Source organism: Arvicanthis niloticus, chromosome 14 (assembly GCF_011762505.2).
Source record: "Arvicanthis niloticus isolate mArvNil1 chromosome 14, mArvNil1.pat.X, whole genome shotgun sequence".
In the NCBI taxonomy this organism is placed as follows: domain Eukaryota; kingdom Metazoa; phylum Chordata; class Mammalia; order Rodentia; family Muridae; genus Arvicanthis; species Arvicanthis niloticus.
The window spans coordinates 35,823,845-35,895,933 of NC_047671.1; the positions used below are offsets into that span (position 1 = coordinate 35,823,845).

At 40.4% G+C, this 72,089-nt stretch overlaps 2 protein-coding genes across 2 annotated transcripts; both read right to left on the minus strand.

Moving 5' to 3' along the window:
• Window positions 1-4,567: 4,567 nt before the first annotated feature.
• Znf475 (zinc finger protein 475) lies at window positions 4,568-25,468 on the minus strand. Its single transcript, XM_034518492.2, has 3 exons — window positions 25,329-25,468; window positions 10,574-10,754; window positions 4,568-7,152 (listed from the first exon to the last, which is right to left on the minus strand). Exons 1-3 carry the CDS (start codon window positions 25,359-25,361, stop codon window positions 7,001-7,003), a joined length of 366 nt encoding a protein of 121 aa, XP_034374383.1. The 5' UTR covers window positions 25,362-25,468; the 3' UTR covers window positions 4,568-7,000.
• Window positions 24,648-54,964, minus strand: Znf474 (zinc finger protein 474). Its single transcript, XM_076912656.1, has 2 exons — window positions 54,786-54,964; window positions 24,648-33,618 (listed from the first exon to the last, which is right to left on the minus strand). The coding sequence occupies exon 2, from the start codon at window positions 33,408-33,410 to the stop codon at window positions 32,367-32,369; it is 1,044 nt and encodes a 347-aa protein (XP_076768771.1). The 5' UTR covers window positions 33,411-33,618; window positions 54,786-54,964; the 3' UTR covers window positions 24,648-32,366.
• Window positions 54,965-72,089: the final 17,125 nt, after the last annotated feature.

A 72,089-nucleotide genomic window follows, 5' to 3' on the forward strand; every position in this document is an offset into this window, starting at 1 on the left:
CATGTTGCAGGGTCAGTCCTTGAGGGTACCTTATCCCTAGACTTCTTTTTGCCATTTTCTCTGCCTTCTGAATGCCACGTTGTGGACTGCTTTGCTTCACCATGATTCCTCCTTTACAATAGAGTGAAATCCCTGAAACTGTGAGCAGAAATCAATCTTTTCTCCTTTGTTCTCTTGGGGATATTTGTCACACCAATGAGAAATGTCATATATATGTGCTGTGATGACTTTGATCAGTTTCAGGGACTTCCTAAAACCATTGAGGTGTTTACTTCCTAAGGTTAACAGGTTTCCCTACAAGATGGAATGTTTTACTTCCCCTTAGAATATCCTGTTGTTTTACCTCCCTATAAACACCATAGCCTATGTCTTAAGGAGCTTCCCTCTAAGATGGATGAGTTTAATCTAGGAAGAGACTGTTATACAACCTCTCTCTCTCTCTCTCTCTCTCTCTCTCTCTCTCTCTCTCTCTCTTTCTCTCTCTCTCTCTCTCACACACACACAAACACACACACTGTAGGGGTGGGGTAAAGGATGTAATTTTAAAAGGCAAGCACTTTGTACTGGGACAATAGAAAAGATGCCTCGAAAACATCTCAGGAATTGGCTAGAAAGCACTCATCACAGGCTTCAGGAATAAAAGTGTAAACTCAGTTGAAAGATCTTCCCCTGAGAAGAAAGAGCTACTGTGTACCCTTTACACAGAGGCTATTGCAACTGTGTGTGTGTGTGTGTGTGTGTGTGTGTGTGTGTGTGTGTGTGAAGTAATAATGCATAAGCTGATGTCAGACTGTAAGATGCTGTAGATGCTGGGTTTTTTTTTCCCCACCTGTGCAGAATGCATGGACTATAGGGCCAGAGAAGTTTTGGCACACATTTCAAAGGAAGGAATAATAACTTCAGCACTATGCTAGGATGAGGATTCCTGTAGGTAGCCTCTGAGAAGACAATGTATGAAGCTGTGAGGTAGAAATGTAACTTGTAGTGGAGACCCCAGCTTGCTAGACATGCAAGCCATGTGGGTTATCCATTAAGGAAACAATGAGCAATGAGCGGAGTCAGCCGCATGGAGAGATTATGTGTGCTGAGCAAGTCAAGTCCATCAGAGACGAGGCTGTATAAGCTTTCTGGGGTCCACTCACAGTACTGCATGCCCCCAGTGCCACACACAGAGCTACAGGATCTGTTGTTTGCCGTGCTGGTTTTCAGCCCTGTTTTGGTCCCATCTTCTTTACCATGCTCTCACTTCTCCCATTTGAAATAGAAATGTTTTCTCTGCACCAAAGGTAATTTTATTTTTGGATTTGTTATAGGAGTTTACAGGTAATGGTTTGCCTTGAGACTCAGGAGTGACTTTGAATCTGGGATTTTGAATAACAGAGGAACCGTTAAAACTGTGCATTATGAGATCATCATGAGAGCCTTTGGAAATGAGGGGAAGATTGTTACAATTGGAATATGAAGTAGCCCCCCTTGTCTTACTTGTTAAAGTGTAGGTTCCCAACTACTGAGGCTATTTCGGGAAGCTTAGAAATCTCAGAACACCTGGATGTAGGTCAAGCTGGGGGAAGCTGATCACCAAGGGTGAGTGCCTGCTCCTGAACACTTCTTGTCACTCTCTCTGCTTCCTAGGTGTAAGGACACAAACTCTGCTCACTCTGAGTTCAGAACCCTGAAGGTCCCCTGAAATTATGAGCCCAGATAAACCCTTAAGTTGTTTTGCTAGATATTTAGCTTGCAGGTACATAAAAGTAACTCATAGAGAAGAAGCTTAAATATCTGTAAGCACAGAGTATTTACATTTTGGTCCAACAGAAAGCAAAGTCTGGGCAGTTGTGGGGTGTATGGTTAAAGTGGGGACACTAATGAGAACTATGAAGGGGTCACAGAGGGAAGACGTTTCAAAATAAGGAGATGAAGTGCTGAAGGTCAACTTACTACATGATAGTTTATCCACCAATGAATTCACCCCTTCTTTATACTTTAGATTGCTTTGATGGTTCACCCATTCAGTATTTACTGGGCTATCTGCTCCAGGAAGTGTTCTTTAGTTGTCTTTTAGTAGTTCCAGGAATGGAATGTCCATTCAGCTTTGTGGGCTTGAGACCTGTACCTCTCTGATTAACACGAGGTTCTTCCTTACGCCACATGGATGTTCTATGTTACTTTCGTTGCTGTGGCAAAACATCATGGCCAGGACAACTTAAGGGAGAGTTTTTTTATGCTTACAGTTCCAGAGGGGTGAGTGCCCATCATGGTGGAGAAGCATGGTGGCAAGAGGCAGGCACAGTGAGGAGAGGGAAGCTGAGAAGCTGAGGGGCTCAAATTTTTAAATGCGAGCAGGATGCAGAGAGAGAGCAAATTGAAGGCAGGGAGGCTTTTTATGCTCAATATCCAGTCCCAGTGTCATGCTTTTATCTGTAAGCATGCACCTAACCTAACGCTTTCCAATGAGAGTCATTAACTCGGGACAACAGTTGGTGACTCTCAACAGCCTATGAGGGAGGCCTTATGCAAACCACTGTAAATGTGCTGTTTTTTTTGTTTTTTTTTTTTTTTTTTTTACTGTGTTTTCACCATCACAAATTACTATAAACTTAGTGGCTTACACAACACAAATGTTCATACAGTTCAATAGAGTTAGAAATCCAAGCCTGACCTTTCTTGATTAAAAAAGATGTTGCAACATCGTATTCCTTCCTACAGGCTCTGGGAGAGAATCTGTTTTCTCTGTTATTTATAACTTTTCTGAATAATTTAACATAGATGTAGGACTTAAGTTCATTTCCTCACTAGTCCTTAGCTCCCATATGCCTTGGTTCTTATAGATGGCTCCTTATACCTAAGAGCCTGCAATGGGAGCTAAATCCTTATGCTTCTGTCTCTCTCACCCATCTCTTTGCCTTCTTGCTTTTTTTTTAAACTCTTAGTGATTCATGTAATTAGATGTAGTGTCTCCAGTAGAATCCAGGACACTCTTCCCATTCAAGGTCCATAATAGTTTTAATCACAACTCTAAAGTCCCTTTGCCATAGGCTGCAGCTTTACTGTAAAAAGTCCCCAGTAGGTTAATGAGTTTGAACACTTGGCCTCCAGTTGGTGATACTGTTTGGGTGGATTATGGAACCTGTAGGAGGTAGATCCTTGCTGCAAGAAGTATATATCTCATTGGGGTAGGATTTGGGGTTTTATAGCCTGGCTCCTACTTTTGATATTCTCTGTTTCCTACGTACAGACAAAATGCAACAGACTGGCTAGACAGGTTCCTGCTACCATGCCATCTTCAATATGATAGAACTGTAAGTCAAAATAAAACCTTTCACCCCTAAGTTGCATTCTGTCATGGTATTCTATCAAAGCAGGAGAAAAGTAGTTTTAGATACTATGGTATTGGCATCCTTGAGGTTTAGCATAATAGACACTCTGCTAACTAAAAGACATCTCAGTCACTACCTAGACCAATAGAGAAGTTCAGTGTGAATCAGCAATAGAACCTGGCTCTGTGACACCTGTGTCTGTTCTCATTTTATTTATAACTTTGCAGTTATCATCACCATTTTAATTCAATGTTGTGCTTTCCAGAGAGTCAGTGGAATCATGGGACAAAGCACCTGTCTCTGACATCTTCATCTTCCTTTGTGTCCCAGATGATAACAATTTGACTAAAACCATTCAAATGAAGCCTTAGTGTGATTGCAGAACCAATTCTCCTTGGATGTAAGAACAAGAGACTTCATTCCACTTTTGTCTTTGAGGGTATCTAGTTGAATATTTTTCTAACACAATTTTAAAGAATAACCCAGTACCATCCTGTATCAGTTTTTCCTAAATTCCAGCCAATTTGGCCTCTCCTGAAAGCCTGACTGCTTTTCATTTGTGATATTCCTTCCAAGTTCAGGGAAAACCTGACTTTTTATCTCTTGATAAGAAGAGAGGGTGGGGCCAACTGTTTGTACTGGCCAGATAGCGAATCTGTATGAAAGGCAAGTGATAAGGAAAGATGGCCTGATGCCAGACGAGGGGAAGGACCTCTAAGACTAGCGGAAGGAAAGGGCCAAGCTTCCTGCTTTGACACGATATGGAATTCAAGCCATTCTAATTGGTGTTAGATGCAAGTAAAAAAGAAGAAATTAATACCAGAAGGAGACAAGAACAGAAAGTCCAAGGCCTGCTTTTAGGAAGCAGAAGAGATTGGATTTCTGATCTCTCTTCCTTTCTCAATGCTCCAAAGAAACTCAAGCTTCTTTTTTTTTCTACATAGAAACCCATGTTCCTCAAACTAAAGTGATTCAACAGAGTCACTTTGAAACATCATCTGGAAATACTTGTTACAAAAATACTATGATGTAGCTGCCTGGAGAGCCCCCATAATGGATATAAAATATTTAAGTGCTTATACATAGTAGCAGTGCCCATTACAACACCCTTGCCATTCATTGTCTTTTGGGTATGACATAACTTGTTACTTTCATGTAGATTCAACATGTAAAGGAGCATCCCGTGACCTCCCAGAGAGGTAATTAAGATAAAGTGTGTACTGCAGCAGGTAACAGAGTGAAGACGGCATTTTATTAGGTGTTTTTAATGGCATTAGATTTCACACCAATAGTTACCTGGGTTAATGGGGAGTTCTGTGTAGCTTCATCTACATCTTCTTTATCATGTAGGGGATTTGTATGCAAGCTATAAGGTTCAAATTCATGAGTTGTGGAGGTGCCAACCATTGTTCAATGATTTTCTTTTGAGAACTGCATAGATCTTCAACAGATGTGAACTCTCAGAGGTGAAGGGGTAGCTGGCCAGGAGCTGGTGAGCTCATGCTTACACATGGCAAGGTTTTGATAACTTACCTTCATCACGGATCAGAACTTGAGGATGACGTCATTACAACTGAACTTTCTTTCTCCATGTTTAACTCTATGGAACATTTGAGGACCAGCTCAGCTGGAACCCCATGTGGATTCCCCGCAGTAAATTTCTTGATGGATTTTTCAAGCCAGTTCACAGTTCTCCTAGGACGTGATAATCTCTGGAAGAGCCCCTCATTTACAAACACTTCAGGAACTCAGAAGTGAAGCTGCTGTTATTTGGCTGTGCCTGTGAGTCTCCTTATGATGCTTAGTTGCAACTCTTTTCAAAGACAAGGCCAGAATGTTTGCTCTACCTCTCCCCTCCCCCTCCCCCACTTATTCCGGGAATATCAGCAAAATATTAAAGTAATTTTCAAAACCTGTATCATGGTCTACTTCTAAATTTTGTTTTCACCTCAGCCTAAGATAAACCTAGATGAGCAGGAGAATGCCAAGGGGGCCAGGATTCTTGTTTGCCTTAATGTCACCTTTGTTAGAGCATTCATGTCTGTGGGGATAATTGTATTGGTGGTGCTGATATCTGTCATAAACTGCAACAAATTATAGCTGGCCTGAAAGCTCAGCTAGTACTGTTTATTTCTTTATTTTGTTGCTTACCTCAATCTTTCGTGTGACCCCAAGTTAGCTGTTTAGTCGATGTATGGGTTTTCTTATTTGCAAAATAAACATAACTCCACCAATGTGTGGAGCTGATATGAGATGTACATGTGTTGCTGTATACAAAGCCCTTAGCACAATTCCTGGACCCCCACCCCTCACCCAGTACACTCAACTAACTATGCTACCTTCCATCATTTAGCTTAGTAAGATGAAAGGATAGAGCTATCATTAAATGGAGTCATTCATTGCCAACCCTTTCATAAGACTCTTGTCTCAGAGTATCTCTAGGCTTTAGGGAAAAACAAAACAAAACAAAAAAAACCCAAAACAAAACAAAAAACAAACAAACAAACAAAAAACCCCTCTTGTTCCTTTGGCAAACAGAAAAGAAAAGAGTGGTTGGCACAATTACCCTAACCCAACCCCAGATAATAAGTAGAATGTGAGACCGAAATAGAAGGTTGAATGAATTTGCCTGTGATTTCTAACTGGCTGCCCTTGGTGAGCTGGAGGAGGGAAGGACTGCAGGAACCCAGTGGATCTTCATGGTCTTGGAATTCAGCCTAATCAGGAACAAAGATCCCAAGTAGAATGCTGGGAGTCTAGGCAAAGCCAAGTCTGTCCAGGAGAGCAGAGTTTCCTGGGCAGAGCACCTCTCTGGCCCCAGGCCTCCTTCCAGGAGAGCCCTTCCTGGATTAAAACACATTCAAAGTCTCAAAAATACAAAGCTCTTTCACAGCCTACTTAGGGTGCCTGGGTCTGGGCAGGGAGGCAAAGAACTTCCTGCCAGGCTTTTATTAAAAAAAAAAAAAAAAAAAAAAAAAAACAATGAAGAATCTATAAAACCCAAAGAACCCTTGCTAGACCTCTACAGGAGGAAGGAGCTCACCTCCACCCATTTTGATGAATTGTGTTACAGAGGTCTCCTGACACGTGAGGCTGGTGCTATTGGTTAGGCGATATCTTGCTATTAGAAACAGCAATTCTTGCTCTTAGAAACAGCGCTAAATACAGTTTTTATATTACTAACATCTTCAGCCCTTTAAAGTTAATCTATCCTGTCAGATGATTCTACAAGAAAACGAAACTTCTCAGCCACTGTAAAAGCATCCATGGGTCAGAAAGCAAAGGATGAGGACGGAAGTCTGTACTGCCTACAACCTAGAATTGCCTCAAATTGCCTTTATAAGCCTCTGTTCACCAGACATAAGCCTCACTCGGAGGTACAAAACCTTGTTGAGAAAACCAGAATGAGAGAAATCTGGCAACAATTGCCTGAGAAATGTCCTTTGGACAAAACTTCCAGCTCTGATAAGAAGCAGCCTGCTAGTAATTCCTCCCGACACAAAGTGTGACACGGTCCCCTATTAGCTGGAAAGAACCTGGCCACTTCCATACAGAGCTGGTTCCTCTGGGCTGGGCCAGTGCTCCATCAACTCCAGTTCTCCTGGCTTCCTCTCCTTTCCATCTCGTCGCCCTCAGATTGGAAGGCATTTACTCCTATAACACTCAGTGCTGAGGAAAGGGCTTTACTTGGCGGCTTTGGGTTTACAAGATCGCTGGTGAACAATTAGTCTGTCTGGCAGGAAGGTCCGCCCGCAAACATTGCAGGGAACCAATTGGCTCTGGGCACTGGTCCAAGCAGCTTCGTTTAAGGCGTCAAGATCATAGAACCCTTTGGCTGCAAAGAGAAAGGGAAGAAGGAGGAAAAAAATTAAATGATATATAATATATATATATATATCCACATATATAAAAATGGTATATAAAATGGTATATATAATATATGTTATATATTATATATATAATTCTTATATTATATATATAATAAATATATATATTCATTAACCCATTTTACCATTTTACTGTCCTTATTTTACTTTCCCTTTTACATATGAAGGAAATGGGTTAGTTTACACTCTCAGAAACCATAATCTATTATTTATGGAAAACAGTCACAGGGAATACCTTTTGACTGGTGTTTTCAGGCAAATCATGTGACTTTGCCGGAACTTAATAAATAAATAATAGTGTTGAACCTTCTTTCAGCTGTGAACTGGAGGCTTTTTTTTTTTGCTTTGAATATTAAAAAGAGAAAGATATAGTTTCTTTTTATGATATGCATTCTTCGATAATTATTAACATCTTTGCTTACACATTGTTATCTTGCAAATAAAACTTTTGGCGTTCTTTCTGTTGGTTATAAATATAAAGCTTACAGTGGAAAAAGAACGCGTGTTTGTATTTTCCTTTTATGCGATACTTCCCTGGAATGTTTTCGGAGACCCAAACTGACAACTGAGAGTGAATGTAAGATGAATTATACTCTAAAAACACATCATCTTTTCGTGGCCATAACCACAGACGTTCTTTAACTAATTAAAGTAAAGAATGCAAACAAAATAAGCTGAGGGGAGGAAGTGCCCTTAATCAAACAAAAAGAGAGCTAAGAAATGTGTGATCTTCTTTGTTGGCACACGGTAGAGAAAAAGCATATGGCTTCATTTAGAGGAACAATGTGGGGCTTAACTTTAATAAGCCTTATTTAAATAGAATGACTTTAGTACATTAAGTTGACTATGCCCCAAGATCTCTGAAAATAGGTCCCTCAAATGTGGCCAAGCACTCAAGATGGATCTGTTTTTATCATTGGCCAGTGTATGTTACTCCATTAAACACTAAGCTACGTTCATGATTTCTGTCTTAATGGCTCACACAACCATAACAATCCTTTAGATTCTTGGCATGCCTGCTTTTAATAGAGATTTCAACCTTGTACAGCCTGATATTTCTCCTTTAGATAAAGCAAGTATTACTATTATACAGGTTATGAATGTGTGTTTAATGATTTGCTTTTATTTTTAATTGTGTGTGTGTGCGCGCGTGCGTGTGTGTGTGTACATTAATACATATGCCTATGGGGGCCAGAGATGTTGGATATGTTGGAGCTGGAGTTACTGGTAATTGTGAGCTGGCAGATATGGGTACAGGGAAATGAACTCAGGTCCCTCCCCTGCAGGAGCAGTCTGTGTACGTAATGACTGAACCATTTCTCCAGAACATGAATGTGCATTTTGCGTGCTTTGAAAACTGTAGAGTAAAGGGTAACATTGACTTTTGCATTGCAATGTTTCTGCATAGGCCTCTGACTGCTGATCCAGAAAAAGAAGTATTGCACTAAGTGTGTGAAGGGGGATGCCAATTTTATTTACATAAAGGAGAAAGGCACCTTCAGAGATAAAAGTAGCATGAAGCCGAGAGGAAAACTGCAGGCAAGTGAAACGGATCTACCCATTCATTCTGCCAACAGTGGCAAACAGTGAGCTCTCCACATGCCCCAGGGGTTGTCCCTCATCATTCCCACTTCTTCTAGCCAATGATAAAGATCAAGCAGAAAAAGTGATGCAGAGAATTAGGGAAGATTATTTTGTGTGCCAAGTCAGAAGTTCTAGGTAGTCTCTCTAGAGTCAAATGCTATGATTTCCATGGGTGGATAGTTCAGTTTTGTTTTTTATTTTATTTTATCTTATTTTATTTTATTTTATTTTATATGTGTATGGGTGTTTTGCCTGCATGTATGCATGTACACCACATGTGTGCCTTATGCTAGAGGAGATCAGAAGAGGGCGTTGGATCTGCTAGAACTGGAGCTATGGATGGTTGTGAGCTTCCATGTGTATGCTGAGAACAGAACTTTGGTCCTCTGCCAATAGCAGTTCAAGGCTCTTTGGCTCTGAGTCATCTCTCCAGCCCCAGTATATTTATTCCAAATTCCTTTCAACCTTTAAGTCCCTTCTTGCCATGAACTGTGAATAGCTGGATTTCAATAGTATCTCGAACTTATAGCAACCTTGATTTCACTCAATGCACTGTCATTTTCTCAGATCACACTGTCCAATGATAAACAGCCTGCATAGTAGCTATGACAGCACAGGAAAAGGACATTGAAATATGCTTCTCTTAAAATCAAATATCCCTTAAAGAATGAGGAAATCAAATGAAAAAAAATCAATGATAGAAATATGATAATTGAGACTGAATTTGCATGGCAATTATGTAAATTTATATCTACCTATACAATTTGACATGTATTTTTTTCTTCTCTTAACTCTGTTCATATTCTGAGGAAACATAGCACTCTGGGAACCCTCTCCTGCGAATGTACAGTTCTTCTTTCACTTGGGGTGAATAGCACCTTATAATACTGGTTGAAAAAATAAAAAAAATAAAAATCTGAACATTTCATCCAGATGTCTAGCTTTCTGGTTCTCTTTTCATTCATTCAAAATTATAACTCTCTTGGGCTGTTTCTTAATGACATCAGCAGCTGGATGGGGGCATCTCCCCTCTTTGTTCAGACAAGAAACACGTTTTGCAATTTTGTAACCTGACTATTTGACCTGGTGGGCATTTTGAGTTTGGTACTTAAGACACATTTATAAATGAAACAAGTCTGTCAATATCCTCAAAAGTCTTTAAGCTTTATGCTTTTAAAAATAACATGCATGATAGTATACAAAAATCATTTAGAAAAAAGGTAAATTTTAATGGGTCCCTCTCACTAGGTGTTGACAGGACAAAACATCTCTATGTCTCAGCATCTGAAGACACCACTGGACAGACATTCCAGAATGTGTTTTAAAAATCAAATTTGACTTTTTAAAAATTTTAATTTTTTTATTTTTATTGGATATTTTATTTATTTACATTTCAGATGTCATCTCCTTTCCCCATTTCCCTCCCTAGAACCCCCTATCCCATACCCCCTCCTCCTTTTTGGTTTCATATCATTTGAATTACATGCAAGTATTAACATCAGTTCTAGGTTGAGAAACTAGCAATACAATAGATGCAAATAGTCAAGGAACAAGCAAGACAATAAACACAAACAGTCAAAGAACAAGCAAGGCAATAAACAAAATTCGTGAACACTCCCATGATCCATCACTGTTTCTAAGGGCTTATCAGGATGTGTTTTAAAAATCAAATTTGACTTCTTTTAAGACAGTAAGTGATGTTCAAACTAGTAAAAAAAAAAAAAAAAAAAAAAAAAAAAATCTCTGAACTCACTCTCTCCCCCAACCTCTCTTGTTAGAACTTACCAGTAATGGTTCTGACTTCTGGTTTTTTTGGTTCTGGTCTCCTGAGTTCTTTAGGCAACAGATTGTTCTCATTGTGCCATTTTTTCAGACACTGTGGCTCATGGATGCTAATAGATTTGGTCCCATATTCACGGCCGCAGATGTAACAAATAACTGTTGGTGGACGCCTTATCATCGTTGGCTGAAAGTAATACAACTCATTAGATAAAGTCTAAGTCTGGAAATCTTATTTCAAAGTTACAGCAAGATCAAGTTATATGGAAATTAACATTGCTAATTTCAATTATCAGGACAAGAGAAATAGCATAGTGGTTAAGAGTACTGCTCTTTCTATTATAAATAAGGCTGCTATGAACACAGTGGAGCATGTGTCCTTGTTATAGAACATCTTCTAAGTATATGCCCAAGAATGGTATAGCTGGATCCTCAGGTAATGCCTCAGGTAATTTTCTGAGGAAACCACCAGACTGATTTCCAGAGTGGTTGTACCAGCTTACAATCCCACCAACAATGGAGGAGTGTTCCTTTTTCTCCACATCCTCTCCAGCATCTACTATCACTTGAGTTTTTGATCTTAGCCATTCTGACTGGTGCGAAGTGGTATCTCAGGGTTGTTTTGATTTGCATTTCCCTGATGATTGAGGATGTTGAGCATTTCTTAAGGTGCTTCTCAGCCATTCGAGTTACACAATGGAGTATTACTCAGCTATTAAAAATAATGAATTCGAGAAATTCTTAGGTAAATGGATGGAACTAGAAAATATCATCTTGAGTGAGGTAACCCAATCACAAAAGAACACACATGGTATTTACTCACTGATAAGTGGATATTAGCCCAAAAGCTTGAAATAGCCAAGATTCAACTCACAGACCACATGAAGTTCATGAAGAAGGAAGACCAAGTATGGATGCCTCCATCCTACTTAGAAGGAATAACAAAATACTCAAGGGAGCATATAGAGGCAAAGTGTGGGACAGAAACTGAAGGAAGGGCTGGCTGGAGACCATTCCACCTGGGTATCCATCCCATGTGCAGTCACCAAAGGTAGACACTGATGTGGATGTCAGGAAGTGCATGCTGACAAGAGCCTGATATAACTGTCTCCTTAGAGGTCTGCCAGAGTCTGACACATTCAGAGGCAGATGCTCACAGCTAACCACTGATCTGATCAAGGGTTTCCCAATGGAGAAGTTAGAGAGAAGACTGAAGGAGCTGAAAGGATTTGTGGCCCCATGAAGAGAGCAACAATACCAACCAACCAGAGCTCCACAGAATCTAAACCACTAGCCTGGGAGCACACAGGGAGGGACCCATGACTCCATCTGTACATGTAGGGGAGGATGGCCTTGTCAGGCATAGGTGGGAGAGAAGATCCTTGGTCCCATGAAAACTGAACACTGAGTGTGTAGGGGAATTCAAGGGTGGGGAGGGGGGAGTGGTGGGGTAGGCGGGGGGCACATTCTCATAGAAGCATGAAGAAGGGGGATGGGATAGGAGGTTCCTGGGTGGTGGTGGGGATTGGGTAAGGGGATAAAACCTGAAATGTAAATATAATATCAAAAAAGTACTGTTCTTACAGGGGACCTAAATTCAGTTCCCAGCAAGTCACAATTGCCTATAACTCCTAAGTTCGAAAGGAGAGAGAGAGAGAGAGAGAGAGAGAGAGAGAGAGAGAGAGAGAGAGAGAAAGGAAAGAAGAAAATTCCAACTAGTCTGGTGAATTTAACTTCTTTGGCAATTAAGAGATCAAACTATGCTGTTACATGAGTGGATATGACCTTGGAGGGGAATAAAGAAGTATTGTCTGACATGTATGCTCATTGTTTATAAGATTGATTGATCTTCTAATCCTTAAACCTGGGTGCAGTGCTGGGAAACCCAATAGGAAAGGAGGCTAGAATTCTCCTCTCAATAACATCAAGATCTAATGTGCCAATATGTCTGAAAATGAAGGTGCCACCAGAGAGCAGGAAAACAGGCCTGTCCACACTCTCTCCTTGGCTTCTTTTTACTGCAAGTACCTACACCTTCTTTCTGAGTTTGGAGTAAGATCCACCACAGGCGAGACCACCAATCAAGTTGGTAGATGAATACCTGGCATCTTGCCTTCAATCTTCATTGCCAATAGACTGGATTTAGAATCACCCGGGAGACACACCTCTTAGTTTGTCTTTGAGGGAATTTCCAAAGAGGAGTGACTGATGTGGGAAGACACCCTTTAGTGGGTGATATCTTGAATCCATATGACAGCATAATGAGCCTCCGAGTGGGAGATGAGAGGACTCGATGAGTACACTGGGCTTTCCGTCAAGCCTGGTGAAGCTGAGTTAGACCCCTGGAACCCATGCAAAGAGAGAATAAACTCCTGCTGGTTGTCCTCCAACCTTCACATGCACATTGTGGCATTCCATGAGCATGTAAACACACACATACACACACACACACACACACACACACACACACCCCACTCCGATAAACAAATAACTAAAACAAACAAACAAATGTCTAGATGATATAACAGAACCGCAGGGACTGGTGGTTCCCCTGCTTATTTTAATGTTACTTTGGCTTGATCTTTGCTTGCTATTTCAGTTTCTTCCTTTTGGATGGGAATGCATGTTCTGTGAGTGTACATTAGAAATCTGTGGCTATTTTATTTTATGAGGACTCATGGTTAAGGGATTGTCTTGAGTCCCTGATGGACTTTGACCTTGGCTTTTGGATGGCATTGAGACTGCTGTGTGAAAAGTAGGAGCCTTCTAGGCTGGGTGTGGAAGGATATAGCTTAAAAGTGACACTGTCAAGTCGGCAAAGGGAATGATGGTTGATTCTTCTTGTCAACTTGTTCTGATTAGGACTCACTTAGGAGATATACCCCTGAGTGTATCCTTGAAGAAGTTTCCAGTTGCTGTTGTGGTGAATGTACCCTCAAACCTTAGCCAAAATCAACTCTTCATTAAATTGCTTCTTGTAAGGTATTTGATCACAACAATAATAAGAGTAGCTAATATAGATTAGAGTTGGTGAATACATAAGTAACAAAGGCTAATATCATACAGTTTTCCAGAAGTCTCTAGTGAAATCATTCTATATCTGTTACATACTATAAAACTTTCTTCTTTTCCATATATCTCTTTCTATGGGATCTCTGCAGAAAAAAATGGAGGCCACAAAATAATGACCTCAGATTTTTTTTTTAAATAATAAGAGAAAACAAAACCTACTATAAAACAATGTCAATTCAGAATTTTAGTCCACTAAAAATAGTCTTCAAAACTTAAGATTAAATAAAGATATTTTTGGCCAGAAGAACAGTTAAAGGATCCACTACTGATAGACTTATTGAGCCAAAAATAATTAAGAGAAGTTTTAAATTACAAAAGGAAATATCAACAAATAGTCTTGTTCTGTAAGAAGCAATGGTAGAATAATACAAAACACAAATAGGTCAGTCAATAAAATAAGCTTTGACGTATCCATAGTTTTGCCATACAGAACACTAATTCTCTTAGATAATGGGCTTTTTAAGGCAAAAGTGTCCAAGACCGTTTATAGTGCACCTGTACAAACCCAGTTACAGTAATCAATAGCACAGTCAGGAGAACAAAAAACAAAATAAATAATTATTAATTTGTTTATATTTTCTTGAAATAGTTTTGAAATATGTATACTGAAAGTCAAAGGCATTTATTTTAACTTATATAGTAACCACTAGTGCATGCAGATATGCAAGAGGGGAAGCTAAAGTTGACAGGCGAGATGGGCAACCAAACATCAAATATGATAAATTAACTGATCCCCAAAGAAGGAAGGGTAATAAGAGAGAAAAGAAAACACCAACCCACCCATACATGGTCATTGAGAGGATTAATACAGGAAGACAACTCGAAACACAGCCAAATGTGTTGATAATTGGTGAGGGGCGGTACTCTTATCATTGCCTACCTTGCTGCCTCTTGCAGCATTCCTCTAACAACCCTGTTTTTTTTTTTAAATCAACAATTATAGTAAATACAAATAGTTTAAGCAACACAATTAGAAGACGTGTTGCTGGAAACAATGGCTCATACCCAATCTTAGTAAATGTAAGGCTGAAGTGGAAAGATTTGTCATGAGTTCAAGGCCAGCCCACGCTACATAATGTGTTCTAGTCAAGCCTGGGCTAAAGAGCTAGACTCTGTTTCAAAAAGCCAGGAGAATAAAAATTAAAAGTAACAAAAGTGAAAGAGAATGCATTTTCCACACTAGATTAAAAAGACAACATTCAACTTTGTGTTTTATTACAAGAAACACATTTTATGAACATAACTATGCAAATAGGCTTCAAGGAAAAGAATGGGGAAAATATTCCATGTGACCAGTTAGAGAAAAAACAAAGCTGGCATGTCTTATGTTCAGTGTAGGCAGCTTGAGTCCCATAGGTTAACAGGCTGCAGGGACATGGGTAGCCATGAGAGCAGAGCTGAGATGTGGATTTTACTGTGATAGGAGTCATTCAGCAAGAACGAAGCCATAACTGTGTCGAGCATGTTAACCTGGTGGTTTGTGACTAACAGGCCAACATGACCATGGCATCGATAAATGGCTGTTTTGCAGATAAGGGTATAATGGGACCACATATGGCAATACTTTATTCTGGAAGGTGGCAGCCCCGGCCAGGATGGAAGAAAGGAGCAAAAGCAAACTGGAGGAAGAGGAAAACAATGATTGTATTCTGAACTCGAGGAGACTGACATAGTCCTAGAATTGAGCCTCAGTAAACCCAGCCAAAACAGGAAACATAAGCCTGCAATTCTATGTCAATGGTTTTTTAGAACTATTCATGTAGAAAAGGATCCTTTAAAAAGGAAAATGTCAGACGAAGGGATTAGAATATGGAGAACAAATACAGGTAGAATGTCCATAATAAGAATATTAAAAATATAAAACTATAGGTAAAAAAATTTGGAAAAAGTTTCAAGTTTCCTGTTTAAGAACTGAGGCGTGGAGAGAAACGCTCCATCTAGAATTGTTGGAAACACTTTTTCCTGGCTTCCAGCAAGGTGGAGTCATCACTCTATAAAACGTTAAAAAAAAAAAAAAAAAAAAAAAAAAAAAAGAATTGGACAGGTGAGAAAAAGACATCAGATTTACGACTAGCTCACATGTCAGTGACTGATGAGCATTTAGCCCTGATGGAGCAGGAAACGTAAAGGAAAGTCTAAAGTGTGTTCATTCCTGATACCAGCAAACCACAGAAACTTCAACAGTTAGACATTCAAAATTAGAGCTAGGAGAAGGAAGTGCTTTCAAAAAAGACAGAAGGAAATGAAAGTTGAGTGGAGTCAAGAAAGGTTTCCATGGCAGGATTATAAAATGGGATCTTTCTCTACCATCAGTGAGAGATGGAATCGAGGGAAGATTGAAGCTGATGTTGAGTCCAGAAGGGAGAGGAAGAGGAGGAAGAGGCGGTAGGTGAGGTTAGAGGAAGGTGGTTGTTGGAAAGTCAGGGTTGGTAGAGCTCACAGAGGGGAACTTCGTGATCTTCAGGTGATGAAGAGATTCAGGTTTTTGAGATACCAAGTATTAAAATGATAGGATTGGGTTTTGTGGGATATGACAGCGAATCAATTAGGAAAACTAGTCAACAAATAAAGCAAAAAAGACCTAATTAAATAGAGTTGCAACAGATTCCAGTGGCATTAAAGGCCCCTTTCCCCATATGTTCTTTAGTAGGACTGGAAGGCTGAAGACAGAAACAAAGTGAGTGAATGGTATTTTGTCCTTTGGGGGAAATAAAACAGGAATATGTATGTTTTTAGAATCAGCCTGCCTTTAATCACAGCTTTCCGGCAGTCTCCTAAAATGGAGAAAACAGAAAACAAGATCACAATAAAACACAAAACAAAACAAAACAAAAAAAAAAGAAACCAGTATGAATTCTGGCTAGCAGGAGCAAAATAGATCCTAGAAGACTAAACATCAAATTAAGAGGACAATTAAAACAGCAATTGAAGTGAGTTCCTTAAATGTGGATGTTATCTGAGGTGTAATATTTTTATTGAGTACTAAACTACACCAATAGACTGTATTCACCAAAGTGAGCAAGCACTAGTTTCTTGTGTTTTCATGCCATGTAACATTGTAAACCCCATGCAGAGTGACTTGGGAAGCAGGGAAATCAAGACTTAAGAGGAAATATAAAGCATAAGCCATAAGTTCTGAGACACCTCGAGGTTTCCTACTCTGTCTTTTATCGTTTATTCACTTGGGAGTTTAATTCAATACGGGGCTTTCCACTGAAAAAGACATTCATTTTACTTTGAGAAGAATGTATTTACTAAGATTCCATATGGAATCTGGATCACAAGCCAAGCCCAGCACTGAACCAAGCATAACAAGCAAAACAAATGGCATGGTTCCTAAATGAAGACATTCCCATCAAACTGTCATAAAAAGTCTCCTTTGCATAGGAAACTTGTGAGCAAGCAGGCTGACCCAGAGGCCAGAAGACACTCTGAGAACTGCAAAGAATGTGAGAGAAAATGGCTACAGTTAAAGGGAATGGTGTTCTCTATAACTCTTTTGAGAGCTTCCCCTATGCCATATATTTGTGCTTGAACTTTAGTTGACCTGAAACATACTTCATTTTCGTAGGGTTGAGCATCTTCTTGCTACGGAATGCTACTGGGAGGTGTAGGCAACCCATCTGTTGCTGAGGAGAAAACGCTCCCTAGTGGGTCTGAAGAATGATAAGATAACTTGATTTATTTTTTTTTTTTCGTTAACTTCACTATTGTTAGTCTGAAATTTCACGGAGTAATCTGTGGCTTGCGGTCAAAGACATTACCCTGATAACTAAGGATTTACTAGTTGAGTTCTTTCTTCAGTGTTTGCAGGCAGAGATGGATTTGTGTGCTCGTGTTTGTATGTGTGGTGCGGTTTGGGTGGTGGAGAGCAAGAACAGGAAGAAAAGACCCAACCCAGACAAAGCCAGCACAGTGCCCTCTCTTGCCCAGTGTAAGGTAAGCACCATTGCATGGCAGAGCATAACAGAGCAAGACAGGGCAGTGAAGGTTGTCCCTCGAGGTCACAGGAGGATAGCAAGCCATGTTCATGTGGAGCTTGCCAGGGCCAGTCAACTGCTGAGCTGTGAAATCAAAGGAAGGCAAAGAAAAACCCACAAGTCTGAACTCTGTACAGAATAAAGCATTGGAGTTCGTTTTCTCATCAACATTTCAGATAGTACTTGTGCAACTGATGTTTTAAAAGTGAATCTCTAGTTGGACGTGAGCACTGTTCGGCTGTGAAGCACCTTTTGAAAGTAAGAAATACTCGCTACATAAGTATCTATCAGAGCTCACCTCTCCTCTGCTCTAGTCCTTTCTGGTTTGTGGGAAAACCAATTCAGACTGAATACAGACATAGATGCTTTAGGGAAAGGTGGTGTGTGTGTGTGTGTGTGTGTGTGTGTGTGTGTGTTTTCATATGCTTTTAATCATTTTACTGGCTATTGGCAGAATTCTAATATTATTTTCCATGCAGAATTTTTACTTTTTGTTCATGCTTTTTTCCCCTCCTCTCTGGAGAGCACCTGGCATCCAATGGTTTAGGTCAAATTTGGTTAACACAAAAGGTAAGTGAAGATTTAGAATTTTTTCTTCTTATCAGTGTAGCTATGACTTGCCACCCAACCACTGCCTTATTTTTTACAATGAAAATTAATAGTTCTATGAAGATAAGATAAATAGCACTATGAAGATAAGAGGGTAAAGATTAGGACCAAGGAGAGGGGGAACCTGGCTTGGTGGAAAAGCTTAAGAGAATTATTGACAGAAGGGGAGTAAATATGGTCATTTCAGAGAATTATAGAGCATTATTCAACCAGTCTTGATGACCTCAGCATGGTGCAGTGTAAAGGAAACCATGGTAAAATGTGTAGCTTAATGTTAGGTTATTGTGTGTGCAGGCATGGGTCCTATTGTGTTGAATTGTGGGTCCTATGTCTGCCACCCCTAAAAGGGCTAGGGCTGCAGCTCAGAGAGGTTTAGGAATTTGACTGTGTTCACTCCACGCTGGTGCCGGGCGGACGTTGAGCTGTGAGAAGCTGCAGGACTCTGCTCCAGGGGTGGAGGGACACAGTCTGAGGTCCTGCGGGGGTCGGAGCTTTTGGGTTGGGGGTCCCTAGGTTGAAAGGCAGCCCAAAACTGACTGATTCTCAGGCCCTTGGGCTCTCAGGCGCTACTGAGAGGCCACAGAAGGGCCAAGACGGGGCATACAGACTGGATCGACCCACAGCTGAAGAGGGGAGGAGAAGCAGCTCTGGCTGTGTTCCATGGGGATGAGACTCTTGGTCGTCTAGTCTTACTTGGCTGGGTATCTGTGGCTGGAACGTAGAGAAGTTGTCAGCGAAAAATTAGACTGTGGCTTTGTAGTTGAAAACCTTTTTCACAGTTCCCCATGGTCATAGGCTATGGTCTTAAGGTATTTATTTTCATGGCAGAAAAATAGATGAAGCTATTCCCCAGTATTCTCAGAGCGGGCCTGAGGTTAAATACCTCTTGCAAGGAGGAGTGTCTGGGAATGAAAGCTTAATTGGCTATACCCTCTGGCCTTTAGGTATATATCTATCTTGAGGCTCTGAGGCCTATAGTCATGCCCTCTACCTGTGGAGGGGCTAATAGGAGTGTTGTCCTATGTGACTGATGGCCACAGACTTCTCTGTGGGGGGCTGGACCTATGTGAAAGGACCCAGGGGCCCAGGAGCGAGGCCAAACTCCTACAGTCCCTGAGGGTCTCCGAGGTTCAAAGCCTGCTTGACCAGATACCCAGTTGCCTCTCACAGCCCACAGCCCCACAGCTTAATAGACAAGAGCTTCTGAAAGATGGTCTTGAAGGAAGCATTGGTCAGAAGGAAAAAATAAGAGCAATGTTACACGAGTCTCAATGGAAGAGACACTGAAAGTCAAGATGGAGGTAATTAGTAGTAATTTTAGTAGAGAATGAAGTTACGCCACCTGTTAAATTCTTACACCAGCTTTATAGCGAATAGTAAGTGAGCTTTTACAGTGTGAAAGGACGAGATACAGTATTACAGGATATTTAAGAGCACATGGCTCACATATATAGCTTTAAATTTTTTTGTTCGGGTGCGTGCGTGTGTGTGTGTGTGTGTGTGTGTGTGTGTGTGTGTGCATGTGTATGTGTTACTCCTGTGAGTTATGAGTCTGTGCTGCATGCATGGACCGTGCCAGTGCATATGAAGGTCATGCATGGACGGTGCCAGTGCATATGAAGGTCATGCATGGACCGTGCCAGTGCATATGAAGGTCATGCATGGACCGTGCCAGTGCATATGAAGGTCAAACAACAACTTATGGCAGTTGATTCTTTCCTTCCGTCGGTTCTCCCAGGGATTGAACTCAGGATTTCAGGCTTGGTGGCAAGCACCTTTTACCTGCTGAGCCCTGTCGCCAGCCTAGATTTATTTCTTGTCATTAAAGCATTTTGTCTGTTCTTCAGAAGGAGACCGTTTCGGTGAGGCTATGCCAAAGAAACCACATCACAGTGCAAATTACATTATTACTAAATCTCTATTCAAATGAAATGAAATGCCAGATTCCCCCCCTCCAAATAAACCATGATTTATATATTATTTGGAAGTAGTCTCAAAAATGGAACTTTTCCATCCCTGTCTGGGAGACTGTGTCATAACATCCCTGTATCAAAACAGCTCTATTCCTTGTGTTTACTTGAGGCCATTCATTGACCTAAAAGTAAAAATTCAACCAATAAAACCAACCAACCAACCAAACAAACAAACAAAAAAAACCAAAGGACAAAAAAAAAATCCACAAAATGAGGTATCCTAATAGGGAGGTAGAGCAATGATCTAAACCACAACTCCCAGCAATCTAACAGAAGACACGCCTGCTTTCAGATGTTGTCCAAGCATATGGCTGTAATCATTAATCTGCAATGATACAAGTCAAAACATCGAAATTCAAAACAGCGGTGACCACGAGAGAGGTAGACATGGCAGTCCTTACCCTGGCTCCAAACTGGGTTTTGAGCTGTCCTTTCTATCTGTGTGTATTTTGTCTCTCAGATGGAGCATGACTAGTCACAGGCCCAGCCAGTCTACGACTATCTGGATTTAATCAACTACTTCCCAACTCCACAAAAATCAGGAAGACAATGGTATTCGAAATAGTGATGGTGCCAATGTGATCCGAGCAGAAACAAAGCAGAGGTGCCTGCTGGAGGCGCAGCTGTGACTGATTCAGATGGTGCCTGCACCAAAGGCCATGCAAGAAGGAAAGGGTGGCCATCTCTTAGTGATTCAACTGCAGTGGAAATACCGTTGCTCTGGAAGTTGCCTTTGCCATGTGCCAGGCTCTGTGTAGAACCAAGAACTGGCCCTAAGCAGCAGGTATAACCACACTGAACCCACTTTTCTTGAGAATTATTCTTTATCTCTATGAGTGAATATTAGACTGATGGATCCCCATTTGCCTATGTGTAGCTCATGACACATGAAACGACTCAGGAAACAAAGGAAGGGAAGATAAGGAGGGCTCTGCTGAGTAGAGGTGGTGTTTCCTTGACTTCTATGCAGATTGGTGTATTTGAGCGTGGGCTGATTATTTTGAGAACTGGTTTTCAGGCAAGGAACCATTTTAGATGGTTAGACTTGTGTGACTTCTTAAACTTCATAAAGAGTTGATATTTGGCCCATGAGAACAGCCTCATGATCTAGAACAATGGTTTGTAGTAACTCCCAACCATTCACTTGTTTTCATTGCTACTTTACAACTGTAATTTTGCTACAGAGTGCTCAGTGTCTCAGTTCCTAAGTCCATGAGAAATATGCACTTTCCAATGATTGTGACCCACAGGCTGAGATTCACTGGCCTAGAAACTCTTATAGGTCATCCAAGTGGTGACTGAAAACACAGTGAGTGGCAAAATTTGTGAGACCTTCTTCACTGTGCATGGTCATGTGGGTCCCTTCAGCATGCTCATCTAGTCTATCGGGTCCCAGGCTGTCCTCTTTACAGGGACTCCACAGACTGGCCTCCATCAGTATCCTTTAGACCTCAGATTACAAGAAGATGGACCATAGTCCTTTCAGCTAGCAGCATGCTGTACTGCAGTGGTTCTCAACACGGGGCTCAAATGACCCTTTCACAGGAGCATAAGACCATTAGAAAACACAGATATTTACATATGATTCATAACACTAGCAAAATTACAGTTATGAAGTAGCAACAATTTTATGGTTGAAGGTCACCACAACACGGGGAACTGTATTAATGGGTCCCAGCATTAGGAAGGTCGAGAGCATTGCTTTAGTTGGTCAACCAGTTGTTCCCAAGGTTCACAAATTACTATCTTAAGGTCCTGCTCTCTAGGATACAACAGACATTTACTTTTAGTGTCCACTGGACAGCCTGGTCTATCCCTGAAAGCATTTGATGGGCAGCCTGATCTATCCCTGAAAGCATTTGATGGGCAGCCTGATCTATCCCTGAAAGCATCTGAAGTGTGACTTTAAGCAGCTTATCCTTCCAATCCTTTGGCCGTCATAGTAAAAAGAGCTTGCCTAATATTTAATTTCTACGACATGACTTATTGCATTAACACATCAGTAGCTAAGAAAGCTTTGTTATTTGTCCAGAGAATTGGCTTTTTACCTGTGATCTCCTAAAAGTAGCTATTCAAAAGGATGAATCTCTGGTGATGAAATTAGAAAATCAAAACAAAAGCAAAAATGAGTTCCCTAAAATTGTCTATATATACAATAGTGGTGTAGGTGTTATGGGGATGACCAAATACTTCCTTATTGAATTGAATGTCTGCTCCACAGAAGGAAACTTGTGCCTGGTTGTGTAAACATGCCAAGAATCCATGGCTGGGAAACTCACAGGTCCCAGAGGTAAATTATTATTATTTTGCTAAATAGATTTACTATCAAACTGCCCTCTAAATACATATCTCTTTACACATAAATTATATGTACGCTATAATCAGTAGGTTGCCTATAGTGAATGTAACATAAAACTTGATCTTAATTACAACAGAACGCCATTTGTTTGTTCACAGTATGATTCATAACAGTAGCAAAATTACAATGATGAAGTAGCAACAAAAATGATTTTATGGTTGGAGGTCACCACAACATGAGGAACTGTACTAAAGAGTACAGCATTCAAAGGGTGAGAACCAGTGCTTTAGTTTGAAACACAGAGAGGTTTGGAGCTATCCTCAGGAACAAGACGCTACTACATTAAGGGGTGAATTCAGTAACAAAAACCATAACTTTGGTGTGCATCTGAGACCCTAAACCAAATCCACCATCTGTAGTCAATGGAGTACCATGCTCTGCCTCTAAAATAGGCATTGGCTTTGAGAGAAACCAGCAGAGCTTTCAATTATGATTCTGTTCTGTTCTCACAACTACCTTGAAAAGTCACATGTGCATGTGCATGTGCGTGTGCGTGTGCGTGTGCGTGTGCGCGCGCATGTGCGTGTGCATACATGCACACCCCAAGGAAGCATTTTCCTAGGCTGTTGCTTTGTGAGAAGCAAGAGGCTGTCTATTGATCTTAGATTTTTCCTTTAAATGAGTTTACTTCTTTACAAAATGCAGCCTTGTCTGAGGCATAGGGTTTCATCCTCAAGATATTTTCTTCCTTCTCTTATTGTGGTGCAGGAAATCTTCACACACACACCCCCGCCTGCCCATGACTGTAAGCTGGCAGGCCAATGACTCTTCAGGGACTCAGCTGTTTGAATTTCACCAACATTGGGATTATAAACCTTCTCTGCCACATATGGTGTTTGTTTGTTTGTTTGTTTGTTTGTTTAAGTGTATTTTGGAGATTGAATTAGGTCCTCATGTTTGCAAGGCAAGCATTGTGCCACCTGAGCCATCTCCCAGCCAAGGAACAGTTTCTTGCTTAAACATTTTTTTTTTCCATTTTGCCATATTTGAGATTAAAAATCAAACTACGCTTACCATTGATACCTTAGAGGATATCAATTTTCTGGACAAATTCTTGCCCTAAAAATGACTTTCTTAGGATAATATTGATACAGGATGTCTTGGTGTTTTGTTTCTGAGCTCATCAGTTGGATGACAGGCCTAACACTCATGGCTAGGTGGCTTCTAGGTGACAGAGGAGGAAGCACAGAGGGGAACCCACAGGCAAGATGGTAACTAACCTATCCAATGACCATAGAGGGGGAAGAAAAAGGGATAGATAGTGGCACCTGGACTTAGGGCAAGAGGTTGTTGTTTTCCATGACTGATTTTTCTATGGTTTAGATGCAAAAGTTCTCAGCTCAGGGAGTGTGCTTAGAAGTAGATGTTCATGTAAACAAAACAAAGAAACAAACAAAGCCTACCATGTCAGATAGGTCAGAAATAATTCTAATTTTAAGAGGCAATATTCTTTCAAATTTTTCCATCATGGGGGTGACTTGCTCTTATTCCTCATAGTGTCCCTATTTTCCTTAATCTTGAAGTTGGGAGCAATGCCTTTATGCTTTGGTGTTCTGTGATTAAAGCTAGCCTGGAATGTGTATGTTCCTCGGAGACTTAAAGGATGGAATCATGGTATTAGAGGCAAGTACTGGACAAAAATATGAGAAACTTTTTGAATTCCTGTATTGGGGATTTGTTGAGTTATATTTTATATATAAGATAACACAATTCTGGGAAAGGCCATAAAAAGATGCAGTAACTGAGGAGAAGTGCTATATAGATGGCAATCTAGAGAAGACGACTCAAGTAAGTTTCTCTCCATGCTCTCTGCTCAATAATTATATGGCAGAATTTGTGCCCATGCTGATCAGTGACATGCCTGCTCATCAAAGACTCTGCCAGCATATGTTCAACTACATTCGGTGTGGTTCCAAATACTCATGGAGAAGGATTCAGTGCTGATGCTGGAAATCGGATTGGCAGTAATCGTGTTCCAAACCATAGTCATTAGTGTATATTATTAGGAAATACAGATGCATGAATTTGGGGTTGGAAGCAAGGAAATGGTGTCATGAAAAGAAATAGGCTCACGAATGCATGTAAGATAGGTTAACATTTTATCATATTTTATTTATTGGGTGTGCATGCATGTACAGAAGTCAAATTGCAGGAGTCGGTTCTCTCTTTTTACCTCGTGGGTCTCAGAGATAGGTCACATTGTCAGGCTTGGCAGCAAGCAACTTTACCCAGTGAGCCATTTCACCAGCCCAAGATAGAGAAACTTTTAAATAATGTAGCCGTAGTATAGTTTTGTTGTGTTTATGACTGAATAATATTTGGTGTATGAACATCTGGTCCTATCCTCTCACAGGAGTAACACATAATTAACATTTATCCTTCTAAAGAAGTGGCAAGCAAAATACAGGTATCCTGGTGCAAATCCTAGGAGTATCAGTGTCTATCAGAGTCTTGCTAACTTCTGATGCAATTGGAGGCAGATCTCATATGTTTTAAGTTATTTGTTATTAGCATTTGTGTAGGTGTCATCTTTCAAATTTTTATGAGAAATGTATATAGTAAATTTTTTGTTAAAAATTTAAAACTATTCTCAGCACACACATTTCACACATTCTATATCTGTCCACAGGTTCACCTGGCTTGGCTTTAAGAGCCAATAATGTGTGTGTGTGTGTGTGTGTGTGTGTGTGTGTGTGTGTGAGAGAGAGAGAGAGAGAGAGAGAGAGAGAGAGAGAGAGAGAGAGAGAGAGAGAGGCCAGGATTGTTACCTTATTGTTGCTCTTTGTAGACGTGAGAGCCATGGGATCCTAGAATGCTGCCCTGATATTCGGGCATGGTTGGCCCCAAGGAAAGATGATCAAGCGTCTTGTGGAGTTAATCATTAAGTAGCCCAGCCGGCAGCATCATCACAAGGCACTTTATGAGGTAAGGCTGGCTTTCATGACATCAGCACTGCTGAGCGGCTGAGCTAGGGCCACTGAAGATGACTAAGTGTGAGAACCATAGGCCACATAATGTATTATTTACAATTTCCAAAAGGAGTCCCATGTCACTCTTGGATTTAGGGATAACTGAGGCAAGCAGTTCTAAGAGCCTTAGTCTTGACTTCAGGAACTCAGTTTAACAGAGGCCACAAAGAGAACAAACACTAAGAATACCCTCAGAGTTACCCTTTCTCCTTATTGTCATGGGCTAAATAGCATGCTAGGATTGCCTGATATTTAATTTAGAAAACATAAACAGATTGCAGCCCCTCCATCTTCCCACTGCTAGTGGATGCACTTGTTTTGTTTTTGTCAGGGTTTTTTTTTTGCACTCGGCATCCTCCAGGAATAAAGAAGCACCCATCCTACAGATTGCTCTTTCCATACACTGGCAGTCCTAGGTCCTGGTGACTGCTTCTTCTGCGGGGTCTTACCTTTTCTGGTCACCTCAATTCACTCTTCCTCTCCACTGAATTAGTAGGTTAGTCATTCAGTGTAGTCTCAGCACTTCTATTGTTTAAAGAAACCCCTACTTCTAACTTTTCCACTGACTTTTTCCTTAGGCTAGAGAGCTAAATTTCTCAAAACATACCCACATGCTACAGCTGCAACCAAATGGGCGTGTTCCTTCCAACATTTATAGGTAAATCTACATGGCCAAACCAACAGTTATTTTCAGTTCTGATTCTACTTCCTCTCTGAGCATGCCTTCTGCTGTTCCTCCTCCACTAATAGTTTTGCAGCTACCACCTTCCTAAAGCAGTCTCTCTCTCCAGGCCATTCTAGTCAGTCATAATTTTGGATATTCATTCTCCAGCTCCTTCAAGAGTCAGCTTCAGTCTTTCTTCCTTTTTCGCTTTTAAGATTTATTTGTTTTTATTTTAGTTGCATTGGTGTTTTGCCTGCATAAATATCTGTGTGTACTTGTGCCCCAGAGGTCAACAGGAGGCATCAGATCCCCCGGAATTGGAATTATACATGGTTGTGAGCTACCATGTGAATATTAGACTCTGAACTCTGTTCTGCTCTAAATTGCTGAGGCAGTCCAGAACCTGAGTCTGGTTTTCTAATCCTACACTCATTCAGATTTTTGTAATTACTAATAACTAACAAATGAACATCCCAGCCATGTCCTCTCTTCTTAGTCTCAAACTCATACACCTCAGCTCAGATTACTTAAATACCTCAGTAACATTTTAATTTGTTATTTCTGGAATGAAACTACTCCTTATGGCCTTCCTTTCCTTCTTAGAAAGTGGCACAATTAAACCTGGTGTTTGCACTAAAATATGGGAGTCCTCCTTGCCCTCCTTCCTCACCCTTCCATATTTTAAGTTTCACAAAGTATGCCCATCCTACTTCATCTCCAAGTCTGCCACCAGTCATTGGATTCATGATACAGCTAAGCAACTGGTGTGTTTGAGGGATTATCACTGCCCAAGTGCCACCCTACAGCTGCTTCTTATGCAACATCATCCCCCATTAGGTGTCAGCCACATGTAGGCTCTTTAGTTCTACTGTAAGTTCCACAGTCTCCCCGCTACAGACACGCCTTCACACCAACTTGCTCCATTAATTCTGTCACTGGCCATGGGTCTCAGATAAAGAATCTCCCTTGAGGTTTTCTCTAGCCAAAGTTCTGAATGTTGCCTCCTATCCCAACACACTGTGCTATCAAAATTTGATACTACCTGATTATTTTTTTACTTTTCCCATCATTTCCTCCAAAGACTAAGAGCTACATCTATAGTTTTTTTGTTTTTCTGTTTTTTTATTAATGAGTGTATACTTAGTGTTTAGGCCAATGCCTAATGATGAATACTTGTAAGTCAGCTAACTTGTTTCCTCTTTTTATTACCTAGTGCTTAGACTTCCCAAGGTAACAATGATCCCACCTTTCCATGCTAAATTAAAAAATTAAAATTAAAGAATAAAAAAATGCTACCACTGAGTTCTACCATGCCTTGGACCCTTGATGCGCTCACTTCGATTTAGAACTGTCCCTAGCACCTACTTTAGAACCTGCTACCTAACTCTAGGTAACTCTTAACCTCAAACTTCCCACCAGAAAAATCAGAGAAAATTTAGATTGTGTGTACAAAGTGCTGATCAGGAAAAACAACACTGAGTGATGGTGTTCCTTCTAAAGGCATGTGGAACCTTAGTCCTCAGTGGAACACATGATGTGGGTGGTGACCTTTGTAAATAAAGTTAACACCTTCATCAAAGGGTTCAAGTTTGATGCTATCACCTCCTTGCCCTTCCACTTTTTCCCTGCTGTGAACTCTGAGCTTTACTCACTCCAGAACAGCAGACAGTCCCATCTTGCATGGAGAACATCTGTCCCAGACAGCAGGGCTGCCAGCCCTTTGATCTTGTACTGCCTTGTCTCCAGAATATGAGAATCAAACCTCTATTCTTCATAAATTACTCTATTTCAAGCATTTTCATAGGAGAATGGATGGATACATTAGATACTCAATAAAGAAGTTCATATTTTTACTTCCTGTCCCTAAACTTCATGGTTCTTTCTATTTAACAGAAATCCATGCACAAATGGATGAAAATGATAAAAAATGGGGTCATATCTGCTCCATCTTTCTTGTTGTGACAGTTCCACTAGATATTTTGCCTTCAAGGACTAAGATTCTCCCCACTCCCACCAGAAACTGCACATCTAACTTCAAATCTAATATAACCATTTGTAGTTCCAAATAACTGGAGTTCATAGTAGTATTATAAACGAACCTTCTTAGATTGTGGAAGTTAAAATGAAGGGTTCGGGCTGGAGGAGCTGGAGAGATGACTCAGTGGCTAAGAGCATTTGCTGTTCTTGCAGAGGACTGAAGTTCAATTTCTAGCATCTGCCTGGTGGCTCACAACCATCCATAACTCCAGATCCCAGGAATTTGATAATCTCTTTTGACACCTGAGGGCACCAGGCATGCATGTACTGCACACACATGCGTGAAAGAAAAATATTCACATACATAAAACTAAAAGAGGAGTCAGGACTGCATAGGTAACTCAGCAGCTAACATGACTCAAGGACCCAAATTCAGTTCTCTGCACCCATATCAGATAGTTTGCAACCACCTGCAACTTCAGCTACAGGGGGTTTGACTATTTTTGGTCTTCTGGCTCACCTTCAATCAGGTACATATACCTGCACATAGACACACACCCATCCACATACACATAATTAAAAAGAATAAAAATAAATTTTTTTTTGAGAAAGGCAGTCACACATTTGACAGTGTAGAAGGCATTAAAAGGAAACAGCAGATGGCAGCACCAGATGCTAGCGATGTGTTCAGCTGCAACCTGAGCCCTGGTACCAAAAGTACTCAGATTCAAGTTCAAAGAGTATCTTCTGTAGAAAAGATACTGTCCCTTAATAAAAAATAATTTTGGCTTTGCAACATAAGGCAGGATTTTTAGGAACATTTCATGTGTCACCAACAAAATCCTAAGACATAAATCCCTAGGCTTACTTAGAGAAGTTTATTGGGCAACGACTGTATTTGGGCTTATGTGTTTAACTATCATCTTGTGCGTCAAGTAACTGGAAGAGGTCTCAAGCTAAAGACTGTAACCATTTGTAGTCCCAAATAACTGGAGTTCATAGTAGTATTATAAACAAACCTTCTTAGATTGTGGAAGTTAAAATGAAGGGTTGGAGCTGGGGGGGCTGGAGAGATGGCTCAGTGGCTAAGAGCATTTGCTGTTCTTGCAGAGGACTTCCAAAAAAAAAAAAAAAAAAAGAGCCAACTTGTTAACATTTATTCCTTTTATTTTAAAATAAGGAATAATAATGGCCTCTATCATGTTCTTCAGCAGATACCATGAAAAATACTTACAAAATAAATATTTGATTAAGCAAAAACAGTAAGTAAAATTCAAAACAATAATCTGTATTTTTCCACACTGCACATAAAAACTTCATATGAAGTTTTTAACTAGGTGTAGCTCACCCGAGCTTTCTCTCTTTCAGAGGAAGGAAATGCCACAATGCTGGTCATTACGACATAGGGCCAGACAATGATCTCCCCAGAACAATAGACTTTTATGTAATTACACACTAAGGTTTCTATTCCCCTTAAACACTACTAGAGCACTTCACAACTTTTCTATGAGATCACGAAGAATAGATTTGGCTCTGTATTTCAGATTATACATGGCGGGAGAGTTTGAGTTCATATAAGGATAAAGAGAAGTGCCCACTTGGATCTCATGGGCCTTTGTTTTTGTTCTCTTTGACTGCATTGTAAGAGAACCTTCAACAGTAGAGGGACATCCTTAGCAGCACTGTACTTGGCTACCAAAGCTCACTGTCACCCAGCGAGAGCAAATTATTTTCCCCAATACTATGGCTGTTACTGTGAACATATTTTTTTCCCTCTCTGGAATTCAGGTTGAGCCCCTTGAGAATATCAGGCAAGACAGCTGACGCTAATCCAAGACCAGATGAAGAATTCCAAAGTAAAACTGCTCTAATTGACAAGAGAAAGAGATGAAGCAGGCATCCAAATTGTAAAAAAGCAATGCACTTCAGTCAGCCAAAAGTCAGCTGTCATAGGCAGAGTCAACTCCAGAATCTAATGATGTATAGGTCAGTGCTCTTTATGAAAAACAAATGACTCACTGCATGAAGTGGTAAGTGGTGTGAGGAAGCTAAAATTTCAACAGACGGGATCCAGAAAGCAAAGTAAACTTAGAAACTGGTGTTCTTCTGAATGCACCTTTAAAGCAATGTCTGAGGGTACGGATAACATCCATCACTAAAAGCACTGTCTGAGGGTATGAATAATGTCCATCACTTCCAAAATATCTTATGCTTTGGGGAAGTCTAAAACTTGCTCCATCTTAATTAAGCCAAGCTTGATTTAACTGTGGCTTTGACCTTTTGCTTAGATGACCTATCCATGTTTTTACTGGGACCTGTATGGTTCCCAATCTATCAGGAGACAGGTAACAATGGCGGGTGCCACTTTCCAACTGATACATAGCAGCGAACACCTTTTGAGGGTTTGGGTACACACTGGCAACATCCAGTCTTCCAGGGGCCTCCCTGAAGCCTCACAGACACTCAGGCATCATGGAGATACCACCACTGCTGACACCAACTCCTCCAAACAACTGGGTGGGTGAGGAAGTGACACCACAGGCCCAGTCAGTCAGTCTCTCTCAGCAATTGTGACTGAGAGACCATGCTGTGCTTAGCAGGTTGGCTCCAGTCTTGGAGCACAAAGTATGTGCTACAACGATAAGCACAAGAGTCCTGACCATACTCGCCGCTAGCTCTAGATCTGTAATGAGAAGGTTTAAAGTAAATGCATGCAACCAAGAAACCGGGCCGTGAGTTAGAATACTGGGACAGGTGCTGATTGGTGGCCCCAAGACACAGATCCTTTTGTTCTCTGTTTCCAGACCCCACACATCTTGGAAGTAAAACAACAGGCAGAAGATGGGGAAACCAGATCAGGTTTATGAGACCAGCTCAGAGCCCATGCCACACTTAAGCAGTGGTTTTCCATAGGGCAAAGAATCTAGCCATTTTGAAGTTTTTTTCTGTCTTCAATATTCACTGGAAAAATTGTTCAGCATGTTGGTCTGACTCCTCTGCTCTCGGATGACTGCCATGGGACCTTCAAAACTAGTAAGTCCATAATTTTTAGTCATGGAAATTAGGAACAAGGACTAGACAGTTCTTAGAGTAATAAAAAAAATAAAGGCAAGAGAAATTAGATCATAATAAAAGATGTGTCCTTATTGTTCCAGTTTAATAATGGTTCGAATTATGTGTGTTTTCTTAAACTACTCAAGTTATAAACAGTATCTGGATAAAGACTATTGTCAGGAGGCCGTGGTTAGGAGTTTTGAGCATGCTTGGAATCCAAACGGCCATGAGGAAAAATCACCTCCTGTTTCTTACAGTTGACACATAAGATGTGACAGGGCAGTGTCCTGATGTGACAGTACCATGTCCTGCTGTTCAACTGGCCACCTTCATAAGCATCCTCACCTTTTACTTGAGACCCCAAGTAAAAGGATAATAACTTTATAGTCTGACAATACCTGCATTCACTGTTTAGAATGACTGAGGTTTGGGGACAGCATCCTGTGAACAGTCTCCATAATGGGTACAGAACAACAATGGACTGAGATCTTCCCAGAATCATGCAGACATATCTAGTTGCTTCAGCATCCATGAAGGGGTTAACAGCACCCCCCCCACACACACACACTAATAACCATGTATGCCTTCAACAAAATCACACTGCTCTCTGTAGAGCACATAGACTCAGCAAGTGCTCCAGTGTATAATTATTGCTAAAGTCATTTGGGGTTTTTGACACAGATTCTATTTTAGTAAGATAAACTCAGCATAACCCAGCATTGCCAAAAACAAATTCCTAAGGTAGATGACTAAAATAAACCAGCAATAAACATTGGCCGTTGGAATGGGAATCATATCTCTGTAATGTAGACACAGCATTAATGACTCATTTTAAGTAACAGTCTCTCCCAGGGATTACTGGGATGAGGGATCAGAGAAAAAAAAAAAAGTCCATCTCTTTTAGGCTGTAGGACTGAAGAGGATTATGAACCAACCAGACAAGGATTCTGTTAGGTCTACTTTGCAAAAAGAGACACACACACAGCCCCTGGAGTCCAAAAGGAGATCCATTTGGACAGGCTGCTTTGAGACACAAGTAAGGCTTTGGGAGAAACCATCGTTGGGGCTGAGGTGGCTGGCTCTGGGAATAGTTTTCTCATCCTTTTGAAGATGCAGTGTGTCCCCAGTCCACCTACTTCATTTTATATGACAACAGTTACCTTGTCCCCATTGGGTGCTTCCATGTTCCTCTGTTGCTTAGAATTAGTGGGTGCATTTGGACCCCCTTTCCTTTCTAGGTTCGAATTTTGAGTTTTGGGTCCACTAGGTTGAGATTTACAGCTTCTCTGGTGTACAGGTAGGCGGTCTACAGCAAAGGTCCGGCCACAATTTGGGCAAGGCACAAGCGCGGCTTGACTGGCCCCCTCTTGGCTGGGCTGTCCAGTTGGAAGGGGTTGAGGCTTCTGGGGCAGTGGCCGACGCAGCTCTCTAGGAAGCCGGTCATTCTCAATTTTCCACTTTTCCAAGCATTTGGGCTCGTGGATAGGAAGGGACAGTGTGCCAAATTCCCTACCACAAATGTAACAGATGAGAGTCCTTGGTCGGGCTGGGATGCCGCTAGAAGCTTTCTTGAGACCAGTAGGAACATTAGGACTATCCATGTTTGGTGTTCCAGGATTCTCACCCTTTGGCTTGCAGCTTCTCTGGTGAACCAGGAGACGATCTGGCAAGAATGTGCGGCCGCAGTTTTCACAGGGTATCAGCTGAGCCTGCGCACTCTGAAATGCCTCCTCGTTGGCTGCCTGAAGGTTGTAGGAGTCGCTGCCACCGATGGGCTGTGGTTTGGAGGGTTCTGGCCTCCTCAGGTGCTTGGGTAGTTTGCTGTTCTCGATGCGCCATTTCTCCAAGCACTGGGGCTCATGAATGGCAAGTGACTGGGACCCAAATTCTCGGCCACAAATGTAGCATATCCGAAACCCTGGCCTCCGGGATGGGATCACAGGGGGTCTAGGCAGGCTTTCTGACATAATTCGACTGGAGTGTTTTGATAGAATCGCGGTTCCAGGTCTCCTTTTCTGAGTGTTGGCCTTTATGATTTTGGTTAGACTGCCACACGGTGTTTCCTGAAGAAGGGTTGAATGGGAATCACTCGGCAGGACAGCCTGCTGGATAAGGAAGGTGGGCTCTTTGGAGCGGTGGATAGTTCCTTGTGATTGGCTGGAAACCCTTTCATTTCCTCTTTCCATGAACAGAGGAGGCGGCTTTCTCTAGCGCTTGCTTGAGTTTCAGGCCACACTGGTTCTCGGCTGCTGCTTCGACTGAAGGCTAGTGACGCTGACCTGTCCTGGGTTTCCACATGTTGCCAGTACTTGAATCAGTGACTCAGAGCTTCGTTGGAGGGCAGCAGTCTGGAATGTGGGAAAGTCCCCATGAAGCCTTAGATATCTCCAAGATCTGTAAGGAGCAGGAGATATAAATCAAGAAGTTACTACACACAGAGACAGACAGACAGACAGACAGACAGACAGGTAGACAGATAGACCAAGAAGTCACTACACATAGAGACAGACAGACAGACAGACAGACACACACACACACACACGCACACGCACGCACACGCACACGCACACACAGGCACACACGCATGCGCATACACACCCCTTAGATCTTAAACTGATAAAAGACAGCATTTTTTAAATTGGCTATGTGGTCTGTTTGGCTAGCTTAGTAACCACCAGTATATTTGAGATATTCAAGAAACATCAACACAAATGTGAATGAATAGTTTGTTTACAAATTGTAGTGCACTGAAATTACTAGAGCAGAATTAGTCACAAAGAGGGCTGAGGATGGCATCACGTACTGACACAAAGTAACATTCTGACTCCAGGAAGAGCACTGTTCACCGAAGGGTGTGGGTGGGCGGGAAGAAGCTTCTATTCACAAAAGAGAAAATCCAAAAACTAAAAAAATAAAGGGATTAATAGACCCTGTAGAAAACCTTCATGATCCCACAAACCCCTCCTTCAGAGATTCTTAACCCTTCAGTGACATAGACTCCTTTGATAATTTTGAAAACATCAGGCTTCATGGGATAGCTTAAAAAATTTAACATTATTTAAAGGTGAAACAAATTTTGTTGAAATGTGTCAAGTATTTGAGGTGACACCATGTATTAGGAAATGCAATGTGATAGACTTCTTGAATATTCATGCACTGAAGAGCTGAGATGAGATACCTGTGCATCTTCCTTGGGACTGTGATGCTCAGGCGATGTTCTTTCATCATATTTATTTTGTTTTATACATGTATGTTTGCCAATCAATTTTGGTAAAGAAAGAAAAAAATAGGGTCGTTGGTTTTTTCAAACAAGAAGAAAGGGCTGATAGAACAATGAGATCTCATTATTGGCAGAAGCATAAGATGTTTTTATCTTAGGAGAAATCCTGAGTAAATTTGATTGTGCATTAACAAGCTAATTCTACCAGAAATCTTGGGTCCTTGTTAATTTTCTGGGTCACTGGGTCAGGGTTGGAGCCCGAAAGGATCCACTTAGGTTGCAGGGACTGCACCAGATCTGGGTTCAGCACACATCAGCAAACATATGAGCTTAGACTGGTAATATGAATACCTCAGGTATAAGGTTTATAAGGGACAAAAAGAACTGTGAGATCTGGGTCCAGTTCCTGCATTTTTGGTGCCAAGAAAAGCCTGAACCTTTGTAGTTTAGAGATCAACTCAGGTCTGGCACAGAAAAGGAAGTGATTCTTCATCCTGACAGCTCCTGAGGCAGTGGTGCTAACACGTGGCAACCAAAGAATGTGTTGGCACAAACAGAGTGGCCTGCACAGAAAATGAAACTCAGAGAAATGGATCACTTTCTCAGTCCCATTAGAAAAGACGGTGGACTTGGGAACACACAGAGCATAGGATAAGGGGGCTGGGAACACACACACAAAGCAAATTTGAGTAAATGATACTCAGAGCCAATACTATTCTGACCTAGTTATCCTTTTTCCCTGAAACCAGGAAGTTACAGATACTGAAAGTAATGAAAGAGATTAGAAAACTCAATATAATAAAATAGGATCCCATGCCTTAAACTGCTTCTCCATCTGTCTCTGGATCTCTGTCCTCCTCTCTCCCTACACAAATGCACACACACAGAGCCAGTCCTCAGTGTAATACTGAGAAACCCTGTGACCTTCACCAACAACTCCTCCACCCCCCCTTCTCATGAGGTAAGAGACTAATATTTAGTGAAGGGCGACTGTGGTCCCCCACCAGTGCTCTCGTTTTCATGTATATAATTCAGTTAACTTTGAGACAGTGATGAGGCACATGTTGTTACTCAATTTTATAAACAAACCGCAACTCAGAAAAGACAGTCAAGTTGCCCAAGACAATTTCTAAATGACAGAACAGGGGGTTCAATTCCTGTTCTCCTGGCTACAGGGTACAGCTCTTTCCATTATTCATCCAACCTGAATTCCACGGAGCTTCTCCCCTTTACTTTCCATCCCCGTTTTAATGCACTATTCATGTGCCTCCTGGGCAGGCGCCTAAGTTCTCTCCAGTCTCTATGCTCGCAAAGGGAGGTGGGAGGAGGATAAAGATGGAAAAAACAGAACAAGGAGAGAAGCGCTCCCAAAGACAAGGATGTTCTGTGTGAGACAGGGTCATTTCATTCTGCAGAAAATATGGTTTGCTAGAAGTTTTTTTCTGGGTGAAGTACGACATATCCTTTCTCTGAACCTATCAGCCTCTTCAGGGTCATCTATGCAACAGGCAAAAGAGGGACAGGGTGTGGGGGAGGGGCAGGGTGTGGGGGAGAGGTCAGAAGTGGGGGAGGGACAGGGTGTGGAGTAGAGGCATGTGAGAAAATGACCGATTTAGTTGTTTTTACAATTAGACACAAGATGATTGTGACACTATACAGTGAGGCCAAGTGATGTTCCACCTGCAGCTGTCCTCCACTGTCTTTACTGCACGAGAATGCATGTTCACTGTGAAGACCGTCTCTGCAGCAAGCACAGTGAAGACACTTAAGGTTCCCACTTTAAGCAGCAGCTTTGTCCCACTCATGCAGACATTTCTCATATCCCAAGTGAAGGTATGAAAGTGAAAATGAGGAGGTACCTGGAAGCCAGTGAACTTTGGGGACGACGAGGAGTGACATATAATGTCCCTGCTGCGGACTATGCCAAGGCAGTGTGCCAGGGTAAAGGTTGTTGGTTGTTTATACAGTAAGCTGGTTATAAATAAAGCAAAAATGCTAGAAACACTCAATACGTAGATTTAATTCATGCAAAGAAGCCAGCCTGTCATCGAGATACATCATAAAACAACACTAACACTGCTAGTACAGAAAGAGAAGCACTTTGAAAAAGCCAGCCAGCCAGCCTTACCCCAGGCATTTGTGGAGATGGGCCTGAACTAGGTATTTAACCATGTCTGCACACTGAACATTTCAGGAATGCTTAGAAGGGTTCATATTTTATCAGGATCATGCCCCTTTCCATTCCCTTTAGGGTTCATGAGAAGGGAGAAGCAAACACAAATTTGAACGCCATAGTTGTGAGACTCCAGAGCCCATTTTAGCTTTAGTTGGTGTTCTTTAAAAGAAAGACCATGGGATGCAAACAAAAGTGTGGCCAAGTCTTTTAAGACTACTTTAATTCTTTAAAATAAATACAATTAACACATGAGATGGCCCCTCCCTATACATATAGAACCAAAATTCTCCAAATGGGATAAAAGTATAAGAAAAAGTTGAAGGTCATCCTGAATGGGCACATTCAACGGCCTGGAAGGTTTGATTGTTCTCTCTTTTATGCTGCTTGGCAGCCTCCATTCTCATTATCATCTGGTGTGAGTACAGTTTCCTACTGTACTCTCTGGTCTTCCTTACCTATGGAATTTTGCCTTTTACAAGAAACAAATGTAGTCACTTATAGGGAGGCTATGGCAGGTAATATCCCTCCCAGAGTCTGGTGGAGGTAGTTCATTACTTACCAAAAGCCATAGTGCTCAACTCCCCTGGTTAATGTAGCCCTAATTTTTAGCTGGGCAGATTTTTCAGCTAAAAGTCTATGATTTTTTTTTTTATAGTTAGTGAACATATTGATGGGACTTGAGAAAGTTTTTTTTTCTTTTGAGACAAGGCCTTAGCATGTATCCCAGACCTTCCTCCATTTGCCAAGTACTAGGATTATAGACACTGATGCTTAGAACAGACATACAATGTCTGGAACCCCAGCAGCCATCTTGGAATAGTTTATATCCATGTAACACTTGATGTGACCCAGCGTAGGCTTGAATAAATTTGAGTTTGCGTTAAGTGTAAAACCCATTACATGAACCCAAGTACCTTTTTAAAACATGTCTTATTTACATGAGACAAATGTCTATTTGTATATTTTAGTGGTTGTTTACTCGTGAAAATCTAATAGCAGTTGAGGATTTTTTTATAATTTAATAATGATATTATTAGAGCACAAAATAAATTCTTACTGTATAAATGACTGTTTCATTGTATAAAACACTGGGGAAGACCTGCAGACCTCCCCGTGGACATCATCAGCCACTTCCTCCTGAAAGATCTGATTCTTAGCTCTTCAGGTCCTTCTTCTGGATGTCTAAGTTGTTGTAATTCAGGATGCTTCCTATCACCTTCCAGTCTTGGAGGTGGAGCTGTAACCTGTCTATGCTGTTTGTTTTTTACTACTAGTTATATAGGTAACGGCTTTGTTCCTAGTCAATAGTACTTCACATTCCTTTGGTCAAACAACATATATAGTTTATTTCCTGATGGTTGGAGACAGATTCGGAATAAGCAATTTTCAAAAATCTGTGCTATTTGAGTGACACTATGACACTGCTGCAATAAGTACAAATTCAAAGGAACACGATAGAAATTCAGGTGCTTGCCTCAACAATAAAACTTCCACTGAAAACACGGTTGTGTGGCTTTAACAAAATGGTATTATCAGCTACAAGATGCCACTTCTGTACTTGTTACTAATGAAGGGAAACTTGTCATTTTAAGCCAAGCTATAGTTTCTTGAATTTTTGTATGACTCTCTTTCTCTAATGATAATCCAATCTCTCTCTAATACTACGTAGAGAAATCACCCCATCCCACTCAGAGGCCAAGAATTACCAGAAGAGCTGATGGAATCTGGGTGGCTCATACTCTTCTAGAAAGAACTAGGAGAATGAATGTCTATGGTCCTCAGTAAATCTGAGGTAAACTGACAAAAGGTCCTATGAGAACAGCCGGGACCTGGAGGTTGTATGGCTTGAAAACTACAAGAATGATATTGGAGACATAAGGGATGCTTTAACAAAAGCCACGTAGTCAGAGGCGTGGCTTTGAGGGAATGTGAGCATTTTCAGTCTGGACCATAATTGCTAATTTGAAAAAAATCCCCGTCCTCATTTTTTCTTCACTATGAAAGATACTGAACCCAAAAGTTCTTTTACTTTCATTCTCTGTAATTGCCACGTGTGGACACAATAGCCTGTGGTATTAAAAAAGCAAAGGGAAAGGAGAGAAGTGGACATTTTATGTTTCTAAGTAGAGCCTTCTGCACGGGCATTTTATGTTGTTAAGACTCATAATATCACCCTATGTAAGCTAGTATTAGACCCAACCTGTACTTTTCACGCTATATTGAGTATCCAAATCACAGGGTGTAAAATCACAAGTGCTGCACAGGTATGGACACAGAACTGTAACACTGATACATGGTGAGGTAGAAAAGTAACTATGGAAACCACCAATATGATCATGCAAGATCCCTGTAATATGTAGAAGAAAGACAAAGCATGATGAAAGAGATAAAAGAGAAGAAAAGGGAGGGTTCAGGAGAATAAGGACTGTTCACAGGAGTATCACTGTCCTGGTTTGCTTTCTATTGTTGTGATATAACACTGACCCAAAGCCCTTTGGAGAGGGAAGACTTTACTTAGATTACAGGCTATCACCACCAAGGAAAATAAAGCAGGAACTCAAGGCAGGAAGCTGGGAGCAGGAAGGTGGAGGCAGGAACTGAAACAGACCCTCAGATAAAAAGCTGCTTTGGGCTTTCTCCCTTGTAGCTTGCTCAGCTTGTTTTCTTATACAACCCAAGACCACATGCCCAGGGGTGGCCCCTCCAACAGTAGGCTAGGCCAGTCCATGTCAATCATCCATCAAGAAAATGTTTCACAGGACAATCTGATAGAGGCCTTTTCTAAACTGAGGTTTCCTTTTCCAAGGTAACTACAGCTTGTGTCAAATCGACAATTTGACACAACAACAGCCACAAAACAGCAATTCACACACTGTGTTTTCTCACATTTCAGATAATTTCATCCCATGTATTGGCTCAGAGGCCAAATGTGCCCCACATGTATGCATTCTTTGCAGTAGTAAAAGTGCTAAAAATGAATTAATTGCCACTACACTAGAGATGTCACATGAATGGTTGTTTGCATTTACTTGACATGGATGATCTAGCCTAAGGAGCCTACATTTCCCATCCCACAACCAATATGAGTCAAAACACAGTGAAAGCCACAGGTCAGATTGGCAATCTAAACTCTTCCGAAGTTTCCCAACCAGTTCACATCACTAATTTATAGGTCATGCTTCTCCCTAGGGCTACTTTGAGTCTGTAAGATTGCTTATGAACCTCATTTGAAACTGAACCTTTCCCACAGTTTTCTTCTTAACTGAATATTTGAAAATCACTTCAAAGATTTGTAAACCCCAGCTCTTCAGAAACTGAGGATCCAGTTGAAGTTACATTATCTTTTCTGAAAGATATGACTGCTGAAGTCACAGCATACTCATTGGTAAAAATTTAGTAGAAAATCTTGCCAATGAAAGTGGACTGGAGAGGAAATGCATGGTTTGAGTAGTGAGGGAAGAAAGAAGAAGGAGTCAGTGATGTAAGGAGGAATAAGTTATTAGAGGGTCAATGGTGTCATATGTAGCTCCAATCAGAAAGGACAAAGGACTCTGTACTTAGAAAATCCTTAAGAAGGACAAGAGAAGGAGAAACAATAGCAGGAAAACAAAAGTGTTTTCTGGCATCATCTGAATATTTTGAAGCCAGTTGCATACATAATTTTCAATCTATGTTATTGGAGCTACTCTATATAAACCAATGGACCTTGCTTTACCACTCAATGTCTTTCTGTATATGGGATGTTAGATGCCTTTTTTCTAAAGAACTAAACAGTAAAAGACTCAAACAATCTACTAACAATAAAAGCAGCTGTTGAATTTTCAGGACTTGGTCTGGAAATCCCTCATTGGAGAGGACGGAAGAATTTGGTCTACTTCTTCCCCTGCCAAGTTGTTTTGTCAAGACGTGAGTATAGATTAGATTGAATTGAAAATGTGGGAGAACAGATTCTTTCTCAGCCTAGAGCGAGTTCTCTTTATCAAGAATCTAAAGCTGATTACCACCAAAACTGAGAGGGAAATAGATACTCAAATTTTAATATTCTAATTTTAAAACAATTTCAACTCAATACATGGTTTACTAGCCTCATCCTAGGAGATTCTCGACAGAGGTCCACTGTTGTAACTCTCCTGACTTATCAGTGCCATGACTCTGGCACAGTCTGCCAAGCCAAGGGTGACAGCATTTGAAGTAATGTCACTGCACTGATGTGTTCAGATGGAAACAAACACAATGCATAATATGGCTGCCCTTGGCTGGCATAGGTTGGCAAGAGACAGATGGCTGTCAGTGTGTCCTAGAAGGACCTTTCTAGTCATACCCTTCACTGACCTAATAACAGACCCAGCATTGTGCCTTAGCTCTATTCTACCCCCAGGAGGTCAGAGTCTCCCAGAGCCTGGCTAACTCTTAAACATATCATTAAGACCATTCATTTTAAACTTCAACACTGTTAATAATGCTCTCTTTACCCAAAGCTGTATCTGAAGAAAGTCCTTGGGCAGAGTGTCAAAAGCAGATCAGGACCCATGGACATGCTGGATTTCTACTGTCGGTCAGTGAATGAGGCTCTATTTTCTGATTTCCTCACTGACAGGCAGTGAATGAGTCTGGAGACTTAGTAGTTTATTTACACCCACAAGCTAAATACTGTTTCTCACTGTGAGCTTTCATTGTTGTGGACCTATGACCACCCTATGCAGATATGTCACCCAAAAGCTATTGTCATTCTGATTGATGTCACCAGCTGATATGAACTCTTTCACAACCCTTTTGGTTAAAACTCATTGATGATTCAGAATCCTCTGTAATACATCTGTTTCCTTCTCAGGAAAACGTACATAAGATATACTCTTTGCTGGTGAAAACCACTAGAATTCATCTGAATTCTGTGAGGAACTTGCTTCCTCTCTGTCCCAAGAGCCCAAGCAAAAAATGAAATGTGGTGAGAACTCTTTATTTTAAAACCCCATCGATTATGGTTTAGATATCTTGTGGTTTGCAACATACTGAAAGCTTCTTGCCATTTCATGTCAAATTACTGCTAAATGCCACAGATGTCATAGTATCTGCTCGTTTTCGTGCAGTGAAGGAAAGGAAGGTCTACGTGTATATTTCAGTTACACAGAAGATGGCAAAGGCCAGATATTTGCCCTATTTTATTTGTGTTTTCAACTGGCTTTTTCTATGACCTTTCGTGTCCTATGTCACCCACATCATTCTTAGTACCATCTCTCTTTACATGTAGGATATGCCAATGCAATAAATGTAGAATCAGGAAATGAATAAAGAATGAGGCATCCCATGGTCAACTCTAAAGACACCATAATTTGGCTGGAATGGCAGCAGTGTTAGCAAATTCTCACATAGAATATGTCACTTAAATATTAACTCTATTATAGTTTACGAAAAGCAGATCATTGTATATTACAATGTGATGGGCTCTTTCCAGTCACAAACATGAAGAGTCTTGCCTGTCCTCAAGAGGCAGAGAGAGAAAGAATCTGAAGCATGCAAAGAGTTAAACAAATACTTGCTAAATTTAAGCACAGGGGAAGAACCAAACAAACCAAGATATGTGGGTTGTCCTGGAATCTGGAGAGAGTAAGAAACAGACTCTCTCTAAGGGGCTTTGAAAAGAATGTTACCTTTTACCGTCTCAGCTTGTGCCCAGTGAGGACCCTGCTGGACCTCTGACATAGAACTCTCCCATAATGAAGGTGTGACTTTTTTTAAGCCATTGATTTTTAAGGCAACTTACAACATGTAATAAGAAATGAAATCATCTTGAAAAGATGAAATCAGTTTCGTGAATGTAGCAGCCTTCTGCAAAGGGTTCTTCTGACAGCCTTGTCCATGCTTTGCCCTCGAATTTTAAATCATGGCACAGTAAGAAAATGCATTTTCATAGGTAGCAACTCAGGGCCTTGATGAGATGCCCCAGTGTCTTGTGAGCTAAAATGAAATTCACTCTGTAATAACAGATGAACAAATATACAACAGTGTACAGTGAGTCCTAGTGTCACTCTCTAGGTGGGTAAGAATCCCCAATCATGGTGCCTGACAACTTTTGATTTATTTATTTATTTATTTATTTATTTTGCCAACTGTGGTCAGAATGTCTGTCCTGGCTCATCCACATTATCCTCTTTTATCTTTGGCTATGCTATTTGTTTTGCATTGCTTAATTTTCATCAGAGAGAATCATCATTAAGTATAATCTTCAGAAACTTGACTTAAACTCACATCACTTTTGCCCAGTTCCTGGCATTTCTTATTCATGCAGGTGTATCATGCTTAATGGAGTTCCTTTTCTTCCTGCAACCATGCTGTCAACACTGCAAGCAGCCTTCTCTGGCAACTGGAAGAAGGCGTGTGGACCTTGTAGAGAAGGAAGAGTCACTATCTGCTTTGATTCTGATAATGCATTTCTGTATTGTTGAGTCATTCATTCTCTGTGTGGAGTTCTGGCATAACGAAGATCTTTCAATTTGCTGTCCCCCCCCCCACGTAGCCTTCCTGTGTAACCCCTCTTACATGCCCCCATCCCCAGCATCAGCTGTTCAAGGGCATCACTATTTCTCAACTCACACTTGATGAGTGAACTGTGTAAACATGAACAAACCACAGCGAAAACTATAGTGTGCTGTGCCAAATGTATAGGAACACTGGAGATTGTTGCTTGTGATATTCAACAAAACAAAGTTTTCCATTTTAATACGTAAGAGATTATTTATTCTTAAGTCGATCCTATTTGAGGCTTCTCCCAAGCTAGAAAAGGCTCACACACAGGAAGATAATTGCTGTTAACATGATGTACCCACCCCCAAAGGAGAGAGTATCTTGCTGTTTTCCTGCTGTGTACCCCCTCAGGTACAATGCTACAGACCGTTGTTACTCAGTCGCAGAGCTTGGTGTTAAGCCTGGGTGAACCATCTGTCTCTGTTTCTCATCATGCCTGCAGATCCCAGTTGTGGCCATATGACTTGCTGTGTGCCAAGTTTCCCCTCTGTGTGGGACAGGATTGACTGTTCTCATATACTGAGGGAGTTTCCACTGGCCACAATTCATGTTACCCATTTCTCATAGCATAGTCCTTCAAAAACGTATCTTCTTGCCCAGATACTAAAACTTGCATAATTTTTAGGTATGAGGATGGCATTATAATTACATTTTAATTGTAATTTTTATTAAGGTGATTATAGATTCAATATTGTCAAAAGAAATAGTTGGGAGATCCCTTGTGCATTTGCTCACTTTTCTCCTGTTTATAAAACTAAAGTGTAATGTGTGACTAGAGAGACAGTTATGAATAAAATCCAGAATACTCATTTTAGTTGTTTGTCTCTGTGTGTCAATTTAGCTTTATATAACTTTACTGCACGTAAAGTATCCACAGATAATGTACCAAATGACTCCAATACTATAAAGATCCCGACTTGCTATTTTTAGCATTACCCAACTTTTTTCTGTTATTTCTCTCAAATCTCCATCCCTTAACCCAATAATCAGAAATGGGCCTTTTATTCTGAAAATGTTATCATTTCAAAATATTATTTAATGAACATAGATGGTATATAGACTTTTTCACTGAGCATAATTTCATGAAGATTTAACCGTGCTGTGTATTTCAACAATTTACTGCTTTTAATTGTTCCATAATGTAGGAGTTTGCATACATATCATACTTTGCTTCACTGCTGAAGTACAGTTTAGACAATTACAGTTTGGTTATGCTCATTCTTATTACAAAACACATTGAATTGGTTTTTGAAGGATGCAAAGAAGTCAAGTAGGGGTGGAAGGAAAGATAATTTTAGTCATTGGAACAGCAGCATGTGTAAAGATACAAGTACCCAAAGCATGACATTCTTACAAAATGGCAGGGACTGGCTTACAAGGAGGACCAGTTTTCAGTATAATATGTATAAGGTTTTGTCAGGGAGAAGCTTAAGTGTGTATATGCACATGGGAAGATAGGGTCATGAGTAAATGAGTGTTTGAGTATAGAATTAAGTATGAGTGTGTGAGTGTGTGGGTGGATATAACTTATGGGGATACAAACATGAAAGTATGACAGTGAGCATGTGTATGCACAGACAAGTGTGTGTGTGTGTGTGTGTGTGTCTGTGTCTGTGTCTGTGTCTGTGTAAGGTTGGTATGAATAAAGGAGCAACTTAAGGTATAAAAGTGTAGATAGATGTGAAGACTTAGTTGCTAGGAATTGTTTGATGGGATGTGTGCATGGATGTGAGTGGAAACACACATCTATATCCATAAATGAATGTGAGTGGGTATGTGCAGATGAGTTTCAGTGGGTGGCATGATGAGAGAGAGAGAGAGAGAGAGAGAGAGAGAGAGAGAGAGACAGAGACAGAGACAGAGACAGAGACAGAGAGACAGAGACAGAGACAGAGACAGAGAGAGACAGAGAAAGAGACAGATGTGGGGCTTGGGGAGGGGGAAGGCTGCTGGGAGATCAAGAACTATAGATGGATAGTTCTTGAATGAGAAGGAAAGTGATGAAAAATCGAACTAAGTAACTAGGATATAGTGAAACAAATGATGATCTGCCTTACAATTAGTATCAGGAATTTTGATTCTCCCATTGGGAATAGAAACATTACACAGATTCTGTCATAATATGTATCATATTTGATTGACATAATATGTGACATATTTGATTGACAAAAGAACATGAATTATGAAATCTAAAAAACTTTAGCTTCTAACTTTTAGGAATGAGGTAAGGCAAATTTTCACTTTCTTAAAATTATGTATTACGTATCACAGTTTCCTCTAAAAGAAAAGTTTTAGCAGGAAAAGAGATGGGCATAATTTACAAAACTACCCACCCAGTAAGACTTCTATGTTCCTTCCAACACGGAGACCACGTGATACCCATTTCAGTTGTTCAACCCATGTTTCATCTTATGTCACTAATAACTGACATATGCTTAAGTACCTTTGCTAAAACATGTTGACAAACACCTCTGAACTCTTCTGCTGTGTTGTTCTGACTTATTCGCACAGAGCTTAAACAACGAGAGAGTTCATCTTCAACAATATATTGTGTTAAGAAACCAAGATGGTTACCCATTTGCTTTTCTGTCGTGTATCTTTCTCCATCACTCTCTACCTTACTTTTTGAGTCAGGGCTCCTCATTGAACCTGGAGCTTTCTGTTTCTGATAAACTGACCTGTCAGCAAGCTCTGGAATCTGTCTGTCTCTCCTCCCACCCAAATGCTGGGATTATAGGCAAGAATCTCCACAGATTTTTATCTGGATCCTGGAGATTCCAGCCCTGGCCCTTATGCTTGCAAAACAAACACTTTGTCCATTGACTCCTCTCTCCAGGCCCTCAGTTCTTAAGTGTAATTGAACTGTTACCATTTGTAGAGGTGAAATACCGAGCCAAGCAAATTGCTTGAATATATTGGTACTGTCTAATTTTCTAAGGAAAGGCAGAAAACGTTGCTTGCCAACATATTGGAACTGCTTCTCTAGTGTCCTAAGTCTCTACTGTTGTTGTCTCTTTGTTTTGCTTGATTACCTCTGCATAAACTTGGACACAGGTTCATAGCGTAGTTCCCAAAGTCCTATCAGCTGGAATTTTGACAGAAGTTCTTAATATCTCTAGACCTGTTTCTTCCTGTTCTGTGGATGTAAAAGTCACCTGGCAGCGTTGTTATGGAGATTAAACATAAGATAAAATTGCTGGCAGATGGCAGGTATGATATATATCATGACTATTATTATAGTGCTTTCAAATGCCATCTTTATACATGATCATATCTTTGTATATAATGCAACAGACCAGAAAATGTAATTAGTAACATTTCTGAAATTATTCTTCTTTTTATTAAACTACTCCAACAAGTTCCCAAGTTTTCATTTCCTAGCTAACTCAAACCACATTTTATTTAGATTCAATTGAAAGACATTTCAGCCACAGTCCTGGAAATATTGAGAACTCTAGAGAAACCTAAGTGTGTTTTCCAACCTCATCCAAACTGTATGGAACATTGGAATCCTGCTTGACAACATTGCTCCATTTGCTAAGGATACTTGCTCCATCTCCCAGTTAGCTGCCCCTAGGTGACCATGTTCCCTGGCACTGAAGCAGACTGGCACACTGCTGGGCACTGGACACAGGCTGGTTCGCAGTACTTGGCTATGAACTGGCCTTTTCCAAACCCTTCTTCCAAGGTGGCTCAGGGTGGTCTCCAGAATTCTAAAGTAGTTCAAGCAAGTGACTTTAACAAATATGGAGTGGAAAACTCAGTGTGGGCAAAGTGTGATTAACAGTTTGCCCAGCAACAGTGAGGCTTGCATTTTAGCCTTTTGGACATGATGAGCAATGGCTAAGGAATTATTTTGGATTCTAGACCCAAGAACAGAGTCTCCTATACTCAAGCTAAGAATTCCCCTAGAACAGGTATTTTGTGTGCTTTGGAGCCAAGCATGGCAGTAGAGTCTCCTGGGGCTTCCTATGCATGTACCCTGATGATATGTGTCCCATTATCTAAGGACACTTGAGGCAGGTGAGAAGAGCTTGGAACTGATCTTAGAGACTAATTCATTTATCCAGTATCCTGCCTCAGATAGTGGAAACCAGAGCAAGTATTTGCTGCATAACTTCTGCATTCCTGTCACCATTATGCTGAATTCACTACAAGTATTTCATAACAACCTAATTCTTCCACTCTTATGTTCACAGCCTAATTGTTACAATATGGTTACTTTGATTCTATATCTGTGAGGATTTTTTTGTCACTGTAAGTAAAGAAAAGTTCTATGTCAGTCATTTAGGGAAAAAGAAAAGTATCTTTTGCATCAAACAGAAAATCTGGGGGCAATCAGAAGCTAAACAGGATCAAGGCCATGGAGTTTTTTCAGTGTTTCTGCTGTGTTACTTTGATTATTCCCTCTACTCTCTTTGCGCACAGAAAATGGACCAATCCCAGTAGCTGAAATTTCAGAAATCCCATCAGCCAAGGTTTACAAAACACAGACGCTAGCACCGAGAATGTCTGCATCTTCCATTACTGTCCACGCATGCTCAGAAGGCCATCAACAAGGCCACCCCCATTAAGTGACAAGCATGGAAAATCTATCCTCAGCTGCAATATACATGAATCTATCCTCAGCATACTCCATTGTACATATGTTCTTTGGACATATAGCATATAGCTTTATATATAGGACATACAGCAGAGGTGAAATATATATATGTCCTTTGGACATATAGAAAAGTGCTGGGTCATATGGCAGTTTTACTTTTATTTCCACAGAAATATCCATATGCTTTTCCATAATAGTGGGAAATGATTCCTTGATCACTCTTCATTTTATTTCCTGAGCCTAGAACTTGCTGATTCAGCTAGTCTAGACTAGCCAACTTATTGCAGGGTGCTGCATCATTACCTTCAGAGAGCTGAGATTGCCAGGGCTACCACAGCCTCCTACTGTTTTTGTTTTGTACATGGTTTCTGGGGATTTGAACTCTAGTCCTTGTGCTGGTGTGGCAAGTACTTTCTCCACGGAGGCATCTTTCCTGCCTCAAACCCCAGCAGTTTTAAATTCCATACCACATTGGGGGTTGGGGGGTGGGTGGGATGCAGAGTCTGGGAAAACATCTCAAGACATGGAGTCAGTATTTGAGAAGGGACTCAGATTTGGAAGTTTATCCTGTAAATACCCTGTGAAGGATGAAACAATTTTAGGCTGCAAATCTTGATTCATTTTAGTTAACTGTGAAGTTCTGGATACAAAATTAATAATACAATTAATTTGGTCACATTAGAGGTAATGAAATTATGAATGTATCACAACAACACCTATGTTATTTAGGCAAGGAACGGATAGTATCCACTTAAGTCGCTTTAATTTAAAACAGCACTTGCTATTTACCATAAGTTTCTCCCAGAAGACTCTGTAGAAAACTTTATTTGGGAATTTCTTATCACCCATTCATGCCCCAATAGTTAAGATAATTAAATTCCATTTGAGGTTGTATTTAAAATAGGAAAGACTGACTGATGAGGAGAATGTGGTTTTAATTTTGGTTTGTTCAATGCCATGTGTTTCATATATAAGATGGCTAGATTGGAAATAAACAGATGATGCAGTCCAAGATTTATCTGATTGTAACATTGCATAATCACCTAGTATTTCTGAGAGGGATAAACGCCATGAACCAAGTCAAATATTATATTAGCTTTTTTATTACATGTGTATGAATGTTCTTTGACTATATTTTATTTATATGCTTTAATGACTATAGATGAGTAGTAATGAGCGAGATAGAGGCTTATTATTCATATTTATTATCATTTCATTTTGTGCTCTGTTGTGAATTTCTCCTCTCTGAATATGGAACTCCTCCACTGCTAACACATCACACACACACACACACACACACACACACACACACACACACACACACCTCCCTCTCCATATGGTTTTGGGTAAGGCAATGTATTGATAATAGCCCTAATCTTTGCCTAGCAATTATTTAATCCAGGATGGCTTCTTATCAAACCTGGGTTGTAACTAGGTCACATGGCACTGACAAGGACAGCAATGGCTGAAACCTGAAGTATGTTTTTTTTTTTTTTTCCAAATTGTTTATCTTTTATCTCTAGACTGTTGCCTCTCTTATTTGTTTGCTTGCCTGCTTGTTTGTTTGGTTGGTTGTTGTTCATATCACAAGCTGCTCTTTTGACAAGTATTTAAACTTGGAATAAGATGTTCTCCATTACCCTAACTCTCCAGCTAGAGCCCCGACTGACCACAGTTTGCATGTGCTATTCAGGGCCAGTGCAACTAGCACAGGAAGAAGCACGAAAAGCAACAACACGTTAAAAACATTAGCAGCTTTTCTTCCCTGTGGACCCATCTGCTAAATTCATAGAAAAGAGAGTAACTCTTTTTGTGTGGTCCATTTTTTTTTCCTGCTTATGAATTTGGGTGTGTCTCCTTTCTCAGATGACTTCACTTCTGTGCTCCTTCAACCCACCTGATGTTGGACACTCTGTGATACTGAATTAACACACTCAGGCCGTGTCTCCATCTAACCCTCACACACCCAGCTAGTCCTTTTGCATGCTTGCCTGTACTCAGACTACCACCGTCAGGCAGGCTGCCTAACGATTCACACCCCGTGTCGGCCGTGGCATAGAAGGACCACATTCACCTTGACTCTCTAAGTCATTTATTGTCCTAGCAACTACATTTATCTCTGCAAATTGCTACCAGAACCCAGTTCCAGGACCCAGACTAGATGCTTACAGATGCCCCACTCTCTTCCTCACAGTAGAACTCAAAGTCTTGACATTGAGGTCCTCTGTGATCTAGGATTACTCTCTCCTCTCTCTTGCTCTGTACACTCATTTCACCTCAAGTTTCTCAAACAAGCCAGTCTTTTTTTTTTTTTTTTTTCACCTCAGTAGACAGGGTGGAGGCTTCTCATGTGACCTTCCTTCTGCCTAAAACTTTCTTCTAGTTCTTTGACTGGCTTTCTGATTTCTCTCCTCCTGTCTCTCTGTAAACGTTATCAACCCAGGGAGGCCTTTCCTGATTGCTTCTCTTCTAGCAACTGCTGTTGCTTTCTTTTACACACACAACCACACGTACACACACCCACACGCATGCACGGACATGTTCTGCAGCCACTGCCAACAGTCCTATTCAGTGACATCACAGCTGGTTTTCTGAACTGCATTTACAACATGTGGTTTTGTTTTGGTTTTTGGTTTGCACGTGTGGTATCCATTTCCTTCATATGGACATGAACTCCATGGCACTGAGGACTTAGTTGCTCTCCACAGTTGGACTGACAGCACATGGCCTTTTGCCAGACCCATGGTAGGTGCTAACAAAACACAGCTTATGTTGGATGAAATTAGCTTTGTTTTACATTACATTTTCAACAGATTATTATTTAAATAGAAAAAATGGAAACAGACTTTTAGTGAAGATTTGGGGGGGCTTTTTTTAGGTTTTAGGAATACTTCAACATATAAATCTTGTTAATTCCTCTTCATAAAGGGGTTACTATTCTATTTAGCCTGAGAGATGAAACCATAATTAGTCTAAGATAGATAAGGCTCCAGGCAAAGACTATGCATTGAACCAGTGTGCCTAGGGGGAAGAGTCCTTCAGAAAGTAATGACTAGAGGATGCCACAGCTCCCAGCCCCCAGAAATGGTTGCCAGGGGAAGACCAATGGTGGCCTTATAACAGTTATAACATGTACTGGGGGATTGCACATTTAAGTAGAATCTGAGCATGAATGTTTGGGTTTCTTGGCTAGGGATTATTTATCCATAATCCCTTTTATACACAAGCATTATGAGTACTTAGGAATTTCAAACTTAATTCTCCTCAAAAGTCACTTCTCTCCTGAAAAGATTGCAAAGGACTTGGTTCCACAGTGGAAGAACAGACTTTCTAAGTTAATGTATGACTTGGAGAAGATAATTCACCAGAACTGCTCAAACATTAGAATAAGGGTACACAAACTATAGACCAGATTTGACCAGCTGCCCACCTCGTTTGATAAATATTTATTGGAGAATAGTCATATTTATTCTTTTACATATTTGTCTTTGATTGTATTTGCCTTATAATGGCAGAGTATATGCCCTATGAAGCTAAGTTGTTTCCTACTTGTGCACACGTGAGGAAAATGTGTACTCCCTGCATGAGTATTTAAAAGTGAGACTTGATTTAAAAGTAAAGTGTCTGGGGTAGAGAGATGGCTCAGCAGTTAAACCTTGTTTTTCCACAGGACCTAGGTTCGGTTCCCAGTCCCCACCCACATGATGACAACAACCACCTGTAATTCTAGCTTCAGAGAACATATCGCCCTCTTCTGACCTCTGTGGGCACTGCATGCACGTAATGTATGAACCTGCATTCCTACAAAAGCACACATGCTTGAAAACAAAAAGAAATTAAAGTGAAGCATCCGATTATTAATCAGTGTGAATTTTAAAATAATACTCAAAATACAACTAGATCCCTATCAACTTTTGCTTATGCCTAAATGTATCCAGGATCCTCTTGGTCTTTTCTCAAATGTTTGGCTTCTTTGTGATCTGCACATAAAATCAACAGTTTAATTACTATGTTTAAGTCATTAGCAAATTACCTCTTTACATTCTCCCTCTCCCTGCTGCAGTATCATGGTACATTGCTATTGCCATCTGGAAAATACCTCTCCTTGTTTTTAATATGCCATAGGAATCATCACCGCTCCTTCAGGTGATGTGTTCCAGAACTGTGTGGGTTCTTCACTGTTTTCAAATTTCTATCAGAGACAACTGATTCACATATAGGATTCACATTCTGAAGTAAGCAGAAAAGGGCAACTAACAAAAATTACAGTTTTCATTTTCAGGCTCAAAGTGGATATGTACGAGGCTTCAAAGTTGGGAATGTGTAAATCATATTTTTGCTTTGAAAACATTTGTGTGTTGATAATTCTCTCTCAGTCACAGAAGATGTTAAACCTTTTAGTCTGATGCTACTGTAGTGGGTTTATTTTTCTCTGTCACTGTGATACACACACTGTTAAGTAGGCAAGATGGTGCTAGTATAAATAATGTCTCTCTGTGTAAATTTTGAACCAAGAAATATTCCCCCTTTTTCCTCTGTGTAAGAATAGATCATGTAATGCAGTAGAAAATAAGCTAGTGAAAATTAAGTAACTAAAATTAGATTTATTTATTTATTTATTTATTTATTTATTTATTTATTTAGGTTTTTCGAGACAGGGTTTCTCTGTGTAGCCCTGGCTGTCCTGGAACTCAACTCTGTAGACCAGGCTGGCCTCGAACCCAGAAATCCGCCTGTCTCTGCCTCCCAAGTGCTGGGATTAAAGGCGTGCGCCACCACCACCTGGCTGATAATTTTAAATTAAAATTTTCTGGTATTAAGTTTTGTGAATAAGTGTGTCACGTATATTTGGCTCCTGCCTGAGAAATATGTAGATGACACTCAAGGAAGAGAGAAGAGAACCCAGCTTCATTCAAGTCTTATGAATGACCACTGGCAAGTGGTCCCAATACATGCTTCAATTCAAACCTATAAGCCGATAAATGTTGGCATATTAAAATTAACAGTACTAATAAGGATAGACCATAGATGCATATAATAGAGTTGAGAGATATATAGTCAACTGTTGGGTTCATTTGTTGACAAAACTGCCAAGATGATGCAATGGAAGAAAAGAAACTTCACTCCTAAGTGTGAACCACAGATAAATAAAAACAACCACCAAAAGGCTTGTGCACATTTTGAGAGTCCACATGAGAGGGAGTCAGGCAGCATTTGTCTTCCTGTACCTGGCTTATTCCTCTTAGCTCAGTGACCTCCATGTTTACCCAGAGGCCACACACAAGGATTTCTTTTAAAAAAAAAAAAAACAAAACTGAACAATGCTCTATTATATATTCTCTATGCAACACCCTACATACATCCTGTGACTTCTTTGTCCATTCATCTGTTGATGGTCCTATCTTGGTGCTCGAATGATGCTGCGATACACATGGGGAGTAGAGCACACTGATTTCATTTCCTTTGGACATACATATAGCAGAAATGAGATTTCTGTCTCCTATGTTGGTTTTATTTTTATTCCCACAGGAATATCCATATGCTTTTCCACAATAGTGTTATGAATTTACATTCTCACTAGCAGTATGACCCTAAGAGTCCACCTTTCACCCCATCTTTCCCAGTTCCTCATTTAAAAAAAATAATTTTTGGTAAATGCCATTCTAATTCATCTGAGGTGGCTTTGATTTGCATTTCCTTGATGAATAGTGATATGTAATATTTTTATTTTCTTATACTTAATAGCCATTTGAGTAGAATGGTGGTTGCCAACAGCTGGAACCTGGGTTTAAAGGGAAAATAATGGTTAAAGGGTCCAAGTGGTTGAGTTTAATTATTGTGGACCAAACACAAACCCTAGTGGTGGAAGACATGAGGATGCAGTATATTTATTTCTGCAATTTACCAGGCTAGAGAGTCACAAGCATTCATTCCACTAAAAAAGAGCAAAAGCAAATAAGGCCACCGTGTGAAGTGATGGGACACTTCAATTCAGCTAACTCTGACAATCAGTTCCTGCCACATACTTCATGAGAACCCCTCAGGATAGTCCCTAAATGCATGGATATTTTGTCAGATGAATCTCAATACAGCTGGAAGACTTAAAGAATGAAATTGGTGGAAAGAAGAGACTTGTGTAGGAGTGTTTACAGCTGCTTGGTTACAGCAGGTCCAAACTGGAAAGAAACCAAATACCAACAACTGGATTAGCTAAACAAATGTGGAACAATCATAGTTATGCTCACCCATCAAAGATGAGCAGCGGCATACAGAAGAGCACAGAACAGCCTTGAAACAGACTCCACAACCATGGGAGGCAGAAACAGGAGCACACTTTGCATGACTAGAGTCAGGCTGAGTTCATGGGGTGGGGAGCATATCAGTCTCTGGTGACCCGAAGCCAGCACAGTGGAGAGAAGGCAGACCGGAAGTCAGAAGAACAGTTTCCGGGTGACACAAAATGCCCCTGCCTTGGTTGAGAGGATTTCTATGTAGCTATCGTCTGTGAAATTACTTGATTTTAGGAATTTGAAACTTAGAACTCAAGTTTGGTTGTATTTCATTCACTTGATTTTTTTTTTAAACCTTTCATTCTTCTGAGTAACTTGAGCCTTTACCATCGCTTCTTTTGTGGATAAACTGGGCAATAAATTTAATGCAGTAGTAGGGTTAAAACATACTTCACTTGGAAGGAAATTCTTTAGGTTGTGTCTTTCAGTGAAATTCGATTCTCATTTTAGCCATTACAGCAATTAAGTAACAGTTGTCGACATTATCCAAGGAAGTAAAATATTATTTTGGAAAATATCATTGCAATCATTAGACTAAATTCTAATTGAATTTCTTTTCTCTCATAGAGACATAATTACCACCCACAGGTAAGGAGGAAGTGGAGGAAATCAGGGTAGTAAGTGATGGCCGACCGACAGTAAAGCTTCAGAGTGAGGAGCTATGAGACGAGAGAGAGAGAGAGAGAGAGAGAGAGAGAGAGAGAGAGAGAGAGAGAGAGAGAGAGAGAGAACACACTCTCACAGATGTACCTTGGATTTGTCCTTTCTCGTTGCTCGGCCTTTACTGTGGCGTTTCAGCCCCCTGTGAGGATCCACAGAGTTTGGCACAGGAGCTGGGAACTCTAAGATTCACATTTCTCCTGTGGGACTTGGAGTTAGTAGGTATGGCTGCCAGGTAAAAGGAACCCCAGCTTCTGTTGCCTGGATATATCCTGGCAACCTGTCAACAGAAGGGACAGGACAGGCTCTCTAGCAACTGCTCAGTAACCTTCAAAACAAGAAGCAAAGGAAGCAGTAGACTGGAGGGTGGATGGGACCTGAGCTTTCTCTGGGAACTAGACTAAAGTTCTGAACACCCAGGAAGCAGAGGCAGATGAGCTTGCCACAGTTCTTCAAGTGGAAACACAACTTACTCCTTCTGGAAGAAAAGGCCCCCAGCATTTACTTGTTAAAATACTTAACATTTTATCTAGAGACAGCAGGAAGGGTTTTCTGTATAAAACAGCTCCCACCCCCAAACAGAATATTCTTCCTGTCTCTCTGCTTTAATCTCAAGTGCAAGGAACTTCCAGGTGTAGAAGTGATGTCTAATTTATTTTTCTAGCATTCCCTAAAGCACACTTTAAAACACTTTAAAAACTAAGGTATATATATATATATATATATATATATATATATATATATATATATATATATATGTGTGTGTGTGTGTGTGTGTGTGTGTGTGTGTGTGTGTGTGTGTATACATACATATATATTCTGTAGTGGAATGCTCTGCCTACATTGAAGCATGAGAGTCAAAACAGCTTATAATTGTGAGGAATGTGCACCTCTGCTGCTAAGGACAATCCACTAACATTATAGCAGGAGTTCAATAAACTGGACACATGCATGCTGTATGTGTGCACAAGCAGGTGCATGCATGTGTATGTTTAAGACATACCAAGGTGATAATTCCTGTTGCCCTTTACGGCAAGATTAAGGAATATATTATAAGTGTTTCTTGGGGTTAAGGTTGAGAAAATACACATTATATTATACTGTTTACTGCTGCCTAGATAACTGGGGTATATATGTGCTTTATTTATATTTAGTTACTAGAATAAAATCCTGACCAAAACTAATTTCGGAAGAAAGTGGTTGGGGTTCACCATGAAGTGAAGCCTGGGCATAAACTTGAGGCAGGAACCTGGAGGCAGCAACTGAAGCAGAGACATTGGAGGGATGCTGCTTACTGACTTGAACAGCCTCTTCTATAACCCAGGCCTATGGGCCTAAGAATGGGACCACTCACAAGGGTCTGGGCCCTCCCCACCAGTCAGCAATTAGGAAAATGCCTCACAGACAGGGCCACAGGCCAGTCTGCTCGAGGTACTTCTTCAACTGAGGATTCTTCTTCCTAGGTGAGTGGAGTTAACATAAACTAACTTCGCAGTGGATGAAGTGATCCACAGGACTGTTAAATCCTTGGGGGTCATGGCAAACTTCACACGTAAAGATCATTTTGGAGCATGATTTCCTTCACATGAATGTGTGATGATGCTGTGAAAATGAGCGACAATATCCTCCACAGATATTTAAAGATTATACAATCACTATAGCGTTTCTAGTTTGGATACTTTTCTTCTAATCTCTAAGTGTTCACTTAGGCCTAAAGTGACATAAGGGCAGCTAAGCTGTCAGTGACTCCATGTTGAAGCAAGAAATCAATGCCTTTACATTTGGATCTTGGCTGAGTTACAGGTCTCTAGCTAACATATTCCTCATATTACATGTGGTATGTTTGTTGGCCCTATTGTGAGCTAAAAGCTTTCTCTAAAGAAATTGCATGGTACATAAGCATACGTGTTTCCAAATACACACAGATACTCAGTTCAATAGCTGGCTGTTTGGCCCAGATGACAGAATGACAGGAAATGTGAAGTTAAGGCACCAGAACACACCACCAGAGCGTGCATTTCCAAGCTAAAATAGGGCTAATTCTGTATCTGGATTGGATTGGACAGACTACTCTCCAGGAAGCAATAATGACAATCTGCAGCAACTGTTAGCTGGGTGCTAAGGTTGTAGTCCTATGATTTTCCTCTCTTCAGAGTATAGTTATCAAGTTGCCATCGGGGTGTGTGTGTGTGTGTGTGTGTGTGTGTGTGTGTGTGTGTGTTCTTGAAGCTGCTTTTAACATGGTTGGAGAGGCGCCTTTGTTTACACCCATATTCTGGACTCATTAGAAATTCTTGGCCTTGCCATTTCTGCCTAAACTGAACTCTGTGGTACCGAAGATTATTTCATCTTGGCAAAGCAGGGCTCCCTAGGTTATTCCCTCTGCCCCACCCCCTTCTTTCTTTCTCTCTGTTTCTCTTCGGCTTTTTTTTTTTAAAGGGACCAAACTGCCTGTGTTTCTGGGAGTGGGGGAGGGTTAGGGATCTCTGACACAGCTTGGACAGCAAACAGCTCTTACAACACAGGGCCTTTTGATTATTTAAGTGTAAATGAAACAGAAACATATGGATTCTATTTCACATAAATCACAGACAGTTCTGAAAAAGAAAAAGGAGGGAGAATGTGCCCGCACGATGTGTTCTGTTTGGGTGAACCCAAGACATCTGAAGAATACTTGGAGGCTGATAAATCCAAAATATTTACGTCTCCCTATTTATAACACTGGGGGGGGGGGGGAGTGGTGGCTGTGATTTGCAGCAATGGATAAACTACTCACATGTGTTGATTGGGCAACCAGCTAGAGCTTCAACATAAACCTGCTACTTCTGCCCCAGCCCCAAATATTTGACCCGAGTGCTGCTCAGTGCCAACGGAGAAAGTTGAGCTGCCTTGCTGTTGCCTGACAATATCACCAAAAGCCTAGCTAGTCACCACAGATTATGTGATGCCTGACCATGCTTATGTCAGTGTGAGGTGATGCCAGCCTCCGCCCATAATCCATATCTGACTTCTTGTGGCAATGACCCTGCCTGCCCGCAAGGAATTCTGGCTCATTTCCCCCTCGTAAACCACAGCTGGTGTGCCTTCCCAAGCCCTTTTTCATTAAAAGAATAAATCATGATGATTTTTATAGAGCAGGAGAGATGCTTTCTTCTCCTTGCTGGTATTTTTGACAATCTTCATGTCTCCTCACTGATGAAAGCCTAGATTGTACCCTCAAAACTACTGATAATTCTTTTACATGTATTTAAATTTGGTAGGAGCTTTAGTCTGTGTGCAAGGATCCTTCCCTCCCAGTGGATACAGCAAGATGTCAATAGGGTGTTTCTGAGGCCTATTGAAATAAGTTCTGCTGAGTGTCTTGCTCTAGGCTACCCAGTTATGTTCTTCCTATCCCCCATCTTCTTCCTTCTTCCCCTCCTTCTCTTCCTCTGCTTCCTCTCTCCCTTGTCTTCCCTCTCTTCTTTCTCCTTTTCTTCCCCTTCCTCTTCCTTCTCTCCCACTCCCCCCCTCTCCACTCTCTTTCCCCCCCCCTCCTCTTCCTTTTCCTCCTCTCCCTTCTTTCTCTTCTTCTGAGCTACAGTCTTGCTATGCAGCCCAGGCTGGCCTTGAATTCAGTTTGTAGCTTAGGCTGGCCTTCAACTCAATGGCAATCCTCCAGTTTTAACATAACACTTGCTTCATTTTTATTATCTAACTCATAAATAGTGAGTGCCAGTCACCCTACATCAATCATTTCAAATTCTATAACAACTCACCCAGCCTGGCTGTAGTATACTTCTTTGATAGATAAAGACACTGGGACTCCAGGGTATTAAGGGACTTGCCACTGAATGCAAGGTTAATTAAAGGAAATCCTGTGATATGTTTTACTCTTACCTAATGATTTGATTTCCACTCTGCCTTTGAGAAGATCTTGTTGTCAAGCTGCCATTTGAAAAGTCTGACCTAAAAGGAGAAAAAATTGTTTCAAAAAAAAGTTTACAAGCCATATTGAATTTGAAATATCTAAATTTAAAGCATTGCAAATAAATGTCCTATGATAGATTTGAAAGGAGAAGAGGTCATCTTTAAATATAAGCCTCTAGAAGAAGGAGGAGGAGGAGGAAGAGGAGGATGGGGAGAAGGAAGAAGAGGGGGAAGAAGAAGGAGGAAGGGGAAGAAGATAGGAGGCAGAGGGGTAAGAGGAGGAGGGGAAGGGAGAGGGGGAGGGGAAGGGAAGAGAGGGAAGGAGATGCGACCGGGAGGAAGGGTAAGGGAGGAGGAGGAGGGGAAAGGGAGGGGGAGGAGGAGAAAAACACTTATCCAGTCTTATCCAGCAGCTCTGGCCTGGAGCAGTCAGGCCTTGCCCTGCAGCAGAGCCTTGCCATTGTGCTTTCCACAGCACCCCACCCTTGTCAAGAATTCTCCTAATCATATTTCAGCATCACAGATAAATCTCAAGCCTGCTTACGGACTGTGGCCCTTTCATGGACCACAAGCCAATGAAGTAGCCTCTTCCCACCCCAAGACAGTATTTGCTGCTCCCATAGAGCATTCATGCCAGATGACCTACAGGCAATGCACAGATCGATGACCTCGATCTCAGGAGCAAGATGATGTATTGAAGAGTGATCAAGAGACAGCAGCAACCAAGACAGTATACAATGTTTTTCTTTCTTTATGTTCAAGAGAAAGAGTAGACTTTTTTGAAAAGGAGAAACGAGTGTACAATGTTTTCTCTACTTTTGTGCAGTTTTACAGAGAGATAGAACTCAAGCTAAAAAGACCACCTGAGTATTACCAAGTGTGTACACCATGCTGTCTTTGGGCAAAAAGAAATTATTGGTTTGGCTTTTTTAAATCAATGAGACATATAAACAGGGGACTGTAAGTTACTTGTTTAAGTAACTGAGACCTAAGTTCAGATGCTAACAACAATGGAAAAAGCTATCAGAGGATTCTCTTGCTTTATGTTTGGCACAATGAAAACATTGCTAAGGCAGAGAGGAAGATTTTGTTTACATTTTTCTTTCTTTTAAAGATCCAGCACTTAAAAAAAGAGTATATGATTTTTCTATGTCTTGTAACAAAAGTGGGTGGTGTCTTCAGCAACAGGGTCTGATCTAGTTCTAGTGGATAATTGAGAGTAATGACAATAGCCTGTATTGTTTTAGAAACTTCTGGGGTTCCCTGAGCAATGACTCAAAAGGAGGTAACCCATACTAGACTTTTATATTGGATATTTTATTTATTTACATTTCAAATGTTATCCCCTTTCCTGGTTTCCCCTCAGCAAAATCCCCTTCCTATTCCCCTCCCACTGCTTCTATGAGGGTGCTCCCCAACACATCCACCCACTCCTGCCTCCCAACCCTGGTATTCCCCAACACTTGGTCCCAGGACCAAGGGCCTCTCCTCCCATTGATGTCTGACAAGGCCATCTTCTGCTACATATGCAGCTAAAGCTATGGGTCCCTCTATGCATATTCTTTGGTTGGTGATTTAGTCTCTGGGAGCTCTGGGGGAGGTCTGGTTGGTTGATATTGTTGTTCTTCCTATGGGTTGCAAACCCCTTATGTTTACCCATGCAGGATACTTCACTTCAAAATGCAGTTTCCCCGATTTTTTAAAAAAAATTATAGATCTTTATCAATCCCTTGAGAATTTCATACACTTTATCTGATTATATTAACCCCCTCCCCCAACTTCTCCAAACTGCCCCTGTTCCATACCTAGCCAACTTTGTATTTCATTATTTTTAATATATTTTTAAACTCACTTACACAAAGTAGATTTATATGTGGCATTTTTATATATCCTTAGTTTGGGTTGAACTCCTTAGCCTGTCTTCCCTCCCTCAACCAACACATTCCAGTGCCCACTTAAGCTTTTCTCTCTCCTTATAGAGAAGGATTGGTTCTTTCTTTCTATTGGCAAGGGGATATTTCTTCAGAATTATACTTAGTATCTGGCAATAATGATGTGCTTTGTATATACCATGCTATAAAACATATTGTTTCAAGGAACAAACATTCTAGTTTTTCAATGTTTGCTTTAAGTCTGAGCAGTTCTGGCTTGCCTGCTATCCTAGCAATTATCTGCTTAGCGCTGCCCCCTCCCCCCACAATACACACACTGCTCTATTCCAACACTCTTAAATCACACTTGTATCAAATGGATACTTACATTTGTCCCTCAATCAAATGCACACTTTCTAGGACTATATTTTAAAGGTAATAACGACCAGTTGAAGATGACAGAAGGTATAAAATGTTAAGGCTGGGTCAGTACTTAAAGTTTCCTGTTGATATAATGTAGACTTTTTAAAATAATTTGCCTCTTGTTAGACACTTGGCATGTCTGGAACATTATGGCATATGAACAATGAAGGTTCAGTACACACTTATTCATAAGTTTACTGCCCAAAGGTTTCAAAGCTGGTTTAAATTGGTGTTCATGGCTGATGACGATATAATATCTTGACTTGCCAGTGGTATGGACATTTCAGCTTTTTCCTTGTTTCTTTTCTAGCTAAGTGCAGTAGTGAGAAGGGAGAAAGTGTAGACTTGGCTTCAATCTGTAACTAACTGTGGACAATCAATCGAGATAACTCATTACCTGCAGACCAGCCCAACATCTTCAGTGTCTTAATTGAAGAACATGAGTAATTAGAAAATTCCATCTCCTGTTCACTTTTGTCATTCTCAGAAAACGGGAGGTTTCATCTCTCTCATAGTTTTTCCACATTTATCCCCTCCTCTGAAGCACTTTTCATCTCTCTCATTCTGCAGCTGCCTCCTATTTTACTGGATTCTGGTATCTTCTCTTAAAAAACAAAAGTCACACTGAGGATGCATCTCTATTTTCAGTGAACTGCAGGTGTTTTTAAGCATTGCCTTTTAAATGATTCTGTTCCTTCATTGTCTATCATTCAACACATGAATGACCTTAGGCAGTTTCTAGGATTATGGCTTTTTAATGCTTACACAATATTATACTTTATTTGGAATTTCAGAGATATTTGCTTTGGTGTATTTCTGATTAAACTTTTCATTATTAAACAATAATATATATTATTGTTCTGCAATGTGTATTCATTCTACAGTGAATACTCATTCGGATTGTCTTCTGAAGAAAGATTGGTGTAAGCTACGGTGTTCTACTCCACTTATATTTCCCCCCATTCTCTCTCTCTCCCCCTCCCCCCCTCATTGTATATTTTTATTCCTTTCTCACATTGAAATATTCTCTTATAACCTCATCAATGATCCCATGAATCAATCAGTTCACTCCGGAGTTTTCTCTATTCCTGCCCCACTGCAAGTTTAAGACTTCATTTTGTTGCCCCTTTGCCTACTAAGAAACGTTCTCTTTCATTCCAGTGTACAGGGCTGGGATGAGTCAAAATTCCTCACATTCAAGTCAATACTTGATAAATGTGATCCATCTGAAAAGTAAGATGTATGAATCTTAATTTGCAGTCATAGATTCTGGTGTCATTATTTAAGAGAGTAGAAGGAAAAGTGGCAGTGGGTTAATAGGCCCTGCAGCAGGCAGTATGTGACTAGGATCTTTGTTTGCCAGTGGTTTTCTGTCTCTCTCCACTTCCTGATTTCCCAAATGTCTTTGATAAAATGCCATGTCAGTTTCAGTAATCACATAGGAAAGTTTTAGGGACGAGAAAGTCTGTATTAGCAAGAACGAGCTTGGTTGTCATATAGATGCCACATTGGACTCTGGCACTTTAAATTAACTCACGTGGAGACTTTTAGTGTATTCTCCTGACTCTAGCCAACTGCCTAATGCAGCCAGATGGGGCATCATGTGGCTTAAAGGGATGAGGACACCAGAAAAAGCCAATGTTATCCAAACTCCCACCATAGTTCTATGTAGGCAAAATGAAATTTTGTAGGAAAATCATCCTCCATCAGTTATGTTCAAGTGCTGGTGATTCCTCTACCTCTGGGTACATTTGGCAACATTTAGATCTACAGATATTTTATATTGTTACATATCACACAGGGAGTGTTGCTCATGGCTAGATACCAGAGATGCTGCAAAACCTCTTAAAAAGTACACTTCAGTCCAGGACAAAAAGATTTATCTAATCTAAAATGGCAATAGCGCCAATGTTGAGCTTTGTGCTCTGAATAGTCTGTGGAATAGACTGTAATCAAATGATTTGTTTCTAAAATATGGTGAGCCAACAGGCTCTTTCCAAACACAGAGCACATAAGTAAGGGCTTCTATTATATATGAGGCAGCAGGCGCAGAGAGTCTGCACTACACAGCTCACTCTTATTCTGTCTCCTTCTCGAGGACAGTTCAACCTAGGAATGGTGGTCCTGGCATCATTTTCTGGCCCATATTCTTTTTAACATCATCTGCCTCAAGCATATGAGCTAAAGACATAGAACTAACTGTAGGTGACTGAGAGTGCAACTGACAGTAAAACCACCTTTGCAGCACACAGGCCTATTGGAGAAAGTATAGGGCAGATAACAGAAGCCTCTTGTTCCCACTGCAGCTGTAATGGAATTATATGAATAGGCAACTGTGAAGGTGGGGGTTGTCTGATGTGGAAGCAACTTAGACTCTGAGAAGTGAGACCAGGGCCAAATTTTAGAGAAGAGGGTTGATAAGGTCAGCTGGGTCCATTAGGGCCACCACACCCAAGTCAGTCATCATCCAGTTAAAGCAAAACATGGCACAAACTCTTACATGGTACTGATCCCAGCCAGGTGAGCCCAGTCTCCACTAGATTTTGTCCTAGCATCTGCCCTATTTATTGTATTTTTCTGGGCCATGAACTACCCATCTCTCCTGTCTTCTACAGCTTCTACCTCACCAGACATCTCTCCCTCTGCTCTTTCTCTTTTCTGTCTATGTGGGATTTTTAACTTTTTGACCAGAGAGGTACAGCTGATGTCTGACATTGTTATCATTGATATATTATCTCTTTCCAACATCAGACCTCAATAAGAAGATGTATTTCCATAGCTACAGAGTTACTGTTTTAAGAAATATTAGCTGTTTTGCATTTTTTGCCTTATTTTAGAAAAAAATGGGGCTCTAAAATTGAAAAATTGAAGGATAAAAAAATTACCTATCCAGTTGAAAACAGAACCAGCAAAAAAAAAATGTGGGTTGTTGTTATTTATTCTGGAATGGATTATCTATCTGTATCTGTGTACTCAATCACCCAGCCAGACATAGACACATTCACATGACAAACTTTAAAATGAAAACTAAAAGTTCCCTTTCACTTTTATTCATTAGCTCCTGCCCCAATTCCAATGGCAATTCCTATTACCACATCTTATATAGCATTCCAGAAAAATTTCTGAAGTTATGGGTGAATATCCATGTGTAGTTATTGTCCCATATCCTGCAAGCCAGGACCCTGCCCATCCCCCCACTTGTGGATACCACACGCAACCTCTATTGCTCAAGACCAGACACGACAAAACACATGACACATTTGTACTGTTGAAGGAACATTCAGTGACTCAGATAGACACAAATTGTTCCGTGTACCTTTCATCCTCATTACCAGGTACCTGTGCCAGGATGAAGTGGTGACATTCTGATTTAGCACTAGACTGAAGGGACACAATGAGAGTTTTAAATACAACTCTCTCTCTCTCTCTCTCTCTCTCTCTCTCTCTCTCTCTCTCTCTCAAATGTGCCTCCTGCTTTTCTGTAAATATTATTTTTCTTTAGTCCAATGAACACTATCTAAAATACACAAATGGTACTCCTTCCAAATCACCAATTAATGACTACATCTTGATATTCAAGGTCAAACTTCCCAAATCTGTGAAATCTCCAGGTAGTATCAAGGGTTCTTGAAAGTGCCAAGGGTTCTCATTGTTTCCACTGGCCAGATTAGACTGAGCTTAATCAAGGTGTAGGTATGAAACACAAATTGGCTCATTGTGGCTTTGCCATTTACAAGAACCAGTATTCAAATAAACCAGGCATCCATTTCTCTTGGCTTTTAAAAGGGCCTTTAAATAGTGACTAGCCCTCCTAAGGTTTTGTCCGGGTTGCCTGAAAGTGGGCAATTTTCACAAGTTTGCTTTGGCACGAAGGGCATGAGCTTTTATTGAAGGTCACAGTTGTTTTAGTGGGTACCACAGTCTGCCAGCAGATCTCAGCAGGGGCCTCCCAACCAATCCCATGAGAACTGTGTGCACCCAAAACATGACTAGCAGTGTAAAGAGTCTCTTGTCCCCTGGTGTGTGGCTCTCCTGCAAACACTCACGCTATCTATGTGTTCAGCCTAGGAGAACATACTGTGTGTGGAAGCAGCATTTTTGAAGCCAAACACGGTGTGATATTTAAGACTTCTGACTTCCCCCTGTAGATATGACACTGTCTCCTGGCCTCTCATATAGTCAGTAAAGTAACAATTGCTTTCCTGTCACATAGGTAAGGCTACAATGACATAGGTTTACTGAAAACATGTATCTCTCAAAGAGCTAACAACATGGAGACCAAGTTTGATTTTTAAAATGCCCTTGACCAGTCAGTCAATTAATCAGTCCAATTAATCAGGACTGATTAATTCCTAGGAGTATTCTAAGTAAATGTGCAGATGTAATTACAAGTCATTGGGTCAGCTAAAGGACTTAAATTGGGGCTAAACTCTCATCAGTCTAAGATGAAGTTTTATGCATTTACCCCTTACTTCATCAGTTCCATCCCCTTTACCATTGTGTTTTATTACTCCATATGATTGGAAAACTTGTCACAATGTTACTTTATCACACTCTCAAGACTTAGTTAATTAATGGCTGAACTGTGAAACAGTGAGATTCTCGTTTTAAAAGTTAGTCTAAACTCCTCTGAGACAGTTATTTCATATTTTAAAATAAACTTCTCAGGGAACTTTTGCCATAAATCCTTAGAACTAATGCATAGCAAGAGGCAGAAAAGGTACATGAAAATGAATTTTATTAGCTGTTTTGGTGGAGAAAACAAATATCATACCAACCGGAACTCAAAAGAAACCTGTTATTTTACAATCTTCACCTTCTCCTCAATTTCTGCCAGCTTCCATGTTTTTCCTTTGAAATCCCCTGGGTCAGACAGCACTCTTAAACCTCAATATTATAAAAACGAGGAACCTTTCCAAAACCACAAGGGTAAAGTCTCAAACTTCTCTTGAAAATATTGTTCCTGAAGCCAGGCTTCATTCTCCAGGCAGCGGGAAAGCCACAGAGTCACAGCAGGCAAGATTCAAGTGCAGGGAGCGTGACATGTGATACCACTCGGTCCATGGAAAAATACCACATCACACTGTGGAAACAACTTACCCAACGGCCGCTCCATGTTGTGTGCTCTTTCCGGTTTCCACTGAAGAGGCCAAAAAAGATTACTTTCCCGTCTTCGGTTCCACCCCAGGATAAGCCTGTCTCCAATGTCTAACTAAAATACACAGGAAAACATAAATACAGTGAGCCTTTCCCAAGCATTACAGAGTATATGGATTACCTGGGAGTTTTGTTAAGATGCAAAACATGAGTAACCAATTTGGGGTCAGGCCCAGAACAATGCATTTTAGTAAGTTTACAGGTGGCAGTGGATTCTGAAGTCTGTGAGATCACAGCTTGAGTAATGACGTATTAAGATTCCTGATAAACATGTTCCTTCGTGAGTTAATACAGCAACATGGAGGATAAAGCTGCTCCCCATCCTCCCTTCCAACTTCTGAATTTGGAACAGGGTTGAAGAAAGACTTGAGCATCAGACTGTGTCAGTGTAGGAGACATGACAGAGCAGGAGCAATGATATCATCAGAGAATGGAAGGTATCTAGGCCTTTGCTAGTGCCATCATGTCACTGAAGTCATAATCATGGGAACTCTTATTTGCAGACTTCTTGTATTGTTTTGTTTTTAAATGGAACCACTTTATTCTAATCCTGGCTTTGGTAGAATATTAAATATTATTATGGTTTAAATTATCAATTGTCATATTACCAGCAATTCTTACGTATTACAAGAACTAAGTAGATCAGAACAAAACTAAGTTTGTGATCAGTGGGCCAGATAGCAAATGTTATAGACATCTCTTACTCGGCCTGAGAAATGGCAATTCTGTGTCTGTGGGCCTCAGAGTAGCACAAAATACTCATCCATACATTCCTGGAAAAAAAATTCTTAAAAACGTGGCAATCTGTTTTTTTAAGCATTAGCTTGAAAATGTAGAAAAGAAGAGTGGAGGGGTAGGAAAGATTCTTCTGTTTTCTTATTCTCACTAAGCTATTTTGGGATAGGAAAGAACAAGTGATTTCCCATAGATGAATGTATAAAGTTAGCCAGTGAAATTTATTGATACACAAACGTGTCTTGATATTTGATTTTGAAGACATGGTGACAGAGTTGCATATTCTGTGATACAGCATGTTGGCTACTATGGAGTTTAAGTATAACGTTTGTTTCTTCTAATACAGAACAAATACCAGGGGATATATCTTTATCAATAATACATTTTAAAATCTTATTTTATAGTATCCTGAATGTATTTTATCCACAATGAATGTTTGGTTCTGGGCAAACTTTTGGTAGTGTTACTTTCCCAATTTCAATTTTCTCAGTTTCACGAGTTAAGTTACAACTGTATGATCTGCAAAAACAAATAACAGTAGATTAAATTAGAAACATATCTAAACTCAGTTAATAGTCTGAGTGTAACTAGTTCAGGAGACAAATGTACTTTCATTGTATCAGATACTTAAGCTTTGTATCTTCTGCCTTATTGCTCTGCCAGCTGTGGCTTCCTCCTCAGGATCACTGAAGATGTTCAAGCGCCCACCATTCAGTTCTGAGCATCCAAAAAGAAAAAAGAAGAGACGAGAGTAAAGGAAAATGGAGAATGCATTGGGCACACATGAGCTTCATCCTATTCACTAGTCAGCTGCCTCTGGAAGGTTGTGCAATCATGTTTTTTAAAAAGAAAATTAATTGTTTTTTTTTTTTTAGCAACAATAGCAGATGTTTTATTAACACTGCAATATAATTCCTCTTCTTTTTAATGATACTAATTCCACAATAGAATGTAGCTTTATAAAGAAATAGTTCAGTACCTCCTTACCTCCTTATATTCTGGTCCACAAAATCCTGGCTAGTCAAATTCTATTAATAAACACCTAATGGTAGTAATAATAAAGCCTTCGGAACTCTTTTTCAAAGTATTTTGTAGAGAAGTACCCAGCAAGGGCCTGACTAATGATCATCTCCAAAGGACACAGCTAATGAAATGTTATTCTGAGATCTTTCATTTGTGGACAAGAAGCCTGAAAAGACGTTTCATAGATAAGTGATATGAAGAGAAGAAACAGTCTTCTGATTGTGTGGATTTATTTAGCACACTGGGTATCAAGACAAAGTAAAGATTACTGAGCATAGGCCGATTTCTGTCAATCACTCTAACCTAGCTACCATGACTTCATATTTGAGCTCAGTGGGGGGTGGTGTGGGAGAGACAATGTGAACATAAAATGAAGTAAAGCAAAAATGAAGGAGGTCTGTGAAATTACACAGCACTGTTAAGTTTGTGGTAAATTCTTCCATGGAGATGTAAACAGATATTTTTATTAAAGGTGACAGTATAACTTTTGGTCTAAATAGCATTGTCCTTGGTATATGGTATTGCTATTTTTGTCTCAGGAATAGCATGTATCATGGCGTGGACAACTCTAGGCTATATTACATCTGCTTTGTTCATTATCATGGCAATAGTGATTTGGAGGGGAAAAAAAGAGATTTGGCTGCAAAAGACAGTGCGAGGTTCCTGGGAACTCTCGGGACTACTTTGGCAGAAGTTGAAGGTTTCTGGTTTGTCTACAAAGCAGATGGAGTGTATCCAGATGAACTCTTATTTGTGAATTGTTCGTTTTCCTCTGGCTGCGACTACTATAAGGCTTTATTTTTCTTTAGTCAGTAGTCCAGATGGTCCTGTATTTCCCGGTGGATGTGGAATGGGTTTGGGTCAAACCAAGTCCATCTCATTGCGTTCTCTGGTACCTAGTGCTTCACACTTTCCTTCTTTTCTTGTCCAAAACAAGCCACAGATTAAGGGAGGAGTGGAAAGAGAGTAAGCATGACATGTTCAGTAGAAGGAGAAGCAGAATAGTTCCCGAGAGAGAAGCAGCAGCTACAGAACTGAATTAAACAGCTGTAAATGTCACATGATTAGCCTGCAAATACCAGTTAACATGATTTTCAAATAGAAGTTAACCTTTCCATCTCATTTGATGCGGGCAACTGCATTGATTGCTGTCTTCTCTGTCAAGAGCAGTTCTTCATGACTTCCTCAGGTACAGAGTGTAGTGTGCCTGTTAATACATGGCTAAAGCCAAAGAGTGTACGGGAAATTATGATCATGTTGGCTTATAAACAACAACGTAAACTATTTGATGTTCAGCAAAGCTATTTTCTCCAATGTATATTCTGTTTTCTTCTAGAATGACTACTTATTGGCCGAAAAATATCTGAACATAATATTTTAAGCTACTCATTAGTTTTTAAGGATATATTTTTATTAGATTGCTACCCAACCAACTTCCTGTTCTTTTTCTGTCAAAAACAAAAAAAAAATGAAAATCAAAACAAATAAGACAAAAATACCACAAACAAACTCTATCCTTTAACTTTCATAAGCAATATCTTTTTCTGCCCCATACTTCCATCTTCCCATTCTTCATAGGCCCAGCACACATGCCTTACTTAGTTTTTGCTTTTCAAGTAGAAGCCTTAGTAGGGATAGTTTCCATGTCAGACTTTCTTGTCCAAGCAATGCCAACATGATCCATCCTTTAAGGACACAGCTTATGAACAACTGTAAAGAAGAATAATATGTAATGTTCATCAATGAGAAGTGTTTAGTATATTATTCTTCCCACTAGTAAATTCTCAGATTGCCAAGGGTATTCTATACCCTAATCCAAAAGAGCAACAATGAGAACTTTAGACTTCAAAAAAAAAAAAAAAAAAAAAAAAAAAAAAAAAAAAAAAAAAAAAAAAAAAAAAAAAGAAAGAAAAAAAAAAGAAAAAAGAAAAATTCTGTGAGATCTCTTTGAACAGATCTCTCGAGTATTTTCTTTAAAAATCATTGTGAAAAGTAGTTACAAGCATAAATATCTTCTTCTCAAATGCCTGGCTATTAAAATAGCCTAAATTGTATTATCTAATGCTGAAGATATGTAGGTGAACAAGTCACTAACATACTGCTGTGTATTGAAGTAAGCTGACTTTTGTTGGAAAGGAAACTTATTATAATAAACTTGATCATCCATCAGCCAATCAAGGACTATTGATGAATTATGGTTGTGGTGAGTGTTCAAGTATCGAAAAGGTCCATATTTCCTATACATGGTCTCCTTCCCAGCACAGTCTTACTTTAAATCCTTGTGCATGGATATGCTTCCTAGTAATGCGCTAGTTTTTTTTTTTCTGAACCATCTTTCTCTGTCATGCCCTATTGCTAATTCCTGCTTTGTGGGGCATTAATTAGACATTGCATTCAGGGATTTAGGATTAGGAGGTTTCATCTGCTTTGTAGTCTTTATTTTCTCAAAATAGTGGTTGTTTTTCAAGAAGTAGTTGTCAAGACAGACAGTATTTCTTTTTGGTGCTGTAGTCTAAATGTCTGTATCCTCATCCAATTCAGGTTTTGAAATCTTAACCCAAGGAATAGAAGCATGGAGCACTTTGGAAAAGCAGAGTGCTCATACAATGTAGCCAGAGTCATTATGAATAGGCCTAGGGCTAGAGATACAGCCCAGCAACTAAGAGCACTTCCTGTTCTTCTAAAGTACCTGAATTTTGATCCTAGCACCCATGTGCAGCAGCTCACAATGTCCCTGGAACTCCAGTTCCAGGGGATCTGAAATACTCTTCTGGCCTTTGTGGGTACCTAAGCACATGAGTACATACTAACATGAAGACAGGTGCACACATAAATATGCATAATTTGTTTAAAATAATAAACCTAAAGAAGTTTATTTGTGCCCTCTTCCACATGAAAATGTGATGGGAAGACAACCTTTGGAAGGGTTTTTATCACAACCAAATAGGAAGTATGAAAACAGAAGATAGAAACTGCTTAGGCAGTTCAGAGACAGTGACCTTGATTTTTGTCCTTGACCCAAAACCAGAGATGTCCTGGTTAGAGGCAAGAAATGCCAGAAGTGGGTTCTGAATCCTGCCCTGGTTTCTTATCTTTTTTTTCTCCTTTTACACTGCCTAAGCTGCCTGCAAATTACATAGGAAAATGTAACCAAAACTAAGAGGCTTCTGGACACTTCATGTACAGGGTGGGCTGATTGCTTAGCCCATGACACGACCAGTCCAATACCCATATCTCAACTCATAGATGCCTCAGCAACCCCCAAGTTGGCTCCATCTATGGGTTTGCTTAGTTTATCTACAAACTCCACTTGCTACAAGCTCCACTTGCTTGCTTTGTCTTAAATTCTAGTCTAGAAACTTACAAACTCCTTTTCTAAAACCACCCTTTCCCCATAGCCCATGAAAAATCCTTCTTCAAATGTGTGAAATGAGAACCTGGAGCCATTGATTCAGTGGAAGTTTTGTATGATCTTGAGATTCTGTAGCCTAACTCCTTAACTAAGCCCACCTAAGATGAAGCAGCCCCTGTTTTTCTCAAGAGGCCTAATGGAATAGTTACTTTTTCTGTTGATGTGATAAAATACCAAGACCAAGGCCACTTAGAGGAGAAAGTTTATTTGTGTTGTGCTTCCAACGGGATAAGAATGGGCTTGTGGTTTCCAGGAGATAAGAGTCTGTCACAGTAGGGAAGCATGGTGACAAGCAGCAGGCATGGCAGCTTGAGCAGGATACACAGAACTCATGTCCTTCACCACAAGCACAAAACAGAGAAAGGAATGAAAATGTCACAAAGCTTTGAAGCCTCCAAATCTGACCTGAGTGAAGACTTCCATCAGCAAGGTGTGGCCACTGGGACTATTCCGATCAGCACCAGCAACTGTGGACCAGTGTTCAGATATGTGAGCCAGTGGTGAGCATTCTCAAACCACCATGTCTGCTCTTTTCAATTTCAGATTTGCTCTGGGAAAATGGTAGTTACAAGACAGGAGCATTGTGTAAACTCTGTCTCAATGTATAAAAAGTCTTTTATTAAAAAGTTGATTCTAAAGGATGGCTCTAAAAGGTGTGGATATCATTACTATAATATTATACAGACATACCCATGAAAAGAAAGTATGATTTCATTAAAGTCATGGACCATTATTTTTCTTTGTATTTTTGTTCATATGATTGTGCAACTTTTAAAAATTAAGTATGTAATGTGGGGAGCTGACAGAAAGTGGCTATCATCCTTGCAGCCATCTTGAGCCATATACCCTGACAAGAGACTTGAT

Coding starts and splice junctions, on each gene's coding strand:
- Znf475 (XM_034518492.2), bottom strand. CDS start 25,361: ATGGCTCTCACGTCTACAAAGAGCAACAATAAG. Junction 10,755..25,328: donor CTACAAAGAGCAACAATAAG/GTAACAATCCTG, acceptor TATTACTTTCAG/CCAACGATGATAAGGCGTCC. Junction 7,153..10,573: donor AGAAGTCAGAACCATTACTG/GTAAGTTCTAAC, acceptor TTCTCTTTGCAG/CCAAAGGGTTCTATGATCTT.
- Znf474 (XM_076912656.1), bottom strand. CDS start 33,410: ATGGAAAGAGGAAATGAAAGGGTTTCCAGCCAATCACAAGGAACTATC.